This window comes from Ursus arctos, unplaced genomic scaffold, assembly GCF_023065955.2.
Source record: "Ursus arctos isolate Adak ecotype North America unplaced genomic scaffold, UrsArc2.0 scaffold_13, whole genome shotgun sequence".
NCBI lineage: Eukaryota > Metazoa > Chordata > Mammalia > Carnivora > Ursidae > Ursus > Ursus arctos.
In genome coordinates this window covers 30,479,235-30,551,323 of record NW_026622797.1, presented here as the reverse complement: position 1 = coordinate 30,551,323, position 72,089 = coordinate 30,479,235, and the positions used below count along the sequence as shown (strand labels likewise).

The 72,089-nt window shown below is 39.3% G+C and overlaps 1 protein-coding gene across 2 annotated transcripts; it reads right to left on the bottom strand.

The window, feature by feature from the left end:
- Positions 1–14,162: 14,162 nt before the first annotated feature.
- STX7 (syntaxin 7) lies at positions 14,163–58,731 on the bottom strand. 2 transcript variants are annotated; one of them, XM_026504815.4, is made up of 11 exons: positions 58,601–58,705; positions 57,092–57,206; positions 52,162–52,312; positions 27,414–27,483; positions 24,620–24,713; positions 23,788–23,925; positions 22,960–23,012; positions 22,324–22,420; positions 21,021–21,093; positions 18,398–18,480; positions 14,163–15,482 (listed from the first exon to the last, which is right to left on the bottom strand). In XM_026504815.4, exons 3-11 carry the CDS (start codon positions 52,244–52,246, stop codon positions 15,390–15,392), a joined length of 786 nt encoding a protein of 261 aa, XP_026360600.1. In that variant the 5' UTR covers positions 52,247–52,312; positions 57,092–57,206; positions 58,601–58,705; the 3' UTR covers positions 14,163–15,389. The 2 variants fall into 2 exon arrangements, with proteins under 2 accessions (XP_026360600.1, XP_026360598.1); XM_026504813.4 differs by lacking the exon at positions 57,092–57,206 and having other exon boundaries at positions 58,601–58,731.
- Positions 58,732–72,089: the final 13,358 nt, after the last annotated feature.

Genomic DNA, 72,089 nt, shown 5'->3' with positions numbered 1-72,089 from the left:
TCCTCTGCCTATTTAACCCACCCAGCGCAATTTGTCTTACATTATAATGATTGTTACAAGAGAGGAGCATGCAGTTCTCCCACTGATGGTTTCTGCTGTGGAACTAAAGTCAATACCCACTGAAAAGAGTCATAGTAACAGGAAATAACCTCTTTGCAGGTTAAGAGGAAGTGGCCTAGGGGATGGGTGATAGAATGCTAATGTAAGCCAAGAGGTATTGTGGCTCAATAATAGTGTTCTCATTCCTTTTGAGATTCTCTAGTTACATATTATAATTTAAATGGAGACAACAACTTAGCTTTACCCCCTTAAATATTGCTGTTGAAAGTCTGTCTGGCGCCTCAGTGGCTCAGTCCATTGAGCTAAGCATCTACCTTCTGCTCAGATCAAGTCCCGCATCGGGCACCCTGCTCAGCAGGGAGTCTGCTTCTCCCTCTACCCCTCCCCACTGCTCATGGTCTCTCCTTCTCATGTTCCCTCTCTCTCAAATAAATAAAAAGAAAATCTTAAAAAAGAAAGAAAGAAAGAAAATGTACTTGTCTTCTCCCTGTTAAATGCTTTCCCAACAGCCCTCAATAGTTTTAAAACACTTACAAGGGCAAAGACACTGCAAGTCTGAGACAACTTAGTATAATTGATGACCCCAAATAGAGTACCACATACTAAACCGTGACTTAAATGCTATTTAACAGATAAAATTATGCCACTGTCTCTCTCTGTGTTTGTTTCTCCTTAATAATTAGTTGTGTATGTTTCAATAAAAAAGAATAGTGTCTTCTAAGTAGTAGTATTGTTTTGTAAAAGACAATAACACCATTAAATTTTTATAATTTGGAAACAGTCAAGCAGAGAAACAAAAATTAAAAGTATTGAAAGAAAAGGTAAGGTATTAAATATGTATTGGGTAAGTATTGAAAGATTTTCTATTTCCTTCAGTAAGGGTAATATTTACTTATGCCTTAAGATCTTGATATGACAGATACTTTCCAGTTAATGATTCACCCAAAAAAAGAAAGTCAAAGTCAATTTCTCTTTGCTCTCTTCCACAGAGCCCACAGAAGTTTTTAGATTAAAAAAAAGAATACAAATGTCCTGTTGGAACCATTAAGTGGGAGCCATTGGCCTTTAAATTTGCTCTTAATACAATGATTAAAACAAAGGGTTAGCTCATACTACTTTATAAATCATAATAGCTTTGGAGATTAGGAAAGAGTGGACATTTAAGCATTCATTATTCAGTCAAAAATGACTGGCTAGACCTCACCTCGTTCTCTGAGGCATATAACTACCAGTCTTAGAAAAGCAAGTCAGAAAACACCTGACCCATGAATCTCAGTGATGTGTACGCATGTAAGTGTCTCTTCTGATCATGTTTAATATAAACTAAACATTGCATAGTCCACACTAAGACCGGCTTTGTCTTTCTGAAACTCATGTCAGCTTGTCATTGTGTAATATACTTGGGATTAAATGTTGTTCCTTATTAGACCTATGCAGAAAGAATGTCTGAAGGACCCAAATCAAAGAATTCTATTTGCTGTGAGTGATCAAATTCCTCTCTGATATAACATTCCTCTTCTCCATCTATATTTAAGAAATTATAGAAAGATTTGTAATGTCATCAGTGTTGAATTATGACTCAACAGGCTAAGTGCGTTCTTAGGATACCAGCAAAGCAGACAATCCAGGAATGACTAAGAAAAATTTAACTGTGATGAATTTATACAGCACTTTAAAGTAAGAAAATCTAGAAGAAAGTAATTTTAATTTCAATATTTACATGAGTTTTATGACCTTATGAAAAAATTAATTTTCAATTACATGTGGGGTTATCATCATAATCTTTTCTCTATTTAGAGCTTCTAAAATTCTCTATCTGGCTCTGGATACAAAAACTCTAAACACAGAGGGTTAAGGCATCAAAGATGAAAGCTAGTACACTTACAACTATTTATATTGCAAAAGCTTTGCCCTTCTTCAAGAACATGCAGTTTCCCAAACACTAACCTCTCTTTACAAGGTTATGCTTATTAGCTGGGATTTGTAACTCAATGGCAACACTGTTCATCCTTGGTTCAATTCAGATTGTAATTTCTTTTTAAACTACCTGACCCTTATAATCATATGGTGAGTAGGTCCGATCATTCATCTTCCCGAGGCCAAGTTTTTGGTTTGAACACAGAGTCACTTGTGTTTCTGAAGCCTCTCAGCATTATGATGATTGGGGTAAAAACTGTCAATTGAGAAAAGTTTAAAAGAAACCTTTCATACAATGTTTTCATTGTCTTGTTCTTTTTCTGGAATGAAAATTCCCGATTGAAACAACAAAAGTCTTCCTAGATACAAGGATGAAGTTTTAAGAGATGATCTTTGTTTCTAATTAAGTGTGGAAGTTATCAACTATTTCAACGCCCTCAGGGTGACAATATGCTGAATAAGATTTTACTCTTTCTCAAGGCTCAGCATTTATTAAGCACTTAGCAAGTTGTTATTGAATGAATGAATGAATGAATGAATGAACCAAACTCCTGGCATCCCTCTTAGTATCAAAGCTGTATCATCCTGCGAAATATTAAAATATTGCATCGGTGTCCGGCTTCCCATCCGGAGTACCACATTCCAGGTGCTGTTTAAATTGGATTATAGGCTGAAGGAGAGGAAGTCCTGACCTGATTGTTTAGACTGGGTTTCTGCCCATTTCTGAACCCTTCACTGAAACAAAAGGAATGGCATCAGGCTGACTGATTTATCTAAAGTCGTGCCCACCATCTCTGGAGTTAGGATGGAGTCAGTTCCACCTGAAGCATATGGCTGTTACCGAATAGAGGAGAGCGAATATTCCAAAGTCTGGGTCATTAAGAACTGACAAGGGGAGCACGGATGATGGGCAGGCAACTAAGAAATACAGACAATGTAATTTCTGTTTTTAATGTGACTCAATAAAAAATTGATGAATGTAGCTTATGTGTTAGAAATAATTCCTTATCTTTTAAGATTTAAAGAAAATCTCCTTTAAATTGGTTTTAAAAAAAAAGAAAAGAAAAAAAACCTACAAGATATTTAGCACTGAACACCGTGCTCTCGTTTTTAGGGAAGAAAGGCTGAGATAGGATGCTACCTATTGTGTAGTGGAGTTTATAGAGTTTAACTAGACCTTGATTAGCTGATTGGTTTGAGTGTTTCTTAAACAGTTAACAATGTTATTTCCAGAAAGGTTTTAAATTAAAACTGGTTGACTTTATGTAGACTATGGTGGGTTTTTTTTTTTTTCATATTTTCTAAGCAATATTTCATTAGAGGTCATAAAAACATTCTTCTAACATTTTCCCTCTAAATCTTGTATGCACGCTCGAGGAAAATGTGCATTCTCTAGTTTTGGAGTGCATGATCCTTTTTGTATTTATTAAATAAATTTTGTTTATTGTGTTCTAAATATTTACTTTTGTGCTGCTTGAACTAAAAACTGAAGGAGGTATAATAGGGTTCTCCATTGTTTCTCTGTAGTTCTGTTAATTTTGGATTTTCCTATTTTGTTTAGAACTATTTAGATTCGTTAGCCCTGCCCCATTAATTAAAGCTTTTATTATTTTTAGACACTTTTTATCCCTATTAGGGCTTTTCACCTTAGTATTTATAAGGGCTGATGTTGACATAACTACCCTAATGTGGTATACTTACTTGTTAAATAATTTTTCTTAATCCTACTGTTTTTGTGTTTATCCTTGTGCTTTTTGCTTTTGTAAACTGCATATACTGGGAAATGTAGCCTTCCTTTCTCTGATGGAGTAGGCCATTTATATTTATTGCAACTATTGATCTACTGTGCTTTCCATTTCTTTGCTGTTTTGAATATGTTATCCTAGTCTCTTCTGGCCTGAAAAGTTTCTGCAGAGAAATCCACCAATAGTCTTATGGGAGTTCCCTTGCATGTAACTTCTCTCTCTTCTCTTGCTGCCCTTAAGTTCTTTGTCTTTGAACTTTGACAATTTAATCATAATGTGTGTCAGTGTAGCCCTATTCAGATTCAAGCTATTTGGGGTCCTTTGGCCCTTATGGATCTGGATGTCCATTTCTCTCCCTAAGCTTGGGAAGTTTTTGGCCATATTGCTTCAAATATATTTTCTGTCCCTTTTCTTTTCTTCTCCTTCTGGCATTCCCATAATGAGAATATTATTTCTATTCATTATATTCCCTAATTCCCAAGGGCTTTCTTCTCTCTTTTCGGTTGTTTTTCTTTTTGCTCCTCTGGGTAATTTCCCCAGCCCCAGGTTGCTGATTCTTTCTTCCGCATGGTTGGGTCCTCTTTGGAAACTCTCAGCTGAATTCCTCAGTTCAGTTACTGTGCTTCCCAACTGTAGGATTTTGTTTGGTTTTTTGTTTTTTGTTTGCTCCATCTTTGAGACTCCAGTTAGACATATATCAGATATTCTCATTCAGTCTTTCAGGTTTCATAATCTGTCATTTATATTTTCTCTGTCCTTGTCTGTCTTTGACAAAATATATGTCATTTCCTCAGTTAACTAATGATTCCTTTAGCCATAACTAACATGCTCTTGAACTATTCATTGACTTATATATTTCAATAATGATATTTCATAGCTCCTTAAGGTTATTATCGGCCTTATCTTTTTTTTTTTTTTGAAGATTTTATTTATTTATCTGACAGAGAGAGAGAGTGAGCACAAGCAGGGGGAGCTGCAGAGGGAGAGAGAGAAGCAGGCTCCCCACAGTGCAGGAAGCCCAATGCCGGGCTCGATCCCAGGACCCTGGGATCATGACCTGAGCCCTAGGCAGACTCCTAAATGACTGAGCCACGCAGGCGCCCCCTGCCTTATCTTTTTACATATTTCTTATTATGTATCACTTTAATTCATAGTTATTTCTTTAAGCATTTCATAGCATTCGTTCCATTCCCGCTAATTCTAATATCTGAAGTCCTTGAATATAAAATCAGTTTCTCAATCAAAATGGCTTATTTCCCCATGTGTTTGATTAATTAATCCAGAAGCATTAATTAGGAAGGATTTCCTCCAGAGAGGATTTTCACTCACTTCTTAGAGTAACCATCAGAATTTACTGACCTAGGGCTACTTTCATACATTAAAGACTCCTGGTTTTATGCAAGAGTCTTAGGTTCAGCTTCTTGACTTTATTTACCTGGAATCCGTAACTTGTCTCAGAATCATAGCCTTTTCCTATTTTCCAACTACTGTGGGTTTAACTCACTTTCATTTGTAATGATTATCTTGTTTTCTAATGAGCCAAAAAATGAACCAAATATTATGTGTTTTACTTTATCCAATAACTTATATTAGTGGAAGGATCATTGAGCATATCTAGCCAACCATAACACCACCAGCAGAAATCACCTACTTCTTTCTTAGTCAATTTTAGCAATTTGCGTTTTTCATATAAATTATTTACTTTATCTGTTTTGTAATGTATTGGTATAAAGTTGTTTATAGTGCCCTCTTGTTTTTTAAATCTCTCTTGTGTTTATTTCTTGATCTCCATCTTTATTCCTAGTAATTGTGTCTCAATTTATTCTTAATCAATTTCACCAAAGCTATATATATATGTGTGTGTGTGTGCATATATGTGTGTGTGTGTGTGTGTGCATACACACATGCGCACACACACTTTTTTTTAAGAAACCAACTTTTGACTAAGTTTAAGTTGACCCTCTCTACTATATCAATTTTATACTCCAGAGGTCAGCAAACTTTTTTCTGTAAAGGGCCGGAAATTTTAAAACTGAAAAATACAGTAATCAGAATAAAACACTTAATTGATGGGCCCAATAACGGGATGGAATAAACAGAGGAAAGAATCAATAAACTTGAAGATAAAACAATAGAAATTAACCAGTCTGAATAACTGAAAGAAAATTATTTTTTTTTAAAGATTTTATTTATTTATTTGACAGAGAGAGAGAGACAGCCAGCAAGAGAGGGAACACAAGCAGGGGGAGTGGGAGAGGAAGAAGCAGGCTCCCAGCAGAGCAGGGAGCCTGATGCAGGGCTCGATCCCAGGACTCTGGGATCACACCCTGAACCGAAGGCAGACGCTTAAGGACTAAGCCACCCAAGCGCCCCTGAAAGAAAATTTTTAAAAAGATAAACAGAACCTTAGGGACTTAAAAGACTTAAAACGAATTATCTAACATTTGTATCTTCAGAGTCCCAGAGGAAAGAACAAGGCAAGGCAGAAAAGAACTTGGAGAAATAATGGCTGAAAACTTCCTGTATTTGGCAAAAGATATAAGTACATGGATTTAAGAAGCTAAACAAAACTTAAATAAGTTAAACTCCAAAAATCTACATGAAGACACATGTCAAACTGAAAACTAAAGGAAGGAAGGGAGAGAGGGAGGGAGGGATGAAGGGAGGAAGGAAGAGAAATAGAGAAATGACACCTTACTTACAATGGAAAAATAATTTAAAAAACTGAGTTTCTCATTAGAAAACACAGAGTTCAGAAGGAACTTTTGAAAAAAAAAAATCTCAAAATATCACCAGTTTGCTAGCGTTGAAAGGAAAATAGAATCCTTTGTCTAGTGAAAACATCCTTCAAAAATGAAGGGAAAATCAAGAGAATTTCAGGTGAAGGAAAACTAAGAGACTTCACTGACAACTGACATACAGTAAGAACAATAAAAGCCTAACAAAGTGTCCCTAAACAGAAAGGAAATGATACACAAAGGAATTTTAGAAAATCAAGGAGGAATGGGGCGTCTGGGTGGCTCAGTTGTTAAGCATCTGCCTTCGGCTCAGGGCGTGATCCCAGCGTTCTGGGATCGAGCCCCGCATCAGGCTCCTCCACTAGAAGCCTGCTTCTTCCTCTCCCACTCCTGCTGCTTGTGTTCCCTCTCTCTCTCTGTCAAATAAATAAATAAAATCTTAAAAAAAAAAAAAGAAAATCAAGGAGGAATGAACATAGTAAAAATCTGGGTAAGTACAATAGACTTTCCTTCTCCTCTTGAGTTTTCAAAATTATGTTAGGTGGTTGAAGCAAAAATTACAATATGGATGTGGTTCTAAATATATGTAGAGGTACCATTTAGGACAATTATAAATCGGGAAGAGTAAAGAGACACAAAGCGGGGTAAGATTTCTACATTTTACTACAATTGGTAAAGAGATGACACAATACATGTTGAGAGCTATATATTTATAATGTAATACAGCAAACACTAAAATGGCTTATAAAAAGATACGTTAAAAACATCATCGAAAAATTAAAATGAAATTCTAAAATATATTCAACTTATCCCCAGGAAAGCAAGGGAAAAAAATAATGAAGACAGCAGAAATCAATAAAAATTGAAACCATTAAAACAATATAGAATACTAATGAAGCACAAAGCTGTTTTTTGAAAAGATCAATAAAACTGACAAACTTCTAGAAAAATTTACAAAGAATAAGAGAGATATGATACAAATTAACAATATCTGGAATGAAATAGGGGAATATTACTACAGACATCAAAAGTATAACAAAGGAATACTACACAAAACTCTACATTCATAAACTTGATAAACGGAGATGAAATAGACAAATTATTTGAAAAACACATACTACCACAACTCAATAAGAATTATTGAGAATTATATAAGAATTAAATAGCCCCATAACTATTATGGAAATTTAATTTATAACTAAATCTAATTTATAACTAAAAGCTCCCCCTCCAAAATTCCAACATCTAGATGCTTTCTTTAGAGAATTCTATCAAGCGTAAAAAGAATTAACATCAATTTTTAACAATCTCTTAGAAAATAGAAGAGGAAAGAACACTTCCCAATTCATTTTGAAGCTATTACCCTGATAGTAAAACCAGAAAAAACACCACAAAAAAAGAAAGCGATGATCACTATCGGTCATGAATACAATGCAAAAATCCTTAACAAAACATTAGTCAATATAACTCAGTAACATATAAAGAAACTTATACACCATGACCAAGTGGGGTTTATTTCGGGGGTGCAAGGCTGGTTCAATATTCAAAACCCAATCAGTGTATCTACCATATTAACAGGCTAAAGGAGAAAAATCATATGATCATATCAATCGATGTAGAAAAAACATTTGACAAAATTTAACACCAATTCATGAAAAGAAAAACTCTTAGAAAAATAGGAATAAAGGGAATTTCCTTAACTTGATGAAGAGCATCTCCAAGAAACCTACAGCTAACATTATATTTAATGGTGAAACACTAAATCCTTTCCTGAGACTGGGAATAGGGCAAGGACATCTCTTCCCCACTCGTATTCAAATATAATGCTGAAAGTTCTAAGCACTGCATTAAGAAAGGAAATAAAAGGCATATAGATCAAAAGGAAAGAAATAAAACTATTGCTATTTGCAGATCACATGATTTTCTATGTAAGACAATCCAAGGAATCTACACAAACCTCCCAGAACTAATAAGTGAGTTAAACATGACTGCAGCATACGAGATAAACATACAAAAAACAAGTGTATATATACTTATGGGAATTAAGAACACAGTATCATTTACAATCTCTCAAAAAAAAATGAAATGCTTAGGTGTAAACCTAATAAAAACATATATAGAACTTAATATGCTAAAAATGACACAATACTGACTAAAGAAATCAAAGGAGATCTAAATAAATGAAGAGACATCTTGTGATCATGGATTGAAAGACTCAACATGGTAAAATGTCAAATTTCCCCAAACTGGTACACAGGTTTAACATAATTCTTATCAAAATCTCAGCAAGATATTTGTGTAAATATGGATAAGATTATTCTAACATGTATATGGAAAGACAATGGATTAAAGCACCTAATTTTGAAAAAGAAGAATAAAGTAAAACAAGCAGTCGATTTGATTTCCAGGCTTATTAAATAGAAAAATCAATACTGTCTGGTATTGGTGGAGGTATAGACACATAGATCAATGGAATATAACAACCCAGATATAGACCCATACAAATATGTCCAACTGATTTTTGTCCAGCTTGTTTTCGACAGAGGAGCAAAAAACCATTCGGTAGAGGAAAGGTAGCCTTTCCAACAAATATGATATTGGAACAACTGAACATCATAGGCAAAAAAAACCAAAAACCAAAAAACGAAAAACAAAAACCTAGATGTAAGTCCCACATTTCATACAAAATTAACTCTAAATGGATCATGGACTTAAAATTTAAGACCACAGAAATTTTAGAAAAGAACACAAGATAAAAGTGAAAATCTTTGTGATCTAAGACTAGGCAAAGAGTCTGTGATACCAAAAGCATGATCCACAGAAAGGAAAAATTGATAAAATGGACTTCATCCATCAAAATGAAAAACTTTTGCTCTGTGAAAGACCCCATTAAGAGAAGACAAGCTACAGAGTGGGAAGAAATACTTACAAATCAATTTAGATATTGAACAAACGACTACTATCTAGAATACATATTTAAAAAAAACACTCAAAACTCAACAATGAAAAAATAAACAACCAAATTAGAAAAAGAGGAAAAGACATGAAGAAACACATCACTGAAGAAGAAATATAGGTGCCAAATAAGCACACGGAAAGATGTTTAACATCGCTAGTCACTGATGAAGTATAAAATAAAACCTATCACAATAACTAAAATAAAAATTTGTGACATCACCAAATGCCGATAAGAGAGTGAAGAAGCTGGATCATTCAAACATTGCTGGCGGGACTGTAAACTGGTACAGCCACTCTGGAAAAGTTTGGCAATTTCTTAAAAACTAAACATTCAACTGTCATATGACTCAGCAATTTCACTGCTGGGCATTTATCCCAGAGAAATGAAGTCTATGTTCAAACAAAAAACTTGTACACAAATGAACACAGCTTTATTCATAATAGCCCAAACTGACCGGATATCCTTCAGCAGGTAAAGGGTTAAACTGTGATATATCCAAACCATGGAACACTACTCAGCACTGAAAAAAGGAGGAACTACCAGATGCACTTGATACATGCAACAAGTGGTATGAATCTCCAGAGAATTATGCTGAATGCAAAGAGCTAATCCCAAAAGGTTACATACTGTATGATTCCGATTATATAACGTTATTGAAATAACAGTTTTAAAAATGGAGAACAGATTATGGTTGGAAGGAGGAGGTGGGGTCTGGAGCAAAGTCAGTATGGTTATAAAAGGGCATCAGGAGGGGTCTTGGTGGGGCACCTGGGTGACTCAGTCGTTAAGCGTCTCCCTTCGGCTCAGGTCATGATCCTAGTGTTCTGGGATCGAGCCAAGCATTGGGCTCCCTGCTCAGTGGGAGGCCTGCTTCTCCCTGTCCCACTCTCCCTCCTTGTGTTCCCTCTCTCGCTGCCTCTCTGTCAAATAAATAAATTAAATCTTAAAAAAAAAAAAAAGGAGGGGCTTGGTGTTTGAATGTTGTATGTGGAAATGTTCTGCATATTGACTTAGTCAATGTCATTATTATGGTGGTGATACTGTAATTTTGCAAGATGTTACCATTGGGATAAGCTGGGTGAAAAGTACGGGAGGGATCTCTGTATTGGTTTTTACAATTGCATGTGAATTTACTGTTACCTCAAAATCAAAGTTTAATTTAAAATTTTAGGATTTGGGGCTCAGTTGGTTAAGCATCTGCCTTTGGCTCAGGTCATGATTCCAGGGTCCTGGGATGGAAGCCCCACGTGGGGCTCTCTGCTCAGCTGGGAGCCTGCTTCTCTCGCTCTCTCAAATAAATAAAATCTTAAAAAAGAAATAAAATTTTAGCATTAAACATGTTTTACATTTTATAAAATAGGCTCTTTATTTTAAATGTCCACACCATTCCAAAGGTAAGTATTGTTCTGTTGCTCCACTTCAGGCTTGAGAAGTTTAATGTAACATAGACAACTTCTAAATTACTAAGAAAAATGTGTGAGTGTAGATCAGGAAAAGACACAAGGGAAGTCCTAATTTAGAACAAGTAATATCCTTTTGCATGCAAGATAGAACTAATTTGAATGATATATGATGGTTACCTTACTGAACTGTGGTACATATCCCACCACAGAGTAATAATTAAATGTTAAAATTATGGTAACCTTTATGGAGATTAAAGCATTAAATCTGACACTGGAAGTAGTTCAGATGTGGCCAGGTACACTGGAAACGCCTTTACATGAACCTAAAATAACCATAGCACCTGGGTTTGGAAGGATGAAATAACAATATTCTCCACTAAGTTATTTTTTTCCTAGCATGATCACTGACATTACTACCTGCTTTTTACGATAGGTCTCCCGCTATGCAAGCGACTAAAAGCTTGTATCCTTGTCTTGGGTTAGATCCTCTACTTTCTAGAGATGTAAACTTGGTTCCCTTTATCGGGTCTGACTTCAGTATTTCAATCCGCCACGGAACAGTTGGTATGAAACTTTCGGAAGGCATTAGAAACTGAAATTAGTTTCGGGAAATCTTCACTGAGGCTAAATAGCTGTGTTTCTAAGTTTTCCACCGAGGCTAACAGGTTTTGGAGTTAGCAACTACTGTCTACAGTACTTACAGTAAACACTTAAAAATCTGTACTTTGGGTTTGCCAAAGTGGGCATTAGTGCCCTTTCAAGTTTATTTAAAGACTCAGTTCAGTTCTAGCAGACTCCCTCGAAAACAAGGAGGGGTGTTATGCATATAACGACGGCACAGGAAATCTGGTTTCGCCTTCCACCGCTTACGTTTTAAGCAGAAATGCCATCACTACACAAAACCTACAGGAATCCCACTCTGAGTAATTAACTGACCAACCTCTTAAAAACCTGCCAGAAGCAACAGTGTCTATAAAAATCTATTTAGTGTGTCAGTTCTTTAGTTCTATTTCTGCATTTAAAATTGGGATTATTTGGAGAAGAATAAGTGATCCCCTCATTTTCATGTTGACCAAATAACTGCCGAACCAAACGATTAAAATGGACGTCGTGACTCAGTGTTTCATCGATGAGCAAACGGGTTAACATGAGGTGGTGTCGTGCCTTGTGTCAGAGAAGTGGTGCAGTGTAGCCCTTTCAGGCTCCTGCTGGTGAAAGTTTTGCTAAGTGTATTTCCTTGCTTAAGACATCAAGCTGTTCAAATCTTAGGGTGGACGGAACAGGTCTGGGACCCACAGGGCAATGTTTCATTTTCGTAAGTGAATCATGAAAATACACAAACAACTTTCCCTGTCGCCCCCCGCCCAGGAAAGCAGGATGCCTGATGATGTTCTTTACCACTAATGAGCAATTTTCATCATATCTAAATGAACCAAAAATGCCATTTTAACTCATTTATTTTTATTCCAGCAACCTGGTCATCATGTGTAAACAGTAGTCAACTCTGACTTTAAAAACACAAATGCTGAGGGGCGCCTGGGTGGCACAGTCATTAAACGTCTGCCTTCAGCTCAGGGCATGATCCTGGAGTACTGGGATCGAGCCCCACATCGGGCTCCTCTGCTGGGAGCCTGCTTCTTCCTCTCCCACTCCCCCTGCTGGTGTTCCCTCTCTCGCTGGCTGTCTCTGTGTCAAATAAATAAAATCTTAAAAAAAAAAAACATAAATGCTGAATCCATTACCCTCGTAAATTGTTCTGGGCCATTAAGGTGGACAAGGACTTTTTTCTTTAGACAGGTTTTAACTTTTATTATGTTCTTGTTTTCTACACGAAGAAAAATTACACGAACTAGAAACACTATTCCAGCACTTTTCTTAAAGCACAGACTAATTTTGTGGAACAAAAATCTTCAAAAATCATTTTTCATTAGAAATTTGTTGAAAAACATTGATATTCAAAACACTGTTTTTCTGTGTGTACAAAATGTTACTTTTTTTTTTTTTTAAAGCAGTGACGACAGTGAAGGAGTCAGCGGCAACTTCTTCGAAGACACGGTGTAGTCAGACGACGACGCGGACGCTGCTGGCCGTGCAGCGCTTGGACGCCTGACTCCAGCTGCTGCCTTCATGGTTTGCTGGCCTAGATCAGCTCACCTGTGCCCACACATACATTTTTCTAGAACTGATCCCATGCCTACTAACAAACAAGCTGCCTTCTGTTGAAATGGCACCTGTATTTTTTTTTACTATCAATCGTTGTGCAAAACCAAAACACTTCCGTATCTAATGAGCAGTACAAGAGTCACACACTTCATGCCACACCATCATTCGATTTCTGCACAGAGGCTCAATCCGAGCTGTTCGAGAATGTCTTTGGAGCACACTGAAATGAACAACATGAGTCACCTGATGACGAAACTTCTTCAGTTTGCGACTCCGTTGCACTGACTCGAATATGCTGACCGTCATTAAAACACCTTCAATGGTATTTTCCGTAGTGTGAGCTTCACCTTTCAAAGCGATTCTACGACTACCCTAAAGGAAAACTTCGAGAACTTGAAAATCTTGGCTATTGTGCTATGTTTTTCCTTTTATTTTTTTCAAATCAAGACTACTGTGTTTCAAATATTTTGGGGTAAAATTTTCCCTCAAAAATCAATGTTTCTTAAAAGAATGCAAGCCACTGAAGTTCCTGTTTTTAATGACTGATCTGTGTCCCAGGTAAAATAATTTATAAACTATTACACTTTAAATGAAGGTGCTAAAATCGTGCACAAAAGAATTAAGTGCTCTTCTATTCCTGGGAACTCATCCCTGAAGTGAATAGAGTAAGGGCATTTGGCTATATGAGACTAGACATTTTATCAAGTACGACCGTGGCAAAAAATTGAACTGATGTGTGGGAGCTTTATGTTGGGAGTTTTATGCAGCCCTAGACACAGGTTTATCACACGCTTCTCTGTGGTCTTAGAGAAAGAACACGTTCAAACAGGCCCCGATAGGCTCGCACTGACCTCAGCACAGGTAGCATTCGTATAAATTCCTCTCCCCGCCTGGCCCGTCCTGTTCACTACAGCAAACTGCTTTGGTGAACACCGAGTCTCAAAGTTTCCACTCACTCACTCACAAGAACAGGCTCTACAGTCTCTGGTGGAGAAAAAAACAATATGGCGTTTTGCTGACGTGCAAGACAGCTTCTGCCAGCAGCAGAACTTTCTAAGATTGCCAAAATAAAACACCGAATAAACCAGTACTCCAGAAAGACAGAAGGGCTGCTGTGTGATTATGTCAAGTGTTGGTCCCGCAGAAGCAGAGTCCTCATGAAACAGAACTATCCAGACGCTTTTAAAATCATCTTTATTTTGGTTGCAAAGATACAATTTACTTAATATTTTATTTGTTCCCATTTGAAGTCTCATAGCTTTGCCATGTAAAACACTGACTTCACCATCAAACTGCTATGTAAGAACATTATAAAATACAAACTATAAACGAAGATAATCCTCTTTACAGTATTGAGATTAGTGCATTAAAACAACATTGATTTAAAAAAGCAAGTGAGTTAATTGGCAAACATCCAAACTGTTTTCTAATGAAGGGTGGTCAAAATGGTATGCAAGGTAAACATTAAATTTTCAGTGTTAGTGCTCAGAACCGTAATTCTGGGAAAGTTGCTCCCCCAAAGTAATTCTGACCCCAGGATACACACGTAGCCATTATTCTAAAGGACTTAAGGGAAGGTAATTAATTCCACAGTAACAGCTGTGGAAGTACATGGCAGAATAAGAAGTTGGGATCTTCAGATTTATAACGCGATAGGTACTGATTTTTCATACTCTTCCTTCAAATTACATTAAACATTTATAGTGACTATAAATACCCCAGCAAACATCAGACTTAAACAGGGCCTATGTAAAAACAATCTATCCTTAGTATTTTACTAGGCAATCTACAGCAAATGCTTAATATATACACATCGGGAGTATGAGATACTCTAGGAAATTATTCTCTGATTTTATTTAGAGTAAACAAGGGTCTTAAGAGAAAACCAACAAGAAAGGTTAAATAGATAATTTGTGCTGCTCTGAACCAGGAAAAAAAAAACAAACCCAAAAACATCACAAACAGGTACGATAATTTTTTTTTTAAGTTATTGAGACTATTTCCTCTGCTGACCCAAATCGAGATTAAATTTGAGAGCTTTAACTGAAGGAACAATCTGGGTGCCTATCTCTCTGTGAGAGGCAGATGCACACGGAACACACGCACACCTTTATGTTTACTAATTCCAAGAGCCAAGTTAACAGGTAAATAAATTACACATGAAAGGCATATACAACGTGGACAAACGTAATGCCAGCAGTCATACTGAGAAAAACTTTCAGTGTTAGAACGTATCAGATTGGATCCAAAGGAAACTTCCCCACCAAATGAAAATAACAAAGTATGGGAGCCATCCTTTATGGAGTACCTTTAAAATAATAATAAAAAAAACCCTGATCCATGATTACAGGAACCCTCCTACATAATTTAGAGAATGTAGTGCAGTAGTGCGCTCCTTCATAATTTAGCCTTTCACTTTCCATATGATGAGCCCGAGAATTACAACTCCGATGACAATGATGAAAATGATGATGCACAGGGTTTTTCTGGATTTGCGCTGCAGATGCAAAAACAAAAAACACGTTTACAGATGTACTGGAGCGTCTCTATAGCAACTGAAAACCACTTGCTTCATTTCTAGAGCAAAATCAATAGTAATTAACCGCCCTCAAATTTTCGGCTGTATTTTTTTTTGCTTCTCTCTTCAAATACAAGTGGCACTAGTCTTTCAAAAACAGTCTTCTTGAAATTAATGAGGTAATTCAGGGGCCAATTATTCAACTTTTGTTGGTCATATTTCTGGGTGTGGTGGGGCTTAAAAAAGGAGACACAGAGAAATGAAAGTTACTGACTTAAGCGATAGACTGAGGCAGGCCTGTGTATAGAAACTATGAACAGCTTAAAAGCTAACTTTTATCAAAGAGCTGCTCTTCAAAATAAGTTCTCTGAAAATATCAGCAAGTGTAAATGCTTGGCAATGTTTCCTGAAGTGAATTTATTAGTTTCCAAAGTTCCCATTCTTTAATATTAGTGGAAACTGCATTTAAAATCTCAACATACAGGGGCGCCTGGGTGGCACAGCGGTTAAGCGTCTGCCTTCGGCTCAGGGCGTGATCCCGGCGATCTGGGATTGAGCCCCACATCAGGCTCCTCCGCTATGAGCCTGCTTCTTCCTCTCCCACTCCCCCTGCTTGTGTTCCCTCTCTCGCTGGCTGTCTCTATCTCTGTCGAATAAATAAATAAAATCTTAAAAATAATTAAATAAATAAATACTCAACATACAAATAAAAAACAAAGAGCTAAAAAATCACAATGCACTCATTTAAAATACAGAGGTTAACAGTTTTGTTCCACTCTTCATTCCTGGCCCAGCTGTAGATTTCCGTATTTTTTTCAAGGCTTGCATATCTCACATCGACATGCAGGAATCCTTTCTCTTTTTCTTTTCTTTTTTAAGATTTTATTTATTTATTTGACAGAGAGAAAGAGCAAAAAGAGCATGGCAGGAGGAGGGGCGAGAGGGAGAGGCAGCCTGACGACAGGCTGGATCCCAGGACCCTGGGATCATGACCTGAGCCGGAGGCAGACGCTTAACTGACTGAGCCACCCAGGTGCCCCAGAATCCTTTTTCTTACAAAGTTGAGAAGTGTGTACATTTTTTTTGTCAACCAGTAGTACCATAAAATTTACGGAAAGATTTCTGACTCGGAAATTCTCCTGAAAACTATGACGACTTTCAGTATACCACATACTCAGCAATTTTTTCAACTGAACACTGCTTACTTCACGTGAAGCACCGCTCCGCCAGAGTTTCAGGATCATCCTGCCTACATAGTTTCCCCAGACTCCCCCTGAGTACCATAGACACAGGTGTAATACACCTGTCAGAGCAATCTCAGGCATCCCCCCGCTACAGGTTATCTGAGGCGCAGGGCACCCTCCCCAGTGTGGGGTGGTGAGGTCCCAGGGGATTGCAATGATAAGAGTACCTATCAGCTTCCCTTCCACTCATGGTTCGCCCAAACTATTTAGAAGCAGCCTATTTTGCAGACGCATGAGTTTAATATCAAGGCTTCCCAGGAGAACTACAGGGAAGCTACTTTCCCCCGTGGGATTTAGTGCGGGGCAGCTCCAGAAACGGAGGTGTGGCCTGGGAAGATGTGCTTCTTTCCCCCAGGGTGGCTGCAGGGTTTGCCCTGCCCCAAGGAAAGGGGAAAAGTAAAACTTGCAGATATAGCTACATCCCTCCAAACTCCAAAAGCAAAACAAAATAACACGTAAACCTAGTTACTGATAAATCCTGCGAAACCCCACGTTTGAGCAGATATGGCTGTTGGCCTTTATAGATTATCGTGTGTGTGTGTGTGTGTGTGTGTGTTCAACTACTCATGAATGACACCTACTGTCTGTGACATTATTCTACCAGCTGCATACCTGAACCACAGGCATACAGAAGGTAGAGGCGCCTTAGCTACTACGGCACTGAGTACAGCTGGCCGTACCCAGCAATCTCTATGCGGCTCCACCGTCCTCTATGGATCCTTAAGTCTGCAGTGATTTGTGTGGTGAAAAATGGCACTGAAATGAAAGGGGACTTCTGAGGTGAATGAGAAAAGTGAAAAGCAACTGAAAACATCTAAGACCATGAGAATATCTTAGATATTTTAGAAAAAGGCAACACAGTCTGAGAAAATAACTATGAACAACAAAAAAGAGTTTTAAGAGGGAAATCAAATGCTATGGTGGCATTTAGGGGTTCCCAAAGAGCCTGGCCTCATTCTTATTTTCTACACATCGTATGATATATTCATAGTTCATGGTCCTAATATTTGTGTAGTACTCTGATGTGCTTTATACCTGTCCCATCTACAGACTCCCTGTATTAACCTGATCCACTGAAGAAATCCATTCATTCCTGGTGAAGGGTCTGCTGAAAGCTGACAATACCTAGTTATCAAGGGCACTCCAAGGGAACGTAATTTCCATAGGACTTGATGAGAACTCTCTAGAGCAAAGATCTTTGCCTTCTTACTGCAAAGTGCCCCAGACAAAAAAGAAAGAAAAGGTGGAAGGAAACAGTGAAAGAAACAGAGAAAGAAAGTCTCAAAGAGGTTTCTGGGTTGGAAGGTCACAATAGCATCAGAGACCATCAGCTGGCAGACATGCCTGCAGGTGTCTTATCTCCTGCTCCCCTCGGGACTCGAGACACTGAACTTCCCATCCCTGGGGCCACAATTCTGGTTCAACCCTGAGAATAAACAGGAAACAGACTAACCCCAGCTTAAACAGACCAGCGGATCTCTGACCTCTCTTCCATGGGACTTTAAATTTTAATGTCTCCAGCCACTTTATACCTGATCAATCCCTCTCTCTCTCTCTCTCTCTCTCTCACACACACACACACACACACACACACACACACACAGACTGGAAAGCCTAAGTTACAAGACAACTCACTGAGGTTAGTATTACCTGATACTCTGCTGCCCTTGACAGCTGCTGGTTTGCTTGCTGGACGTGCACGTCTGCATTCTCCACATTGGCTTCTATGCTGTCTTTAAAATAAAACACACACACGCACACAAAGCTGTTAGACGTGTGCCGATGCTCCAGCAAGAGAGCTGCCTAAATCACAAGATTTCATGCAACATAAGACCAAACATGTTCCCTATTCAAGTGTTAACATTGGCAGTATCTGGGCAAAGTTGAATTTCTTTTTAAACTGGCTCTGAGTCTTCCTTACACTATTTTTCGAATGATCCAAACACACAGATATCGGAAGAGAAATTGGACCGTCCTCATTACGACACAATGGCGGTCCACGAGAAACAAGATGACCTGGGCAAAGGTGGCAATGAAGAAAGTCCACAGACAGGAAACCCTGGGAGTCGTTTGGCTTGTGGTGTCATTGGGATCGCCAAGTAAATATTCCCTAGGATGCGATCTGAGTCCTAGTAGCTCCTATGTTATCTTGCTAGTTGTAGAAATTTAACTTGATAAACATTAAACACTGTAACCTTGAAAGCTTTAAAAAAAAGTAACCTCCAGAAAGTACTATGGAGTTTGTGTGCTCTGATGGTCAGTGCGGCCCCAAACATCTAGCGACTCTTCCTGAGAGTCAATGCAGCGTACGGAAACCACCCTTTGCTCTGCGGTCATCATCAACCTACTTTGGTGCTAAAACCGAGCCCTCCCGAGGACTCAGGCAGCCGTCTTCAGTGGCAACAGTTCTCCCTCCCTCGCTGCTCTGGCCTAGAGGTGGGACCCGTGGCCCCCGCAGCCTGAGACCACAGCCTTTCCCTTCTCCGCACCAACGCTCAGCTTAAAGCTCACGCTCACAAAGGCATCCAGCCCCCTGTAGCAGACGCCCCTGCAACAGACATCTATAGACCCCACGGTCCTTCCTTCACTCTTTGTATATTTTAGCCCTGATTCACTCATGGACCCTTCGAAGCTTCCATTATATAAATCGGCAATTTTGCAAGCCAACTGCTGACCTGCTAAGACCCTGCCTTCGTCCAGGCCTTGACCACACTTTTTCAATGACTTTGCCTGTTCTCCCTTCCCAGGCCACCCACCTCCATGATCATATCCCAGCCTCGTCACTACCGATCACCTCAACTTCTCTATACAGTTTCAAACCTCACTCTGAGCATCACCTGCCACCTGTCTAGCACTCGCCCTCCAACACCCCGACCTCACTGACCCTACCACTGTTTCACTGTCCCTCAACACACCTCATGCCCTCACCTTCCTCCTCACCCGGCTGAGATCCCCTGGGCCACCACTGAGCCACGCCTTCTTGCGCTCACCCTCGGCTCCCTTGCCACCTACCTCGGTAAGACGTACGTGACAACACCCCAACCTGCACCCTCGCAGCTGAACACGGGTACAAAAAAAAAACCGTCATCTCCATCTCCCTCTTGCTCATTTCACTCCCCAAAAACATCAGACGTGCTTCTGCCTGAAGGCCTTTGCACCTGCCCTTTGCTCTACCTGGAAAACTTTCTTTCACTTGTTCCCTTAATTCCATGAAGTCTTCACTAAATGTTACCTGACATAAGGTCTTACTTGACCACCCTAGTAAAGCAGTAACATTCTCTACCACCAGCAGCCCCATCCTACTACCCACTTTATTTTCCCGATAGCACTTATCAGCATTTACTTGCTTTTCTTTCAAAAATTCTCTCTCCTCCAATTAGATTATAAGATTCATGACGGCCGGGTCTTTCACCTCTTGTTTAATTTCGGCTAAATCCCCAATGCCTAGATTTGTGCCCGGGCATAGCAGGCACTCAATAAATGTTTACCGGATGAACGAATGAATCGGTTTTTGAAATTTCACCCCATGATCTATTGTGGCTACAGAGAAGGGTAAGAATGGACAAATGATAGTTATAGTAAAATACAGGTCCAAGTATTTCAATGAACCAAATTCAGAAAATGTATGAAATCTATCTTTAGAAACAACCACTGATATCTTCATATTTCTAAATGATGAAAATGATCAGGACACTGATCAGTGCTGACAGTTACACCTTAACTGAAGAGCTATTACATTTAAAACTTACAGGGAGTCTTAGTCACTCATTTTTTTTTTTTTTTTTAAAGAATTTGTAAAAGAATGCTTCGCATCCAAGTAATACTAAATTAATGTACCGAAAAGACCCTGGGATACATGTTCAGGCAAACGGCTACCTATTCCCTCTGATCTAAAAGACAAGGTAGCATGCACAATTATGAAGAGCAAGGCTTCCCAGAAAGTGCTTGGTGTGGTGAGAATTAGTAGGGGTTGAGATGGAAACCAGGGGTCCGGCAAACAGGCGGCAGAGAGACTACGGGCTGCCTCCACGGTCTCAGCAACAGCAGGCTCTGGTGAGATCTGGGGCTTCAGAAATAAATGAAGCCGGTTGATTCAATCAGTGGGAGCCAAAGATGAGATCTGTTTCAGATAAGGCCAACAGTGGGGCTTTGTCTGTTGGTAGAGCCTGTGCTTTTAACTCGAGGGGGTCCAAGAAAGTCAGGGGTTACTCTTGCTTGAGAGGTTACCGCAGGTAAACTGCATGTAGCCTGCTCCCACCCCAGTGGGGCTTACCTATCACATCTCCTTGTTCATGGATCATCATTCCCAAATCTTTAAATATTTCATTGATATCCATAATATCAGCCTGAGAGAAAAAGGCACGTGTTACTATAACCAGAAATTCAGCCCCCGATCCACAAAAGGGGAAAATTTAAAAAAAAAACAAAAACAAAACCAAACAACCCAAACCACCACTTAGACACAAGTGAGAATGCATCTATAAATTTCAGAAATATCAGGAAACTGACTAGAAACAATCCTAAGTAAGACGACCTTATGCCCTGGTTACAGTTACTCATAACTGTAACCAGTTCTTTAAAAGTAAGCTTGTGACATTAAAAATACCAAGTGAGGCAGCATGGAAACCAGGAATCTATAACAGAGAAGGGCCCTGGGTCACTGAGTTTATGTTTATGTAATCGGATAGTTTTGTTATCACTAGCAGTATTTCCTCTTAAGAGTATAAAATATCACTGTTATGATTTATTTCTAGTAAAAACTTACACATCAATTTGACATTATAAAAGTATAAAACGTCAGGTATAAATTTAAAGTCTCACATTAATAAATTTGATTATGCAATGGAAAAGCAATGAATAAATTATAACTTTACTTTTCTATAATATATGGTAACTATTATTTTGCCCGATTAAAGAGTAAAGTTAAAATATTCTATTTGGGGGGCAATTTACATATTCATCCTGTGCCTTAGTTTCCCCATCTATAAAATGGTGATGATGAAGACACAGTTAACTACTTCATGGTTTTTAGGAGGACTAAATGAGATAATGCAAAGAATTTATCACACGGTGCTTGAAAACGCTCAACAAATCGTAGCTACGGTGAGCTGCTACAGCCCACCTTCTAGGTAGGTAGGGAGTAGGCAGGTTCCACAGAACGAAGGCTTATTAACCCTTCAGATCTCTGATGTCCCGAACATACTACAGAGAATCGAATACTTGTAAAACCCCTGTCATGTCTTATCCATGCGGCTCTGAGGTACCCCATGTGCTCTGGAAGCCGTCTAGACTCCCTGAGCAGACACGTCTGGACTGAGATTTTCTCCGTGCTAAGGACCTGAGATGATGTGACAGGATAAAAACCAAAAGTCAAAGATGAGGGATGTATGTTCTCTCATTTTAGCACGAATTCTAACATGATTTATTTTAAAAAAGGGAATTATTCTCATTTATACAAAATGCCACATTGATATATTTAGTTTTCTTTCTCAAGCCCCTCCCCCAGCACGTCTAAGCATCTTGAGGACAAACACGCGGAGAACAGAGTGGCCCTCCAACTGCCACGTCAGGCTTACTTCAAGTTGCCTAATAGAAGACTCTCTCTCCTGAATGAGGCGGAGGTCGTCCTCTGTGATTTCTTCATCCTGCACTTGCACCTGCGGTTGGGCTTGGCTAACAGAACACGGGGAAAAAAAGGAATGGTATTAAACTAACGGGACTTCTTTCCTTATTTACGAAACATGAAATAGAGTATCTTTTCTTCGAAGTTAGAGAATTGCTTTAACTTCTTATTTATATTCTTAAAGTTTAAGAATATAACAGAAATATTAATCAACCTTTATTCATGTTTCATTTCATTGTGGTTTTTTTTTAGGTATTATTTAATTTGGCAACTGGGTATTTCTTTGTGGTTGACTTCAACGTCACAGGAGGAAATAATCTCCATCAAATAATTTATTAGTCAATCATATTTACTTGGGTAAATAATTATTTACAAAGTATTACTGCTATATTGGAATATTTTATATATTTATAGACTTCATGAATAATTATTTTGAAAAAAATTTCAAATTTATTGCTTTCTATTTATAAATAACTTAGGATAGTCATGAATATAATAAACTGAAAGCTTTCATTCTGTTCTAGGGACCATAACGTATAAAATACATTTGAAAAATTATCTTTTGATCTGTATGTTCTGTATTTCTTACCTTTCCCAGGACACAAGATTCCTTTCCTTTGAGCTGTCCTCAGGAAAACCACCCTGAATAATTTAGTAATAGAATGGATTGAGAAGGGGCAAAGAAAAAACACCAACACTCACTTTTTCTCTTATAATAATCTAAACTGATTTATGTACACATGTGCACGTGTGTGTGTGTGTGTATGTAGAGAGAGAAATGTTTTTGTTCTCATTTTCTAGGTCAAGTGCTTCGAGTAATAACAGAATTGTATCCTAAGCTGAGAAGGAAGGAATTCATTACATATTCTCAAGGGCCATATAATTACTGTTACTTGATTAAAATGTACGATAGTCCTGGAATCTCTACATTAAGGAACAAGGAAACAACTTGCAATAGTTTTGAAGCTAATTTAAAATTAGATTAACTCAAAATTTCACTTTAAGTTATCCTTTTGTTTATTTTCTCCAGGCTTGTACTCGTTTTCAGTATTCACACAATACATTGACTCTGTTCATTTCTGTCATCTTCATATAACCCAGGAGTAGTGTTCCCTACATGAGCCCTAGTGCAAATCAATGTGGGAGTATCACTCAGGGTCTGACCCCTAGTCTTTTCTGACAACATGCTTCCATATTTTTATGTAATAATCTGTAATCTTTGGTTCTATGACATGGAGAAAATAACCACAGCAATACATAACTACCATCTGTCGTAAAATTGAGCAGAAAAACCTGAAAACAAATATTTAGATTTTGATTTCCAAGACATCACAGATCCTTATGACTTAGAAAAAAGCTACTGTAGTCTCTCACGGGAACATCACATTCACTGTGTAACGCCTTGTTAAATACTTACAGAGACTCTGGAACTGGCTCTTACTCGAGCAACAAACTCTTTCTCTTTCTCTGCAGCTTGCCTCTGGACCTTTTGAAAGTTTGTCAGTGATGTTGTGAATTCAGCCACTAAGCGATCCTTCTGTATTTTCCTTTGACGCTAGAGGAAAGGGGGAGAAACCTATTAGAATCAAGCTGTGAAGTTCTACAGAACTCACAGAAGTTGTTTCACCACTAGCTGGCTCTTCGTTTTATTCTGAAATTCTCGCTCACGCTCCAATTACAGGCCCTACTGATTACATCTCAATAACATTTTGACAACATGTTCAAATGCTATGTGTATTTACTATCTCGAGGCAAAAGGTCCATAATGTTGCATTTCTCACCTCAAATTTTCATCCTAAAAACTGGGCCATGATTTTGAGATTATTCTGAAGTAGTTCTTTGTGTTTTCGTTTTAGGAAAATAAAACCTTGTACTCTCACCTAAGAAATAACTTCCGCTAAATAATCAGCAAGGAAATAAATACGCGCCCCTAGGAAACCTCACATCTTGAATGAGTGTGCATGTCTCACTGAGTCAGCCCTGGAAGGCCAGGAAACAATTACTCAGGAAGCATTTTCTGAACACTTGCTTAATTATGGGTCAGGGCAACTGCATGGAAATAATTTTTGCTTTATTGAACCACAGGATACTACCTGGGCAATTAAATATAGTTTTGTGTTCTGTGAACTAATCTCAAATACAATTTTTCCCCCTTAATTTCCTTGCTAGCATAACAGTTCAAAGACCCAACAATGCATGTGATTTCTTTCACATTCAATTCATCAACAACATGCCTTAAGGCTCGATACCTGTTCACTGGGGGTGGTGGGCAGAGATCCAAACTCTTTAATGTACTTATCCGTTTCTTTGGCAAGTTGATTAGTATATTGCTGCTTCTGTTGCCTAAAATGTGAAAACACACATTATAGTGAAAGAACGAAAAGATTTAAGTTACGACTCTGCCAGTTGATGAATAGTTTGATAAAAATCACTATATTATAGACTGGCTCTAAATTTTCTCTATGAAAACGAAAATTTCAGGGCACCTGCTGGCTCAATTGGTAGAACATGGGACTCTTAAACTCAGGGTTGTGAGTTCAAGCTCCACATTGGGCGTGGAGTCCACTTAAAAAAAAAAAGTTTCAGATTCTATTTTTTGATAAATATTGAACAAATATTACATGGAAAGTTCTTCACTCACAAGGGGCAACCAAGCTTTGAGAAATAAATCTCAGCGGCCGTTTAGAAAGGAGGATGACTCAAGCCAAAGCCAAACTGTGGGATGTCTGATGTTTTAGATATGGGGGTGGGGTGGTGGGAGCCTTTTGTCTGCATCCCACAATTGGGAGGTCAGTTGAATAAATGAAGAGGATTTGTCCCCTGAGACTTTGTCCAGTTCCCAGGGCTTGGGGTACATGTAGCCTTTCTTCTTTCTCTATCTGGACATTTATATCTTTATAGACACTTAAAAAAAAAAAAAAGAGGGAAGGGGTAATAAATAATAATACACATTTACTATTTTTTAAGTTTGCTATGGAAAAAATAATACCATTTCTCTGTAAAGAGAAAGAACACAATATAAGAAGTACATTATAACAGTATCTGTATCTATCTTGTTAGGTAGCTTATAAAGTAGAAAGTCAGACTTTTAACTAAAGAACTTTACTCTAAAAAAAAGCCTACATTAATGTGCTGCTTTACAAATTACAGTATCAGTACTTCCCAAATATATTATCTCTCATTTTATTTATTTATTTATTTTTAAAGATTTTATTTATTTATTTGACAGAGATAGAGACAGCCAGTGAGAGAGGGAACACAAGCAGGGGGAGTGGGAGAGGAAGAAGCAGGCTCATAGCAGAAGAGCCTGACGTGGGGCTCGATCCCATAACGCCGGGATCACGCCCTGAGCCGAAGGCAGACGCTTAACCACTGTGCCACCCAGGCGCCCCATCTCATTTTAAACACCTATTAGTCATACTTAGGAGCTTTTAAAATAATGAGATATTGTATAAGAGTATTTTTAAGTACAGATATCTGTATCTGATTGGTAAGGAAGAATTATAACCCACTATCTATTTTCCGAGTACCCTACCTTTAATATGTCTTTTAAAATCTTTAGAAAATGTAAGATAGCTAAATTTCTGAAAAGAAGACTTTATTGATATCTACCAACTTACAATCTCCACTACTAACCTTAACAAAATATTATATCTATTAAGAATTATGTGTTTCTATTCCATTTTAGTTTTTTTTAAAGATTTATTTATTTATTTGAAAGAGAGAGAGAGAGTGTGTGTGTGCTCAAAATGGAGGGGAGAAGCAGTGGGAGGGGGAGGGAAGCAGACTCCACACTGAGTGGGGAGCCTGATGTGGGGCTCGTTCTCATGACCCTGAGATCAAGTGTCGGACACTTAACCGAATGAGCCACCCAGGTGCCCCTCTATTCCATTTTAGTTTAACAAATGATGGTTTATTATTTAGACTTGGGGCATTTTTACCACCCCAATATCTCTCCACTGCAGAAAAAGTCAGTATAAATTAGACATAACTATTTATTCTTCAAAACGTACTTCATAAAAAACATAAATTCCCATTACCTATCTTTTAATTTCTTCCTTTTTGTAATTTTTCCTTGTATAGCTAATGGTGTTTGGAATATCACTTATCACATACATATTACCAGAAATATGGCTGTAATGACACTGAATTATGATTTAAGATTCAGGTTCACAATGATGTTAGGCAAATCATCATACCCTCATGAGACATATTTTCCTTATGAACAAAATGAAAATAATTGTTTTCTTTTTTTTAAAGATTTTTATTTATTTATTTGAGAGCGAGTGAGAGCGAGAGAGATCACACAGGGAAGGGGAGAGGGAGAAGCAGACTTGCCCCTGAGCAGGGAGCCTGATGTGGGGCTGGATCCCAGGACCCTAGGACCATGACCTGAGCCGAAGGCAGATGCTTAACAGACTGAGCTACCCAGGTGCCCCGAAAATAACTGTTTTGATCTAGACAAAGGTTCAGATGAGAAAATGTGTAAAAACACTATAAAATCTGTAACACCACAAAGCATTATGCCGTTCTTCTAACAGCACATTAATTTCCTGAAACATGTACTATATAAATTCACTAGAACTTTTTTTTTTCCTTAACCAAAGGCTAATGCTTTCTGAAATTCAAGGATTTAGGTATAAGTTTTTTAGGGATAGCAATTCATATTGAATATGTACTGGATCTAAACCAATAAAAATCCAGTCACTGAAGTAATTGTTAGCTATGAACAGTAAATCACGAAAACAGAGAAGCTTAAAATATCATTTTTCAAAAGCCATCAAAACAACCTATTCAATAAGCATAAGAAAGGCTCTTTAAAATAAAGATAGAGTGAGCCGGCTCTTTAAAATAAAGAGAAATAGCTGCCTACCCTGAACAGGGAAAAACCTACACAAAAGCTTGGTACAAATAAAGGAGCTGAAAAATCTTATTAATTTTCCATTGTTTCTCCAGTAAACGTTAACACTACATGCCATCAAAGCGACAAAGCAGTAAATGATTTTTTTTCCTTTTATTTTTTTAAAATTATTAAATACTTACAGCTGTTGCCTCAGTTCAGGTGAATCTTGAGGCGTTCCAAGCTGATTCAGACTCCTCTGTATTTCCACAGCTATTATGATGAAAAGATAAACGTACAATTGTTATAAATGTTAAGGCAACCGAAATTAAGTTAGAAAGTAATACAGGCAATTGGACAATTAGAAAACGAAAAAAAACCCCAAAGAGATGAATATAGAAAATGTTAACTGAGAAAAAATGATGAGTAAGTGGTTTATTTAAATCTAATTAGGTACAATAATGTATTAATTTTCAAGAGGAATTGTGGGGGGATGTAAACATGTGAAACTGCACTTATGATCCAAAAATATTATTTTCCTCCCTAGATCCTAGAACATTTACCACAATGGCACATGGACCTTCACTTAACTACTGGCATAAAAACTGTAAGGAAAATAATTGTAACAGTTACATAAATCAGTGGAATACAAAGTGAACGAATGATTGTCAATAAACAAGGGAGGAATAATAAAGATGAAACAGTTATTTGTAATTTTCCATGTAATTATGGATCCAGGCAAGTGTCATCAGAGGATGCTGAAACCATAGGACATTCACAGAATCCGAAATTATCGCCATGGATGACCTTAATAAAAGAACTAACTTCACCTTGGATAAATTTGTTGATTAAAACAAATGATCGGGACACTGGGAAGGCTCAGTCCGTTAAGCGTTGGACTCTTGATTTCAGCTCCGGTCATGATCTCAGGGTCATGAGATGGAGACCAGGGTTGGGCTTCCTGCTCAGTGCACAGTCTGCTTCTCTCCCTCTGCCCCCCCCCCCACATGTGCACATGTGCTCACTCTCTCTAAAATCAATCAATCTTTAAAAAAAAAAAAAAAACCACAAATGATCAAATTTTTTTGTTTTTAATTTTAGAGAGAGAGAGAAAGAGCGAGAGAATGTGTGCACGTGGTGGGGGGAAAGGGAGAGAGAGAACCTTAAGCAGGTTCCATGCCCAGCATAGAGTCTGACTCAGGGCTCGATCTCACAACCCTGAGATCATGACCTGAGCTGAAGTCAAGAGTCCAACGCTTAACGGACTGAGCCACCCAGTTGCCTCCAGAACAAATAATCAAATTTAGCAGCACCAACGAGACAAAATGGCATGATGAGCTTCCTGACATGATGCAATGAGAAAGTCACAATATGATCTACATTTTTTTTTTTTTTGCCAAAATGTTTAACCTGAATCTAATCATGAAAGGACAAAAAACAGACCAATCTAGACTGCAGGACCAATCTACAAAACAACTGGTCTGGGCTTTTTAAAATGTCAATGTCATGAAAGAGGAAAAAAAAAAAAAAAAGACAAAGCAGGGGAGCTTTCCAAATTAAAGAACTAAAGTGCCCAAATTACTAAAATACCCAAAAGCAATGTAGGAGTTTGGATTGGGATTCTAAATCAGAAGGAAAAAAATGCTATGAAACAAATGTGGGGCTACTGAAGACACTTAAATTTGATTTTGAAATTCAAATTTGGAGAGAGATACAAAACAAAAATGGAAAAATGGCAACAACTGGTGAACCCAGGTGAAAGGCATACAAAAAGTGCACTGTGCTATACTTTTCTGTAGGTTTAAAATATTTAAAATTAAAAGTGAAGAGTTAAAATTCAGGCTAAGCTCACAATCCAAAGTCTATAAACACAGCAATTTTTATAAAAAGGTTATTCTTCACAAAAGGGGAGGTCCTGTAGCTCTATGCATATGTGTAGACAAATAAAATGTCAAGTAGAAGCTGGAAATCTATCTCCAAAGTAAAGAATTTGCACATTTCCAAGAACTAGAGAAAAATGATCCAACTCACCCATTCTTTTTATTTTAAATGAGTGGTTTATTTATATAGCTTAAATGTTTTTAAGGTTCACTGAGGATGATGTAATGACAGTTTTCAAGTCGAAGCTGAAAAATATAAATGCTGGAAGGGAATCATATAGCATAAGCTAGTTTCAAAAGAATTTCTTTTTGCCTTTTTTTGGGGGGGGTAGTAGATTTTTCTTTTGTAGGGCACAGAAATCTTGTTTGCTGTGTTTAACTTATGGCTGTTTGCTTAGTTATATATTTCCTTCTGAATCTCAACAGGTTTTCTTGGACTGCCTTATAGGGGTTTAAAGCTTTTATTTTCAAAACTAAGTATGTTGGCAAGACAAACTGTAGTGTGAGCATTTATCTCATCTCTAGAGGGTTCCTGTCATTAAAAAATGTCATATTAAGTTGAGAAAAAACAGAAAATTCAATAAGTGACATCAGAAAACTGACTAATCATTTGGGATTAAAATAGAAAACTACCTTACCTCATACAACAAAATAAATCTGCAATTATTAAGTTAAATATTAAAAGCTGAAACCATTAAACTGCTACATGAAATGATAAACAAATTTATCATTATGATCCTTTTATGATCTTCAAGTGAGGGATAAAATATTATCTAAGCATGATATAAAACTAAAAACCATGGAGGAAAATGTCAAACCTGACAACACAAATAATTTTTTAATGCTACATGAAAATGTGTATCTGTATTACAGATATATATATATAAATAATGTGTGTGTGTGTGTGTGTGAGAAAACATCTGCAACATATGATAAGCAAAGGGGTTAAGATCCTTAATACAGGAAAAAGAAAACTCCTATAAATCGGTAACAGAAAAATAGTCCAGTGCAAAAAGGATAAAAGATGTCACCATGAAATTTATAACAAGCAAATAAACATATGAGAAATTCAACTTCACTGATAACTTTTCATGTTTCGGAATGGTACAACTTAAGAGAAATAAGCAAGTAGAGATACAATCACCATCAAAAGCTTTAAAAACAAAAGGTAGAGATATATCTAAGAAGCAGCAATACCCGAAACATATGAAGAACTAGAAATAACTGAGAAAAGTCAGACAAGCCAGTACAAAAATGGGCCAAGAAGACGGACTTTAATATTATTCACTGAATAAATGAAGAGCAAAAAAAGACCAACAAGCCTATCGGTCTTAAAAAGCATCAGCAACTCTAATGTGTGAATGCTATGTAAAATTGTCCAGGCATTAAAAAGAATTATGTAGAACTGCTGAGAGGCCCAGTGGGAACTAAATCCACCAAGTGGTTGTCTCCCTGGCGTTTTTCACAGAAACACTCAGCAAGTCCAGCTTTTACCCTTACTCCCTGAGTGAAGGCTCTTATGGGGAAAAAGTAATCAGAAGCCCCTAGGGGCTCCGCAGTCTAACAGGAGTAAAACCAAGAGAGAACAGCATCCCCTGGAAATGCTCAGAAATGCTACCACATGCTGAGATGGGCAATGCCTCTCCTATTCTCATTTAACTGGCCCACCTGGAGATACAAATAGTCAAGATAGCTTAGCAGAAGCTTATTCAGATGGTAGCTCCAATTCCAAAGATCTCCAAAATGTGATCTGTTTCTAGAACAGACCACCACAATCTCTGGCTCCTTGTATATATCTGCTGATTTGGTAAACACTTTCTGTTCTATCTCATAAATGAGAACAGGGGAAGGGGTCCCGTTCAATTGGATGGGACAGGAGTGAGACTTCACAGTCTTATCTCAGGTTTACATACACTCTTTGCCTCTGTACTCCTGTTTAGTTTTCACAGATACTGATCAACTCCTCCTACAGAACATTACAACAGGCCAATACACTGCTTACATTTGCTTTTAGGACCTGAAAAAGCAAGAAGTGACCATACACTCTTAGGTGCCTGGAAGGATGTTAAGCATGCCAGCAGGTAGAAGATAAATTCCATGAAACTATAGGGCCCTGCCTCCTCCTGGTCCATTAATCTGTATGGACTGTAGACATAGCTCAGCAAAGTAAAGGACAGACTGCTTTCTCTGCGGTCTCAAAGACAAGCGGGGAACATCTGTTGAGCCTGGTGAGACTTTTATGCGAGCGGCTCCCATTTTACTGAATGTCCCGAAGGGTTACCAGCTGCGGTTTTAACTCCTCAAAAGAAAAGGCTATGCAGCTAGCTAGCTCAAGTGCTGGTACAAGCAGCTCTATACTTGGTTTTAATGACTCAGTTGATCAAATGGCAACTTAAATGCCCGTGCAATATCAGGCTACTCTATAAAACGAGTTGCAAGTCCCAATAGAACAAACAGAGGTGTCCTTTAGAATCCTGAAGCAAGATCATCCTCTCTTTGCAAACAATGTTATCCTTCTGAGGAATAGTTCTAGTCTTGCTACTGAACCTCCTATAAAAAGGAAACAATGGTGTACCAGGTGACCAAGTGACTTAAGTTGCCTACCAGCTGGATTAGGTGTTATTTTATCTTGTTGGTGTATCTCTTTCTGTATTTTATTCTATGTCAGTCAGCCTATCCCTTGCCCCAACTCCTACAGCACTTACTCAGTAACAGTAAACTAGCTATGGTGTAGGAATAAAAGCCACATACAGGCTCACCAACATGGATTTCCCCTTACTGAGACTATCAGGGTTACTGGCAATGCCATGTACCAATCCGTAGCAAAAGCAACCAAAAGTAAACCTGAGATATGGTGCCATTCTTGGGAGTATTAGCAGGCCACCCACTGACAAAATAATTATGCTTCTTGGATTTTGAATGAGACAGAATTTTATGTTCACTGAAGTAGTGATTATGGATTTTGGTGTGCTTCCTCTACTCCCTTCCTCCAAGCTTCTACCAGCTTCCTAATCCATGCATTAGTCACAATCATGGTGCTCCACACATCAGAGTTTCTGATTAAGATACCCACTTTACAGAGAAAAAAAAAAAAAGGACAGATCTTCCAAAGACAATGGAGTTCACTGGTTTGCTAGTACTCCATTATCTAGAACCTGCTGGACTTTCTAGAATGTTTACTGGCCCATTTTAGACTCAATCATGGTGTCACTTGGGAGACAGTATCCTGGGAGGGTGAAACTCTGTCCTACAGGAGGATCTTCATGCTCTCAAAGAACAACCACTCCAGGGGAGCCTGGGCGGTGCAGTTGTTAAGCGTCTGCCTTCGGCTCAGGGCGTGATCCCGGGCGTTATGGCATCGAGCCCCACATCAGGCTCCTCCGCTATGAGCCTGCTTCTTCCTCTCCCACTCCCCCTGCTTGTGTTCCCTCTCTCGCTGGCTGTCTCTATCACTGTCAAATAAATAAATAAATAAATCTTTTTTTTTTTAAAAAAAAAGAACAACCGCTCCAGGGTGCTGTTTTACCCAGAGCCAGGAAGAAAACTTAGATTGGGAACTAAGTGGTGAAATGAAAAGGAATAATTCACGTTTACACCTAATTATCCATTTGCCAATTTTCTTCCATGTCTGAAGGTTAATTTAGAGACAATATTCAAGTGAGGGATACAACCATGTTTCTACCTGAGCAGAAGCTGAGATTCCACGCAGCCACTGGAAGCCAGGATAGCACAGTATCAGTGCAGGTAACTGTTAAAGGGATGTAAGAGTGTGTCCACACTCAAGTGAGAAAGAGGAGTGGAAACATGTCCCTGGAGATTAGCTGGGGAGAACTTGTTAATACCGCCATCTCTAATCACAAAGCACCGGAGCAGAAGCAACAAGGACGCAGGTTTGACAGTCCAGGTTACTCCGAACAGACGAGGCATAGAACGAAGGCAAAAGGAACGTGGGATGGCTACTAAAGGAGAGAAAATTATTAATGTGAACCACAGCCGTGTTTCCAGCTGTAGAGAGGCAACTGTAGCACCTTCAGTGTTTTCTTCCTTGTTCTGCAATGTACCTATTTAGGTGTTTAAACTGTCTGTCTCCGCCCTGCCCACATCCTCCACTGTTTTATACAGGGTGTGTGGTGGTGGTTGCACGTGCTCTCTGGTCCACTGGCTAAGGAGTACTGTGATTCAATCTTGCTGAAACAGAGGAACTGACTGGAAATCACCCTCAAGACTTGGCGCTGGATGCAAGAACTGAACAGACCTTGGTTTTCCCCTTTTGTGGAAATGGGAGAGGAATTCTGGTGGTTTGAGACAGTAGCGCAGTATCTGGCAGGGGATTTTTTTTTTTTTTTTTTAAAGCTAACGTACCAAAAAAAAAAAAAAATGTTCACTGTAGGAAACAAAAGGGATGAACTATAACGGGTATTTATTTTTGGCCACCTAATACCTAGACTTCTTAATTATATCCAGATCTTCTTGGTTGTAACACCATGACCACTGAGAAGGATCATCACACATCCAGTCTTAGGAGAAAAATAATTTTGGTTGTTAAAGCACTACAACTGTTCTAAGAGGCTCTGCATTTTGCTTACCTCCACTCGGAGTGATAAAGGTGGTGAATAGTAAAGAGACCTAGCAGCAATCCCAAAGAGAAAGGGAGACTCTTAAACAAGCTAGCTGTAAACAAAAGCTAGATTTACTTAGTACTATTTAGATTGTATAGATGCTGAAGTTCCTCACAAGTGAAATGCTTTGGCTGATGACCTTCTCACTTGGAAACAATTTTTTGGTATCACAGTATCTTACAGAATGATGTTTATTAGGAATGCTCCCATTAAGTTACATTGCCTAATAGAATGAATTTAACTGAGTGCTAGATGCTTTTCATGAATGCTTTTTCATGAAAATATAAGTAAAATAAGGCCTCTTATAGTTTCCTAAAAAAAAAAGGGGGAAGGAAAGCACATCATATAAACCCAAAGAGGAAGCAGGAGCATTAAGTGCCATAAAAATGCTTCACGTAAGGAGCTATAATATTGGTCCTGTATTGGAGGGCAATCCAAAAAGCCTAAATGGAGGTGGTATTTGTAATGGTTTAAAAGTATAAGAAACAGGACACTTCAGCTTGGCGATTCAAATCTCTAATACCGTATTAGCATATAAATTGAAATAATTAAATTACTTGTCTCTCTGACTTGAAAGTAAACTCTTTATAAAGGCAAAAACTAGTCTTACTTTTGTATCTTAGAACCCATCATGTGGTTGACGCTCGATGGGTATTTTAAAAGGTGAACGACAAAACGGCATTAGAAAGATCAAACCTTATGTAAGGAAGGATATGTATTTCTAAAATAAAAGGCATATATAAGAATAGAGTTGAGAGGCAAGTGTGCTCAACTATTCATTCACTCAGCAAACATTTACTGAGCATCCACTATGTTTCCGGCACTGTGGGAGAGGTTTTGTACATCAACACTGACTCAACTGTGTTCTTCTAATTTCTGTAGCTCTAAATTTGGGGCTCATCTAAAGGTATCTGACAAAGGGCTTATGAAACATATTTCTGAAATTACTGAATCAAGTTTAGAAGAAAAATTATATGGCATTCGTTCGATCCTATTTTATAAACAAAGAAGTTGAGAACCAGACAGAATAACTGACTTATCCAAGAAATCAGTTACTTAGTAGGAGAGCTAGGATTAAAAATGTAGATTTCTGAGTTTTCAAACCAATATTTTTCAGTGTACTACAAGGGCTAAAAGTAACAGACTTTTTATTTTTATTTTATTTTATTTTACTTATTTATTTATTTATTTATTTATTTATTTATTTATTTAAAGATCTTATTTATTCATTTGAGAGAGTGAGACAGAGCACAAGCAGGGGGAGAGGCAGAGGGAGAAGCAGACTCCCTGCTGAGGACCTGAAGGCAGATGCTTAACCTTCTGAGCCACCCAGGCGCCCCAGTAACAGATTTTTTAAAGGATTATTTCATAATTTAGGTGTATGTTTGCCAAAGCAAATAAGGGACAAATAAGTGTATGCTAACTTGGGATAAAGAATTGAGCTGTAATTTCATGGCTCACCAGTGGATCACAAGGACCCTTCAGCCTGGCTGAAATTGTTCAGGAAATAAATGCCTGTCCTTTCTTCAGATCTTATGAACTGGCAAGATTCCAGGGACATCATTTTACATGACTGGTTGTTACACTTTTACAACAGGGTCAGAAATTATGGACTGCCTTGTACAGCCTTCGAGCTAAAAACAGTTGTTACATTTTTGAAGAATTAAGAAACAAACAACAAAAAAGAAGAATATGCAAGAGACCAGATGTGTCCACGAAGCCTAAAATATTTACTATTTGTCCCTTTACAGAAAAAGTTGGCTAACCCCTGTCCTAAATTAGTAAAAATTACTAAAACTTTGTGTTCACAAACCCTGACTCAGTGTTACTTCAGTACTCACTACGTTACTACACCAACGTGTACAATATTTAACAATGTTGCAAATTTTTCACCAACCAGGCATGTATACTTTCAGAAAGAATACATAATCAGTACATCACAGGTGCTGGCTTGATGGGTTGCTCTTTCACCTTAATTTAGAAACAGAATTACAGTTACCTCGTTGTCTAATGGCTGAACATTTTTGTAGGGTAACTGTTGTATTGCTACCACTCTCTTATTTTATTACTCTCCAGTTTTTCACGATCTCCTAGTTCTTTTTCTTCTGGCAGATTAGAACAGTAGGATAGTGGTCCATAGGCTCTTTTTGCCATACCCAAGTTGACCATGTTCAAAAATGCTGAGTAAAGATGAGCTTACAGAAAGGGAGACAAAATAAGGTCTCTGCGTAGATGACAAGCAGATTGGTGATACAAAAAAATTGATAAGCATTCCTAGTTTCTCCCAAGTCAGGTTCTTTATGGCTTCACTTCATTATCTAGTCTGGGGTATTGTAAATTCATAGGATAGTTATATTCACTTCTAATTGGCAGATGCCTAACTTCAAGGAAAAAAAAAACCCATGAAACATGAAAATTGAGGAACAAATTCTTTACATTACCATAAACAGTGTCCTGAAGAAAAATTCACCTAATACATGGAAGTAGGGTTAAATCCATATGCACTTCTACAAGAATACAATGAACAAATTATTTTTGGATGACCTGTAATTTTGAACTATTTGCACCATTATCCTTTTTGAGAGGTGACTTTAAAGAACACATAACATTTTTCATAACATAAAGAGAAGTCTATTTCCTACACACCCAAAATGGTGCATTACTATTTTCTCAGAAACAAAGCAGTCCCCTTTCTGGCTCTTACCTTCAGGGACGAAGACCCATTCTATTCCACATGGGTCTGCTGCCATCTAGTGGATTCCTTGGAAAAAAGGCTTCATCGCAAAGAATGTTTTGGGGGTTTTTTGGCCATAAAATCATAGGTAGGCAGCAGCTGGTACAGGGGCTATGTAATGTTCCAACCTGTCATAGTTCACTGGGGGTTTGGGGAGATGCTGTGTGACCAGTGAGAGCGGCCAGCATGCGGGGCACCTGGGCCGGCCCTACCAGGCACACAGAGCCTTCAAAGAATTACCTCCAGAAAACAGAATACAGCTATCTTCTAAACACTAAACATCTCTGTTGCTCAATCCCCCTGAGTAACTCTGAATTGTAATAACCAATCACGGAAAACAAGTAATAGTTAGGAAACCCCTCGGGTAGGTGATTCTGAGCCTCTCTGACTCAGCGTCAGTCATATCACACCGCAGAAGAAGTATAATGCTGACCAGCAAGCAGCCTTGGAGCCAGACGGCCGGACATGGAAACCTGACCTCACTTCTTCCTAGCTGCTGACCTCCGGCAATTTACCTAATCTCTCCAAGCTATAACTGCCTCAGTAGTCAAATGGAGAGAAAATCACCTCTTTCTCTGTTATGCAATTGAACTGCGAACCGTGTATATAAACACCTTGCACTGGATATTGTAAGAAAGAGCTCAATAAATGGGAGCTAATGGTGTGAAGTGGTTTATGTCTTTCTTCTGAAAGTCAGAAATGAACAATAAGAATATTCTTTTCTTTTTTAAGAAAGAGAGAGTGAGCATGCGAGCAAACGAGTGAGCAGAGGGGGGTGGCAGACGGAGAGAGAGAACCTTAAGAAGGCTCCTCGCTGATCGCAGAGCCCAACATGGCGCTCAATCTCAGGACCCTGAGATCACGACCTGAGCCGAAATCAAGGGTCAGGTGCTTAACTGTGCCACCCAGGGGCCCCAAAGAATATTCTTATTAATGTATCTTAGCTAACTAATGTGAACCATGCACTGAAACTACATCATCTCTGATATAGTTACAAGAACTGCAGAGATGATAATAAATACCAACTGACACAATAGTTATGTTCCATCATCAGAAGGGAAGAGTTAGCTGTTGCTAACACTGACAAGTACCTAGCAGTTGTGTACAAATCATATAATGGAAACTGAAGTAGAAAACAATGAAATGTTGAAAGAAACTAATTCTGTTTTAGCCTTCACTCTTTTCTCATCTGTCGATTAATCCCTCTACATGTTTTAAAGAATGGTTTGGAGTATTACAGGGGATGATACATATGAAAACATTCTGGAACGGCACAGACCTCTTTAAGAATGAAAGATGCTATTACTGGTAAGTTTACTATAATTCGAGTTAGAACCATTAGGTTAGGTTCATTACAGAGTACAAGGTGCACAGTATATCATTAAAAAAATCTTATCAGTGAGTTGAAAAAAAGTATCAACACAAAAAGGTTCTAAGGAAAAAAATTGAGTGAAATTACGCTATTTCATATATCAAGAAAAACCATGAGAAGTGTATTGTAATTCTAAAAAGCACTAGCTGGGAAAACCCCCAGAGAATCTGAAAGACAGCTACTAAAATAATTATGGGCTTTTTTCCAATATGCTCTCTATCTCGTGCTCTGTCTTGTGACCTGGGTAGGCAGCTTATCTTTTTTGTGGGTGAAAGAATTGAAGCAAACTGTGGAGAGGAAAAGGGGTAAGAGCGAGATGAAGGATCTTCCAAAGGATGAGTCTCGAGCTGAGACTCCGTGATGGAGTCTGTGCCTCCAGAGGCCAAGCGCACTGGTTGGCTGTGCTCTCCTTCCAGAATTAACCAGCACGCCGGCACCCACAGCCTCTTCCACAAAGCGATCTCGAACACTGAACAGATTTCATTTTAAATTTCTCACTGGTTTTTCTTCCCAGATATTTCAAAGGTAGGAAGGATATAGATTAACAAAGTAGAAATGTGGGGTATTTTAAAGCTACTGTAGATTAAAAGAGTTAAATTTGAGGGCATGGTATGTAAAAATATCAAGCCATGTGAAAACTGTACATAAACAATATTTTGGATTTCTAAAATGGCTGGAACATTACAAACTCTCTTAGCAAAGATATTCAGTGCTAACATTTTATCACATGGATCTACTCAGTTTACCTACTACTCTAGGGAGTCTAGAATCAGAACTTCTTAAAAATACATACATGTGGCCAAAAGCAACAGCAAAGAGCAGATCCTGAGTGGGAAGCCATATGGGTAGGGTAGGGAGTAAGGGGGGCTGCAGAGAGGTGTAAGGGAGGCAGAGCTCCAAGCTGTCAGCAGCGAGTACTCGCTTCCAGAAGAAGATGATCACACCCTGAGTGGGACTAAGAGCAAGGCTGACAAGGAACTGGCCACCCTCCTGGGAGAGGAGGAAGGAGGAGATCAGGCCATGCTGGGGACCCATGGGCTGCTGACTTCGAAAAGTACATCTTTCCTTAAGAGCAGACAGATGCCTCACAAAAAGACAGCTGTGCGTCTTGGGGCCCGCAGAGTGATGGGGGGCTCTGAGGACTGGAGGGGGAGGATCTTCCACACAAGACTAGGTTTTGAGAGGCAGAGGGGAAAGAAACAGTGCCTCAGGGCAAGACAGAGAGAAATGAGCCCCTGAACAGAAAGACAGCACTCCTCCCTTCACAGGACTCCCCTGCCAGGAAAACCAAACTCATTCCGCTGAATAACAGAAAAAGCACAGATAGAGCAACCACAAAAAAGGCCATAACAGTTATGGAAAAGAACGGCAAAACTCCCTTCGAAGAAAACACAGCAGGAAAAAATGTGGCCACACAGTGGATAGGGTGAAAATTATAGTCCAAAATAGCACCACAATTTTTTTTTTTAAACTCAATGAGGCAATTGCAATTTTAAAGTCAGGGCACAAAAAAACTCATAGACAAGATGGCTAGATAGTAGGCCTGGGGAAGGAGAAACTTGAGGAACTTAGGAAAGAAAAAGGCAAATTCAGAAGGGAACACTAGGTGACAAGGAACACAAGAAAGAATGGACACAGAGAAAGCCTCGACCCTGCCACCACTACCCAATACAGCTGAGATCACTTTGTGTTCTTTGGCCACGCCCCCTCACCTACTGACAGGTTGAGCTCCTGCCTCCATTCTCCCTGATTACAATACACATGTTGATGAGGACCCTTCCACCAATCTGGACTCAGTTCTTTGCACGCTCCTACCCAAAGACCTCGTTCCCCATCCACCTTAGTCACATGCTCCAACATCCTATCAAATGCTTGCTCAGTGCCAGTAACTGTTAACTCTTCTGCCATCTTACTCTCATGCGCACGATTTACAACCCACCACCTCCTGTATGTCCTACTCACTCCCACTGGTACCCTGGCTCCAACAAGCCTCTGACCTACCAGGACCTTCCATCCTCACACAGCCTCCCTGTCCTCCCATGTCTTCAATCGCCTCCTCACCCAACCTAAACTCTATGGTCAGTTATCATATTCACTCTCTAGAATAGATCCTCTTCCAGCCCTCTCTTCATTTATCTTAACCACTTGACAAATCTGGGACTCTGCTTGAGCCCAACACAGTGCCTCCCCTATTAGACCAATGTGCTGTACAGCATTTAATCTAACCTCTGTTAATCGACATTTTATCCTAAGACTATGTGTTTAAAAAAGCTGGGGAACTTATCACTTATGCTGAATTCACAAATGTATCCTTCTGAGTTCTACATATATCAAATAAAGTGTGATGCTGACTGCATGATAAAATTCTCAGATCTGTTTCTGCACTCCATTTATTTAAATGCTCAAAACCCTTGTTCTACCTGGAATAAAAACCCAAGTCCTTACAGTGGCCCACAAGGCCTCACCAACCCCATCCCAGCTCCTATTCTCCCCTCTCTGTGCTCTGTGCACACTGGCCTCCTCACCATTTCCCCAGTCCTGCTGCCACCACAAGGCCCTTGTATTGTTACTTCCCATCTAGAACATTCTTTCCCAAGATCCAGAAGATCTAGCTAGGATAATTAATGAAAAGTGGCTAAACTAAACAACAGATCTTCCATGTAGATGAAACGGCCTTATATTGTTGGAAGAAGATGCCATCCAGGACTTTCATAGCTAGAGAGAAGTCAATTCCTGGCTTCAAAACTCCAAAGGACAAGCTGGCTCTCTTGTTACAGGGTGATGAAGCTAATGACTTTTAGTAGAAGCCAGTGCTCATTTACCATTCCAAAAATCCCAGGGCGTTTAAGAATTATGCTAAATCTACTCTTCCTGTGCTCCAGAGATGAACAATGAAGTCTGCATGACAGCACATCTGTTTACAACATGGTTTAGTGAATATCTTAAGCCCACTGTTGAGACCTACTGTTCAGAAAAAAGATTCCTTTCAAAATATTACTGCTCAGGGGTGCCTGGGTGGCTCAGTCAGTTAGGCAATCAACTCTTGATTTCGTCAGGTCATGATCTCAGGGTCATGAGATCGAGCCCCGCATCAGGCTCTGAGCTCAGCACAGAGTCTGCTTGTCCATCTCCCTCTGTTCCTCCCTCCACTCTCTCTCAAATAAATGAAATCTTTAAAAAAAATATTATTGCTCATTGACAATGCACCTAGTCACCCAAGGACTCCGATGGAGAAGTTCAACAAGATTACTATTGTCTTCATGCCTGCTAACACAACACCCATTCTGCAGTCAATGGATCAAGGAGTCATTTCAACTTTCAAGTCTTCAGGAAGCAATTCCTCAGCCACTAAAGTTTTATCATGAAGTTGCAGCATTTCATACGGCTATAGCTGTCACAAATAGTGATTCCTCTGATGGGTCTGGGAAAAATAAATTTAAAATCTCTGGAAAGGAGTCACCAGTCTAGATGCCATTAAGAACATTCATGATTCCTGAGAAGAGGTCAAAACATCAACATTCACAGGGTAAGAAGTCAATTCCATCCGTTATGGATGACTCTGAGAGGCTCAAGCCTCTGGCGGAGGAAGAAACTACAGATGTGGCGGTCATACCAAGAGGACTAGGATTAAAAGTGGAGCCTGAAGATGGGACTGAATTGCTGCAATTTCACGATAAAACTTTAGTGGCTGGGGAGTTGCTTCCCGAAGAAAGTGGTTTCTTGAGATGGAATCTACTTCCGATAAAGCTGCTGTAAAGACTGCTGAAATGACAACAGAGGACTTAGAATATCACATAAACTTAGCTGGGCAGGGTTTAAGAGGATTCACTCCAATTTTTAAAGAAGTTCTGTAGGTAAAATGCTACAAAACAGCACCACACGCTACAGAGAAATTGTTCACGAAGGGAAGAGGCAACTGATGCCATAAACATCACCTTTGTCTTATTTTAAGAAATTGCCACAGCTGCCCCCCAACCTTCAGCAACCACCAGCCTGCTCGGTCAGCAGGCATCGACACGGATGCAAGACCCTCCAGGAGCAAAAAGATTATGACTCCCTGAAAGCTCAGATGATGGTCAGCACAGTTTAGCAATAAAGTATTTTTTAGTTAAAGCATATACATTGTTCCTTTAAACATAAAGCTACTGTACATTTAGTAGGCTACAGTATAATATAAATATAACTTCATATGCACTGGGAAACTGAAAATTTAACTTACTTTATTGGTCTGCAACCAAACCCACAAAATCTCCAAGGTATGCCCATAGTTAAAAGATACTAACTTACACGCCTTCTGAAGACTTTTGAATAAAGCAGGGTGTACTGCCAATACTATACAACTAAAATCACTGGATGTATTTGCGCCATCCTGCCCAGCTTTCCTCCTAAGCCCCAACAGCAAGACAGTGCTCTGGATATTCACAAATAAGCAGGCCTCAGGTGGATTTTTAGCTAACAGTTTTCATAGTGCTCACTAAGAAGATAATAGTCCACAGGCTAGGAAGGACTCTTGCTGATGTCTGTAGGCATTCTCTTGGACTTTAGATAGGACAACGACCAAGCTATCCCCAGGGAAGCAGCTGGCCATACTCACGATCTACCCCAACAATGGTTTCTTCAAACACTGACCAAGATAATGACACCGCAACAAGAAAAAAGCCCGGGAAAAATAAATGTACCAAAACTCATAGAACACTATTTTGTAAGACTTTTAGGTTCTTCCAAATAAATTAACAGGCAAATCAATTAATAACTGCTAAAAAAAAAAAAATCCAGTCCGGAATGAGTATAAAAGGTAATTACTCTTCAATGGAAAATATTACTCAGTAACTGGTGAAAAACAACATAAAAGAGTCAAAGACAGGAGGACAAGAATTGTCCAAACTATTACAGGAAACCCAAACTAAACAACCTAGCCTGACATCTGCTGTCTGGCTCCCACATCAACACGGAGCAACTAAGACGTACAGACAGGCAGCACCACAGGGCAGTTGGGAGGTTGTTACACAACTAACTACAAGGTTTATTTTAACGAAAGAGAAGCTACTCTGTGATACACAAATGCTAAGCACATTGAACATATTTATAGTGAAAAATCTAATAATAATTATAATGTTTTTATATAACTCGGTGTGGAAACGTACATAAGAATTTTTATCATATAATCAGCACCATACCTAATGAACACAGAACGCAGGAGGACTCACGTGTGGAGGCAGTATAAATGGTAAGTTCCCCACTTTTAAACATATAATCTTAGGATAAAATGTCTGTTAACAGAGGTTTGGTTAAATGATGTGTGACACACTCATATAATGGAAAAGTATTTGGCCAACATAGAAGACTAAAAAAGCAAGCAGAAAAAAAAAAGTATAGTATGACCTTGTTTTCAGAAAAAAGAGACAGAATATAATTATGTGTACATATCTCTGTAGCCATTAGATTCACGTTCCGTTATAAACAGCACTCATGTTCTGTCATGTAGGAAAAGCCACCGGAGAGGAATAAAAAAGTTGTCGCTCTGTTAAAGTTCTCTTGGATAAGGCATTAGTTCCCACACCTGTATCTATGCTGTGTCAGCACCCTAGGCATGAGGAGAATTACAGCAATGAGATCAAAGCTACTAAAGTTTTTCTGCTCAAGGGGAAAAGAATCCAATCAGATATTTTCAGATGTGTGATGTTAAAAGTAGATGTATCAAATAGCATCTTGGGGGGGAGAAAACAAGTTTTCATCTCTTTTTCCTCCATAAACCACCTTCCGATCCACCAATAGCCACCAACAGAATGCACCCCAGAAAAAAAAGAAACATCCCTAATTCCTGGGTAAATACATAGTTCCAGTAAATTTACTAATTTCTCAGGACTGGAGCTCTTTTTTAAAGAAAAGTTGGCCCTGGCATCAAAAAAAGAGAAGTCAATGATACTGCTTCCCTTTGGTTTAGTCATGTGTTGAGATGCAAAAACAAGGGTCCCCTTCACCAGACTCTAATGAAAAGAACTGTATTCATTCTCAAAAGTAACAAAAGGACTCACACGTTTATATAGACTTTATATTTCATCTCAAAGTCCTAGGAACCTTATGAGGACAAGAGGCCAGCACTGATCCTTTATAATAAATAAGGAAAGGACCCATACAGAATGAGAGCTAATTACAACACAATAGTATTTTTGCAACTCTAAACAAGTCCGTGTTGAACTATCTACAGGAGATAAATGATAAAAAATGAAACAATGAAGATTCAACATAAACATTTTCCAGTCACCTTCTCTTCAACTTTACAACACGGGTTTAAGTTCACACATTTTATGCCTCTCTAGAAGGTTCTGCTTTCCCAAATCCTCTGTAATGAACACACATGTAACCAAAGTTTTAAAGTTTTAAAGACATATGTTTAAAGACAAAGTTTTAAAAACATATGACATGTTATGCATATTTTAGCAGAAAACTTCGGCATTCATAAATGTGGCTGAGTAATATTTTATGTTACCAATGGATCTAATTCGTTCATTTTCCATAGGTTAACTTTTAGCCATTTTCTTTCTCTTTCAGATTATTCTTTTTAAAAAATACTCAAATGCCAGAATTCTCATTAGCATCAGTGGTAAGACTTACTATTTGTACACATGGGAAAATTTTATTTCAATGACTGTTTCTTTCTTTTTTTTTTTAAGATTTTATTTATTTATTTGTCAGAGAAAGAGAGCGAGCACAAGTAGAGGGAGCAGCAGGCAGAGGGAGAAGCAGGCTCCCCACTGAGCAAGGAATCAGCGACTCAATCCCAGGACCCCAGGGTCATGACCTGAGCTCATGGCAGAACTTAACCAACTGAGCCACCCAGGTGTCCCCTCAATGACTATATTTCATGGTCAGCTGCTTATATTTCTACTTATCAGTTTCCTTCAATTCATACCTTAATTAATTCAGACATGATTCACACCAGAATCCCTTGTGACTGCAACTCTCCCATCTTCTAATACTTAGAAATAATACACAAGTCTTAGTGGAACTCTAGCTGGTCTTGTAAAGACTATTTCAATTATGGAATTTTAAAAGTATGTGTTATGAATCCAGACATGGAAATTGGTCTCTTAGTAACAAAGAGAATAATCCTACATATGTTGGAAGAGCTTTCAAGATTCTTTAAAACTTTGGTTACAATTATAGCTTGTTAAAGTCGAAAGAGACCATAATCCAGTCCACAGAAAATATATGTAAGAAAATCACGTCCTAGGAAGGAAAGAGCTTACTCAAGGTCACACTGCTACCCAGATCTGATTTCAGGAAGTGTGCACACACTCACAGAGAGCTTGCTTAATTAGAAACCTTTCCTATCGTCTCGTTGATTTTCCTAACTAGGGATTCTAAAAAGTCTGATTCTAATCAGGGAATTGCAATATAAGTCACAATGAGATAGAACTACGGCTAACAGGGTAAAATTTAAGACTGTAAATGTCAAATGTTGGCAAGGATTTGGAACAAAATGAACTCTGATAACACTGGTTGGTGGGAGTACAACTTGGTACAACTACTTTTGGTACACAGCTAAACATACACACACCCTGTAACTCAGCAACTTAACTCTTAGGTACATACATGAGACAAAAGACCATGTGAAAATGTTCAGCATTGTTCATAATAGCAAAAAACAAAAACAAAAACCCAGAGACATTCCAAATGTACATAAACAATAGAAAGAACAAATAGATCGTGGTCTGGTTGAATATGGAATACTATACAATAATGAACACAATGACCTACAGCTACACGCAACAACACGGATGAACTGCGCAAACATAATGGGAGAAAGAAGTCCAACATAAAACGTAATACCTGACTCTATTAAAGTTAAGAAACTGGGAATATTCATCAGTCATGTTAGAGGTTTACCTTTAGAAAGTACGGAGTGGGAAAAACATGAGAAGGGCTTCGGGGGGCTGGTAATGTTCTACTTCTTCATATGTGCGGTGTTGTAACAGATGATTTATTGAGCTATACATTAATAACGGGTGTACTACTCTCTATATATTATAGTTCTATTTTTTAAAGATTACAAAAAGTCTTCAACCATGTGATGGATTTCTATATATTTATTCTGTTTCTTTCAAAAACATGACCTACTTCTGTGTGTTCTGGGTGTCCTGAATACATTTTTCTGTGTGCTTGCACAAGGACGAGTGGTCCAGTGAAAATATCCTACTCTGGTTTACCTTATGTAATAGGCTCAGCCATTTCAACTCACAAGGGTTGTTCATCCTTGTATTACACATCACTGGTAGGAGTTTGTTTTAAAGACAATACAGACAGATGATAAAGGGTAAATGGGTGTATATCTCATTTCCAGATGCTACTCATAGAAACATTACTTGTAAACATCTCAAGCCAAAGCTTGAGCATTAAGTGTAAGCACTTCTTTGATGCATAATGATCTTCTAGACCTGGGATAACAAATGCTTTTATTTACATGCCAACTCCAGTCTATTGGGAATGGTTGCCTGGAGCACTGGGTTGAGAAAGACTGGATGCCAGGGTAGGGCCATCAACAGAATATTGTCTATGCCATGGGCAAAAGATGGAGCAGTTGGGGCACAAACACCTTGCTGACTCGTGACAGTCATCTCATAGGATAAAAATATTTTCCTAATCAAGATCACATTGGGATCTAAATAACTTTCCTCGTTCTTCCACCTCCACCCCCACCCCTGCCCCACTGTCTTACATTCGATCTGTCAATAACATTCCATATTCAGGAAAATTTTCAAATAAATAGTTCCATTAAGACAAAAAAATATATATTTTCTTTACTATTTTAAATGCTCCACAGAGTAATCCCTAACAAAGTTCTAGTCTGTTAAGCTTACCAGTCATTCTTAAAAAGTCATGTTAATATAATCTATTTCTATTTTATATTTACGTATTCACAATATTTAAATATTTCATTTAACATAAATTATATTATTGTAATACAGTTTAAGTAATTCACTAATAAAGCAAATTGAGTAAGACTACAAATTATTTTTAACAAAAAGTATCTTAAAACAAAAAAAAGCTTAAAAATATCTTGTTTCATCTATTCTACTCTTTGCAAAACAGAACTGCCAGAATATAACACTAGTTAAAGAAAAAATTCTTATCTTAATAAATGTTATTCTTGGGTCTCTCCAAGAATCAAAAATCTCTTTGACTGCTATTTTCTTTTTTGGTATAAACCATACAAATTAATATTTTATAAGTTTTCACTGATCTTAATCGAAACTAATATGAAAATAAACTTTTCCCACTGCAATATTTAGGAAGACCTCAGCTTTAGTTGAACAGATGCACATATTCTAACAAGGGTATTACCTTACTTATAGCATCTTTGCTTTAGATTTCTTTTGTACAGCTAGATAATTTGTACTGACACAAATCTAAAAGATGCAAATGCAGTGTGAAGAGAAACACCTAAATGTGGTGCAAAGTACCATCCTATTTAATCACATCCAGTATTATTAGCACTAGCAGATGGGGAAAAATGAACTGAAATTTCACACTTCTGCCTTTCACTTCCACGTGATTTCTTCATATCCGTCTCGGTGATGCACACGGGGCAGGTTAGGTCTTTAACAATAACTAACTCTACCTCATCTAAACTTCCCTTCATTCAGACACTGAATCTCAGAATTAGAAAAAATACATAGTGATGATTGGTTTCACTAAATTCATGACCCCAAGTCTCAAATGAGTACTCAACCTGCCAAACAACCCTTCATTCTGAGGTATGTCAATCCTCTCCATTGTCAAAACTACAACTAATCACTTTCTCTTCTTTCCATAAACTTCCCACAGCCTTCCATCCCGTTCTCTGTCTAATGCCTTTGCCTCCTATTTCACTTAAAACCAGCCCACTCAGACAGGAACTCCTCCATTTTTGCCCACCATGTTTACTGTCCGCGCCACACTCTGCCTGGGCTCTGTACAGTGGTTGAGAAGCAAACTGGGCACTGGTGACCCATTCCCCTCCCCCTCTCACCTTCAGAGACCTTTCTTTTGCAATTATACTCTCACTAGACACTCTCTTGTGTAGTGGAAAAATGCAACCTTTTCTTTGACCCTCTTTCTACTTAATGGTAGAATCTTCCAGTTACCTACTAAATACTGATTTTCCCCTTCTTAAGTGGAGCAAGCTCCAATTTTAGTGAGCATAGTGCTATCCAGCCTTCCTGGCAGCTAGGTGTAGCCATGTGACCATATGTAAACTCTGGTCAATGATACAAGCAGAGGTAAGCAGGATTCTAGGAAGTCTCTTTAGCTGAAAAAAGGTCAGTCCTTCTCTCTTCTTTTCTCCATCTACACTCAGAACATGAATATGAGACCATTCTTTTCTTTTCTTTCCTTTTTTTTTTTTTTATAAGATTTTATTTATTTATTTGACAGAGAGAGAGACAGATGGGGGAGCAGAGGGCAGAGGGAGAAGCAGGCTCCTCGCTGAGCAAGGATGCGTGGCTCGAGCCCAGGACCCTGAGATCATGACCTGAGCCAAAGGCAGACACTTAACCTACTGCGGCACCCAGGCAGCCCTGAGACCATTCTTTTTGAAGTGACCAGTTTGCCAGATCCAATTCTCTGCTTTTTAGTCTCTTGGCAGCATTAGACACAGATGATGCCTCACTTGGTCTTGAAACAATTTTGATTTCTGGAAATCCACCAGATCCTGATTTTCTTCTTACTTCACTGGTCACCCTGATTCTTTATGCTTTCTCCCTGCCTTCCTGACTTCTACATGTTTTAATGCTCCAGCTCTCTGCTCTTACTCCTTTGTGGTTATTTTAGACCTATGGTTTCAAATACCATTTATTCTCTGATGACACTCTGATCTCCAAATTCATATATCTAAACTAGATATTTGACATCTCCGCTTAGATGTTTAAAAGACATCTCAAACTTTACTTGACCAAAACAAAATTCTGTTTCTGAACTACAGTCCTTCCCCACCTCAGTATATACTTACCACCATGCACTCGGTTGCTCAACGCGAAAACCAAGGAGCCACCCTGGACTCCCCTCTCTCTCTCTCAATCCACCCACATTCGTCAGCAAGTCTTGCTGACACTGCCTCCAAAGAACATCCATCAGTTCTCTCTGTCCCCATTGCCACCACGCTGGTACAAGCCAACATTTCCCTCACCAGACCTCTGTGATGGCCAACGTGTCCCCTCCTCAAATTCCCCAAAGTCTTCTTTCTAAGCAGCGGCAGCCAAAGCAATCTTTCCAAAGCACAGATCTGATTGTGTGTCCTTCTTCTTAGAATGAAATCTAAACTCCCCCGACAGCCTCCAAGGCCCAGGATGGCCTGCTTGGCCTCCTCTCTGATTTTATCTCCAGCCACTCTTGCCCCAACTGCTGTGTTTCAGCCACACTGGGCTTCTCTTTCTTGCCTATTTTCTGAACACCCCAAGCTCTGGACTGCTTCAGGATTTTAATACCAGCTACTGGCTGCTTCTAAATGCTCTTGTCCTTTATCTTCTCATTCTCGGGCCCTTCTCATGCGCACTTAGGGGACCATCTCGGCTAAGGAAGCTTCCCCCCCGCCCCCCGTCCCAGGCACCTGCTCTCATAGCACTCTCATTTTCATCACAGGACACTATGTGGTTCATTAATGTTTTTTTTTTTTTTTTTTTTTACTTTTTAAAAAATTTTATTTAAGTTCAATTAATTAGCATATAGTGTATTATTAGTTTCAGAGGTACAGTTCAGTGATTCATCAGTTGTACACAGCATCCAGTGCTCATTATATCACGTGCCCTCCTTAATGCCCATCACCTGGTTACCCCACCCTCCCATCCCCATTAATTTTTTTTTATCATTGGTTTCTTCTTACGCTATAAACTACATGAGAACAGGCCAGAACAGGCCCTTGGGGATCTTGCTTACTTTTGGACTCCCAGGGTCTGGTACCATGACTAGCAAGCAGTAGGTGCTCAATAAATTATTCGCTGAACCAATAGAGAGAGAATATCCTAATTACAAGTCACTCAGTCTGAACCATTACTCCAGTATTTAAACCTCTTACTAACAGACCTGAGAAATAGTATCTGACCACCATATGCTCATCACTTAGTAACAGGGACTGCACTCCTGAGCGTGGCAATTCCATCCCTGAATAACTAGTATTATTCAAAAGCCCTAGTCTTCTGGAGCTGAAGTCTGGCTACCGTTGCTTCTATTCGTTGGTGGAGACCTTCATGATCGTGTAGAATACCTTTCTTAGTACTTTACACAAGACAGTGTTTCCAGTATTTGAAGGTGGTGACTGTAGCTTCTCATGGCTAAACAATCCTAGTCTTTTTTTTTTTTTTAAAGATTTTATTTGTTGAGAGAAAGAGAGGGGGCCTGTGAGCAGGGGAAAGGGCAGAGGGAGGGAGAGAGAGACTCTCAAGCAGACTCCACACCCAGCATGGAGCCTGATGCAGGGCTCGATCTCATGACCCTGAGATCATGACCTGAGCCGAAATCAAGTCAGATGCTTAACCAACTGAGACACCCAGGGACCCCAGTCCTAGTCTTCTTAACCCCTTTCCACAAGGCAGAGGTGTGGGTCCTACCACCACACTCCCCCACACTCCAAAACTGTCCTGAATCACAGAACGCAGTCACATACTTAGTTATCAGTTATACCATGAGTATGCAACTCTGGCCCAACGTATCACTTCTCATCCAGTTGTATCAACTGATCTCTTTCTCAGGGGACATGACTTAACTCTTACCTCCTTCCAGTTCAAGCTTGCACATCATCTCCAACCTGTGTATCTATCATACCACCGGATGCTTACTGCCTCTATAATCTCAGCCTACACTCATTCCTCCTGCTCCTCCCAGCCTTCCTAACATGTTCACCTTTCCCAGCACAAAAGACCTGCCCTGTCCTCTGGAGGAAGGCCTCCTGGCCTCCTTTCTTACATAAAGGTCCTGATTTTCCCACACATGTAAATTAAAATTATAACCTCTCTTAATTTTCACACATAAGCGTGAGGCAGACCAGCACTACTTCTAAGAAAGAAAAATATCTTGTTTTCTTTGCCTTTTACATTATACCACTGTGCATAGGGGCACTTTCTTAGAACCATCTATAATCTACTTTTATTCCTTTTGCCTCCGAAACATGCTGACATCTCACTGAGATCATTTGGGTAGAGTAGTAACTTCTGGGAAGTTAATGATTAGATAAGAAAACATGGTTTGGTCATCTGAAAATGTTCTTTATTTTCACACTGCGTTAACACATTCTGGTACGGAGAACAGGAGACTTAACAAAGTAAGCTACAGAATAATGCTGTATTGGGGCGCCTGGGTGGCTCAGTCTTTAAGCGTCTGCCTTCGGCTCAGGTCATGATCCCATGGGATCATGATCCTGGGATCGAGCCCCCCATCAGGCTCTCTGATTACCGGGAAGCCTGCTTCTCCCTCTCCCACTCCCCCTGCTTGTGTTCCCTCTCTCGCTGTGTCTCTGTCAAAAAAATAAAATCTTAAAAAAAAAAAAAAGAATAATGCTGTATTAACATACTCTAAAAAAAGAGTTCAGGTAATGCCCAAAGGGCCAAAATACCCATCACCACAAGGTGACTAGAATAATCCACATATATGATTACCTATGATTCAGAAATGAAATGTAAAACAAAAAAACTTTAGGCTCAAATCTGCTACAATGATCTTTTAAACAATTTATCTATCTACCTATATATATCCTAAGGAGTAATAATTTCCAATAAAATGCTGCACGGGATTGGTCTACTAGGACTGTTTTTGGTAGATGTAGCATGGGTAGTCTGTGGGAACTCTGAGAATTATCTTCTAGATCTGTCTCAATGGATTAAAATGTTGCCTCATTAGTTACTCCCTGCTCTTTAATAAAGGACCATGTATTATTCCCTTCACAAAACTTTATTTTTAATAAATGTAAACCCTTCTTGGTGCTCCCCAGTTCCAATCCTATGGGATTTAATCAACAAGTCTCTTTCATCCAGAACCAGATGATTTTAAAGCAAATATAAATATATATCCTTTTAAATCTTTATTTCATTAATAAAATAATGTATTATGTGCACGGCACTCTACAGAAAAATGCAGCAAGTATTATCTCTTCTAATGTAATTATCTCTCATATTCACCCTAAAGAGTTCTAGCCTTCCTTTTTTCTCAGGTTTTGTTTTGTTTTGTTTTGTTTTTAATTTTAAGAGTTCTAGCCTTTTAAAATCTGTTTTTAGAGGACTGCTCCTCCCTCTCTCAGTCACTGGAGTTGTCCTGTTACGAACCTCCACGTTCAGTTAAGAACTGAAAACAGTGAAGTCAACTTAAATTTCAACTTACAACATTGTGTGATCTTCTGGATGTTAGAAGAGATGCGCTGGGCCAGCAGAGCAGGGTCACCACCAACTCCCGGAGTGTAAGACATAGCTGATTTGCTTATTCACTAATTTCATCAGACGCTGGCGGGCTGGGCAGTTTTCTAAGCAGTCACCTAAAAAACAGAAGTTACATAATTGTACTTTTAAAGTTATTGGCCTACATTTTCCAAATTACCAAATATCAATCTGGGAGGTTGATTAACCCAACAGGGTTGAAATACAGCAAAGGGACACATCAAACAGTAAAACTCTCATGGCTATCAAAAATACTGGCCTTTTAAAGAACACAGTCATGTTAAACAATTATAATAAGGTTCAAATTGTACATTCCCTTTGAAAACTTTGATCTAAGGAAGAGTTACCAACTCCCTTTTCTGTGTATAATCTTAATTGTTTGTATATTTTTCTCCTTAACTAAACTGCAAGCAACTATGAAGCAGGGCCCACATGCTATGTACCTTTCTTTCTCCAACATTTAAACAATTCCTGGCATATTTATTATGGTATATAGACTTCATATTTACATATTTATTAAATGGTATATAGACTTCAGGGTGTTCCCCAGAAATGTCACTGTATCTAATTTAACACACACAGGAACAGCTTAGGAACATAGGACTTACGGGTCTCTGATTTTAACAGGAAAGGTCAACTTTGAGAGAGGCACAGCCGACAAGGGAGGAAAAAAAGGAATGCTCCATAAAACGCTCTTCACACCTTGCCACCCGAGCAAGGAGAACAGCTCTCCTCTTCCAGAAGCTGGCATCAGGACAGGAAGCAAAGCTCGGGCACGGCCACAGGAAGGAGGCAAGAGGGAGTTCTCTTTCTCCGTCCACACCACACCACATATGTCGTCAGGGTTTCCAAAGAAAGATGGAAAGGGTGTCCCCGCATACAGGACTGGGCACAGCAAAGACTCAACCTCTCAACGACCCCACCCCCATCTTTTCACGAAGTGCACAGACTGCAGCCAAGCTGTAGGCAGGCAATCTGTAAACCAACTCTCTACTGAGAGTCCGCTACATGACCAGCATCAAATGAAGCACTGGGGGGGGGGTGGGGGGGCAAGCAAACAACACAACAAAGGTGAAGAGTCTGCTCAATTTCCGTTTGTCATTTAGGAGAGCGGAGAGACTTAGTAAGTTAAAACAACAAGAGCAACATAAATCAGCAAAAGGTCATGTGCCAGGAAAAAGTGAGAGGTTAGGAAAAGGAAATTTCACTACTGCCCTTATCTAGAAAGAATTTATGAAACAGAAACAGAAGAAGTGACGACCTGGGCATGACTGGTACGGAAAATGACAAAGGCAAAGATGTGAAGCCTGGGATGGGTAGACCCAGAACGTGTGTACAGGGCATGCGCAGTGTGTCATTTCTGAAGGCAGGGGTGGAAGCCAGTCTACCTGGGAACAGATGATTCATGGCTGGGACAAGTGGGAGACAACACGAAAAGAGAGAAATGACCCAACGTTTATTGCCCAAGTGTGAAATGAAATACATTTCACATAGATTGTCTAATTTAATTTTTAAGGCCTCCCCTCTAAAGTAGATAATAGCAAATAAACCTTGAGCAAAGTGGGGCTTATAAAGATTAAGTAACTGTAAAGGTAATCCAACCCACCTCCCATGTGGAGGCGGGGTTTAATCCCAGGGTTTGGGTTCCAAAGCCACCCATGAGTGCTACCATACAAAACTAATGTCACGGAAGAGGGGGGTCATGGAAGAGGGAGGGCCCTGAATGCTAGGTTTAGTTTTAATATGTTGCAATAAGAAATCACTGGAGATTCTTGGTAGGGGAGAAGAGGGCACAAGGAAATGTGCGTCTTTGTTCTTAAGGTCAGTGCTGGCAGGACGTACACCTGTAGAACTGTGGAGACGGGCAGAACAGTACTGGCTCCATATCTGAAACTCTGGTGCAATGTGAAAAGTCCCTGACCACCCTGGAATTCCTGGGAACTTTTAGATGCTCTCCATTCATCCTTCATTGATGCACAGGCCCACTTTACCTATTCTGGGCCCTTCAGATCTCACCTAGTCCTACATAGACCTAACTCTCAACTCAGACAGCAGAAGTGCTTCAGCAGGGGGGCAGACAGCCTTGGACTTGGGCCTGCAGCCACCTGAAGAGCTGGGGCCCAGACAGAACAAGACTGGACCTGGGGAGTCAATGAAACCAACACTATCACACACATCCTACAAAGTACCAATGAAATCTCTAAATTCTGCATCTTGTTTTCAATAAAAGCTTGAGATATAATTCACGACTGTATGATTTGCCCATTTAAAGTGGACAATCCTGCATATCAAAACTAATACAACACCGTATGGTAACTGTATTGGAATTAGAAGTTCAAAGAACATTAAAAAGTGTACAATCCTATGGTCACTTTCCGTGTCGCTGCAATCTCTCCCACTGTAGGCATAATCTATAATAATAATCTATAATAATCTATAATAATATAATCTATATTATATATTATAATATATAATATAATCTATATTAATATATTATATATAATTTATTATATTGATATAATAAACTTTAATAAATAAATAAATAATAAATAAATAAATAAATAATAAATAAAGTAATCTACTTTATGTCTTCATGGTTTGCTATTCTGTACATTTCCTATGAATAAAACCACACAATGTGTTCTTTCATGACTGGACTCTTTTTCTCAGCATGTTGCCAAGGTCCATCCATACTGTAGCATGATCAATAGATCTTTCCTTTTCATTGCCAAATAATATTCCACTGATGGATAGAGGCAATTTTCTTCCGGCTCACTGACAGCTTTCTTTTTCCTTTCCCTCATCAACCAAATCTCTAGAAAAACTGGCTCACTGCCAACACAAACAATAAATGAGGAAATGTTTCTCATTTACTGTCTTCAGGAGGCTCCTCCCTCCACATACATAGTATTATAGCACTTCCCTTAACCCTCGAAATTCATGAGAGCCTAACCTAAGCCCTCTCCCTGTTTTTTTTCAAGGCCCCCTCTTTTCCTCTTCAGAGAATCAATCAGTTAGCTTTAAACACTACCAGTTTTCCTCATCCCTCTACTCAAGCAACTAAATTCTTGAAAGTTCCTGCTGTTGAGATAACTGGGCTTCCTTCATCCAAAGAGCTGCTGCCACTGGATTGGCTGGAATCTCCTTAGAGAAAGGGCACCGCAGTTATCACCTCAGCTCTGTGTTGAGTGAAGAATGAGAAGAAATTTGCAAATGATGGAAGACAAAGATACATTAAAAGTCAACAAGATTAATAATGGCTAACTTACATTTCCAAAGCATTGTGCTTAGGACTTTTACATTTATTTTCTCAGTTGATTCTTACAACAAACCTCTGAGGTAGGTACGCTTGTTATTCTGTTTTTTCACATGAAGATACTGAGGGATAACAAGAATAAGTAACTTGCTTAATCTAAGAGCTAAAATTTGAAACTACATTTTATAGTCCGTATTTTTAAAACACTAAACACTTCAACATATAACAAAAATTCAGGATAGGTAAACTCACTCAATTAAAAAAAAAAAACCAACAAATTTACCAGCTTTCTGCAGACTCTGCTTTTAGGATGAGGAACAGACCTGGAATAGCTACATGAGTAGATCAAGGTAACACAGCTGAACAGCTTAGTCCTTTTCTCTCTTATTCTGCTAATAGTGATCTCTAGGAGACAACAATGGTTGGCCCTTCTGATGATGAAATATGAGAAATAAAGGAGCCAAATCACTAATTTACTGCAAAAATATATATACATAAAGACTACAGTTACAGCTAACTATAAAATGACTTAAAAGTTTATGATCTTTGCATGTAGACTAGAATCAACCAAGTTACTCTGACAGCTGCTGTCCACATCAGTCTCCAGCACCTATCCCAGACCTAACAAGCACCAATGAACTCTTGATGAGTATTTTTGAAAGCTCATTCAGAATTCTTAGTTTTATTGCTCAGAATAACAATAACTCTATCTATACCTGCTCTATCAAGTATTCAAATACCACATGTGAGGCCAGTGGCTTGTACAGCTCTTGTATAGAACATTCCCATCACAACGTGAAGTTCTATTGAATAGTGCTTATGTAGACATCTCAACAATTACCTTTCTATGAAAATATATAAACAGTCTAAAGGGAAAGAAGGAAAGAGAGGATCAAAGTGCAATACTCTTAATGAAGATAGTCTCAAGACTTTCTGTAGAGCACAAATAACAAAGGGAACTGTGAAATCTTAAGTGTCAAACACTACCCCCAGGTACTACTACTGGACACCCCGCAGAATCCCAAGACTCCTAATAAGCATAAATCTCACGCTCTATAAATCAAGCATGGACAGAGCAACAGAAATAGTCAGTTTCACTTTCTTACTTGTGAGAACTAGCATAAAACACTGGACTTTCCTCCACCCCATGCCCCAAAATGTAAGCTCCCATGGGGGCAAGGTTTTGTCTGTTTTGTGTGCTACTCTAGTCTCAGTACCTGGTTATATGATGGGTGCTTAATAAATATAGGTAGACTGAATGAATAAATCCACCTATTTCCTATAACACATACCTAGTCTGAGGATAAATATTTGCCAATCCTAAGACATTACATTCCAGTGTCTTCTTTCAGACCTGAATGTACTGGGCTAATTATTGCCTTAGGGTCTTTGCTGAGTGTCACTTCTTATCCCTAGAAGGCTTTCCCCATGATCTCCACGTGACTGGCTCCTTTACCCCAGCAAAGTCTGACTGCATGCTGACGAGTCTTTGTTGAATACTTGGATCTGAAATGAGAAGTCACCACCCCTGCCACTCTCCCTTGATCTATCTTCCTTTATCATAGTGCTAATCACCATTTAAAATGATCTAGGCAGTAAATTGCTTATTATCTATCCTTACCTCGGTGATATAAACACAAGACGACCTTGTCAACCTTGCAGAATCCACAGTATCAGGTGCACAGATGTTCCATGAATGTGAAGGCAATCATTCTAGGCACGGGAGCATTCTCTATCTAAACCAAATTAACCGAATTCTTGAGCTCAGCATCTTCCATCTGTTAAACTATTATACTATTTGGTTTTACTCACAATACCAAGGATTATTTTTCACCCTTCCATACACCAAACTTTCAAGTTAAATGTAATCGTGGCAAACTTTACTCAGACTTACTGCTGATGTTTTATAGAATTTATTTTTCCACCCCCAGCACTCAGCTAAAATTTGATATCCTAACCAAAACAAGAAAATGTTATGGGGAGCAGCAGAAGTAAAATATCTGAAGAAAAATGATGCAGACATCAATGAGGTGCTATGATATCACATTAACTTCTACAAAAAGTTTGAAACGAGCATAATTCTTAATTAGTCACAGTCTTCAGACAAACTTCTCAAAGCGGACTTCAAAGCAGAGGCCGTCCACATCACAAGACACTGCTGAACATTGCTAAGAAGTCTCTGCCAGGGTGAGGCTAAGGCTGCTTCCAGAAGAAACCTCCACCTGCAACATTACTCAACAGGCACAGCACTTCATAATCATTTTCTTCCAGATTCTGCCCAAGTTTTAAATTATACATAGATATAGTCAAAATACACTGATCTGAATTTAACAAAAATTAATGTATGTACAGAAGAGCCAAGCAAATACAAGAAACTTGAGAGGAAAAAAATACAGCATTTGACCAGAAAGGTAATGTTATTCTTCTCTTTGTGTCTGAATTTTAAAAAAGTAACAACCTAAAAAACAAGGAGTGGGTGGGGGTAGGGGAGTCTTGAAAGACTTTATGTATTTGTAAAGGTCCTTATGTAAGCCAATTAATGACATGTACTGAGATCAAAGAAAGTGAGCTTGCCTTCCAGCCAGACAGAAAACCAACTACAGTGAGCCTCCGAATAAATGTATAGGGTTCCTTTACTACAGCCATCTATTCTCAGTTCCTCTGTATTCGGGAAGAGAACTTTAAAGTGTGTTTTCTAACTCCATGAGTCGCAAAGAGGAAGAGGTCACTTGTCCCGCTCCAGGCAGAAGCAGGATTCCCGAGCTCCGCCCCAGCGGGGCCCCGCGCCCGCCCCGCCCGGGTGCGCGCAGCCCGCCGGTGCACCGGAGCCAGCGCCCCGGCCGGGCTGCTGCGCGGCGAGGCGGGCGCGGGGCTGGCGGGGCCGGTAGGGCCGGCGGGGCTGGCGGGGCCGGTAGGGCCGGCGGGGCCTGCCTGACCGGGGGCGTGGGCAACGGTGGTGCTCCGGGGCTGGGGCAGCGCCCGCCCTCCGCCTCCCGACCACAGCCGCAAAGCGCAAGGCGGCGGCCACCTGACAACGCGCACAAACAAGGAGGCGCGGCAGCCGCGGGGACTTCGCGCCTCTGGGCCGCCGGGCCAGGGACCCCTTCCCCTCCCCCGAAACTGCTCTTACCCCAACCTCCTCGGCTTCCTCCTCCTCCTCTGGCCGCGGGCACCCACGGGCCCCAGAGCCCCCAGCTACGATTCTCAGCTGATGGGCGGTGGCACTGGGACGCCCAGTGCGCATGCCTGCAATACAGATCTGGGAAGGAGGCGGGGCTCGCTCCCCTCTCGTTGGCCGGCGGGATCGAGTGACAGCCGTACTGCCCCGCCCCCTCTGAGTCTAAGCTAAGGAATAAGGTACCAAGAAAATTGCAAGGGAGGTGTTTTTTTGAGGCCTCGACTTACGGCCAGCGTCCAAAAAACAAAGAGGAGGAATGGAGAGCATCTGTCCTTATCGGGTGATGGCGGCCTCTCTAGACTCGTGTCTTCAGCCCGCCCCATCAGGTCCTGCCCATCCTGTCCTTACTCTGCAGTGGAACGTCTTCACAGCTCCACTAAAAAATGCTAACGCAAATATGCAATCCTAGCAGGAACAATGATAGACTAAGTGAAGAGTCACCTTCGTGTGCCCATTTAGTATACGAGTTTTCATAGCACAAAAAGGTCGTTCTAAGCATCCTTGAAGGTTAGGGAGTAGTTTTAACAGGGTTTGAAAAGAACAGAGAATGTTTTGATGGTGAATATTTGAACAATGTAATTGTTAGATAAAAGCATCGGTTGCTTTGGGTGAAAGAAATACTCAGCAAATTAATTAGAAGATAGAATGGCTTGGCCTTTGCCTGTATTAAGGCAACACTATTATTCTGAAAGGATCATCAGAACATGAAAGGTCCAGATGCACTCAGGTGAAAGAAAACCAAAACCAGAATATTTTGAATCGGTACCACCTGAGCAAATTCTAGGTTACTTAGTAGTATACATACATATGTACCTAAGTGAGTGAGGTCAGACAGGAATAAGAAACACAAGGGTCTCTCAGTTTATTTTTAATTGTTCTGCTTTTAACAGAAAAATGGGAACAAGAAATATTTCCTATTTCACATCTTTCCTCAAGAAAACTACAGTGCAAGTGTTTTAATAAACAGCAACTTATATTCTGCCTGTAAAAAGGGAGGAATAGAGTAGGCATGCTGGCCAAGCAGAAGGAATTCATCCCATCTAAAGGCAGCATGATTCAGTTAACACCAATTGTACTTTTAGGAAATTCAGGTTTCTTTGTGAAATCCCTTTTTTTTCAATATTTTTAAATTTTTATAAAACATTCTGTTGTCAAATAAAGTAGGTGTTTCAGCTTCTGTAGTAGGCAATCGTTTCAAACATAGAGTATAAAAAAACAAACAAAAAAAAAGCTGGAGGGGGCCTTACAGGAAATCTAGCTCTAATTCCTCACTTAGGAAGTAAATTAAGGAAACTGAAAACAAAAGAAACTTCATCAAAAGTACACAAATAATTATGAGCAGCATAGGTCCAGATGACTTAATTCAGAATCTTTAGTTCTTCCTGTCATGTCATCCACTTAGCCAATATTTATTGAGAAGCTGCCATGTGCCAGGTACTATTTCAGGAGCTGCAGGTATCAAGATTTGTGGGGTGTATAGTATTTTCCCTCAAGGAACGCAAGGAGTGAGATCCTTCCCAGGATACTGTAAGAAATACTGTGATAAAGATTTATACACAACATGGCGGAGGCCCAGGAATGAGGATGACTTATTGTGTGGTCAGGGACCATTCCAAAGGGGAAGTGTTAACAGAATCCTGAAAGATGTGTAAGAGTTCCCTGGGAAGACAAGATGGGAAAGGACATTCCAGGCAAAAGGAAGAGCACATAAAAATTCATAGGCAAGTACAAACTCTTAGGGATCTCTACATAATTTTATTTAGATGAAGCTCAGTGGGTGGATTGAAGGGGCATAAGACTGGAAACACAAGTGGAGTTTATATAATGAAAAACCTTTTCTATATCATGTTAAATGAGTATCTAAGAGGAGTCAAACTATTAAAGGATTTTAAACAAAAGTGTGATGTGCTCATAATTCTATGCTATGAAGAAAACTCTGGAGACATGGGGGATATTCAAAGGAAATTACACTGAGACTGAAGAGAGAGAGAGAGAGAGACTGTAACCATTTTAGAAGGCCATGTAACAGTAGTTACAACAGTTGTGCAACCCCAATTTAGAGTCTCCCCAGTATCAGAGATGTTGAAGGACTGTCTTAAGGCAAATGCACTGGGAAAGAAAAGGGAAGGACTGCTTTGAGAAATATTTAGGAAGACTTGGAAATTAATTGGTTATGAAGAATGGAAGAGATGACTACTATTTTTGGGATGTAAGCTGAACATGGCATAGCTATCGGAGATCTAAGATCGCTAATAATAATAGAGCGATTGCAGTTTGAAGATGAAGGTGCTAGAATGGGGGAGCAAAGCTACATTAAGTGAAGCTTTGGATGTATTGTAGTTATGATTTTGGGGAAGTGATATCCAGTTTGAGGTGTCCTCCAGGTACTTTGAAAGTGTGAGCTGGAGTTCAAGGTAGAGTTCTGGCTGGAGCTATGGGAAGAGATGAGGTCATTAACTCTAAGGATGGAATGTTATGGACTCCTGTGTTTCAGGGAGGGCTGAGAAAGAAAAATCCTGAAAAGGAGTAATCAGAGAGCTGGGAAGTACACCAAGAAAAGCTATAGGAGAGAATGAAGGAAAACATTTCAAAAAGAGGAAATGCTCTATGATATCACATGTCACAGAAAGTTCAAGTAAATTAAGAACCAAAAGTTGTGCATTGGACTTCAGAATTAGGAAGTGGTTGGTGAACAGGAAAGGGAATTTCAATCATTCAAGGAACTATCATGAAAAGAACTCATATCTGCATAAGGCCTATTGCATCTTTCAAACATCCTTTCCTGTTTCCTTTGAGAGAACGCAGGACTGTGGAAGGGAAAGTACAATGCAACAGAGAATCTGAGGCTTGGGGGCTTCTTGACAGTCCCTTGCTAGTTACTGACTTTACCAGGACCAAGGCTCAGCTGCCCGAATACTCCTCCTGGGCTCTTTCCATTTTTTTTCATGTTCTAAAATATGTCACGAATGGATTCCTTTCAGGCCCTTCGAACCCTAATAAGATGCCACCCCTTTGTATTCAAATGGGAAAAAAATACATAGACTGTAGTAAGCCCTGCAAAATTTAGAGGCACAGAGGGCAAACGAATTCCAGAAGGTTCCTGACATTTGTAGCATCCCATCTGAGCATCTGCCTGCTATTTAGGGAAATTCAGTGGGCGGCCTTGAACACAGTAGGGCTCAAAATTCTGTCCATTTAATCAGTAATCATTTCACTTCTCAAACAAATCCTTTACACTGTGGGAGTTACTTATATGTGAAGCCTCGAAATCTGGATTTTTCCAGAGCCAGTAATTTTGGGGATTTGGGTCTTCTTGGAAAGATTTTCAAGGGCAATTAGAAGTCCTTAAGTGGGGATTGTATCAGCATATTTGTTGTGATCTTATTAATATAAATACCACCTCTGCCATGTGGGATGAGGAACTCTCCCGTTGTTCTAGCTCCAGTGTTCGGAAGAGCAATTCCAGTGAATGGAAAGGAATCGTTGCCTGTTCATTCAATAGTCCATGAACTAAAAATGATTTTTAAAAAGATGATGATCTTGTGGGAGAGCCAGAGAAGTAAGAGACACAAAAATAAAAATATAGCAAGACAAGGAATTTATTGATAAGTGAGAGGTACAAGATGACTTATAAAAGTGTATTTTTATTTATAATACAGAGGAAAAACCACAGCTGTTTTAAGAAATCTGTGCTAGTTTAAAAGTCAGCTTGAATGAATATCTAATTAATAAGAGTTTGGTTTATTGTGCCTTATTTTGAAGCACCTCTGCTGTGTTTTCTAAAACCACGCAAATGCCTAGTGATACGCCAAGCACAGAACAGATTCTGCTTTCACTTTCAACACATGTAATAAATAGGCATGCCGTAGAAATCGTACGTGAACAATTATGGTAGGATGATTGGTATGTGCCATGCTAATTTCGCCTCCTACATATTGTTGATATGTCCCTCTGTCAGCGTCTCAGTCCGTGGCAGCAGCCTCCTCATCGGTGTCTCTATATTCAGTTCTTATCAAGTTTATTTTCCTCAAAGCCACTCCTGAGTATTAGAAGCATGGATCTGGAAACATCACTCCAGACTTTATGCCATCCCCATGATTGCAGCATGCCCCCAATTTACTTCTTAAAAATAAAAGTGCTTGGGCTGGGCAGGCCTGGGAGGTTGTGTAGGCTGGAGGAAGGAATCAGAAAAGGGCGTCTATGGGAAACCATATTATGATACAATCTTGAAGATTCACAGCACGCTTTTGTATAAAGCCTCGAAGATGTGGTTCAGCAAAGTAACAAGTATAACTTTCTTTAACTCGGTTTTTTCTGAATGTATTTGACGATAGAATTTTATGTTTCATGGCTGTGAAAACCTTCAAAATACACATTAGGGAAACCATTGCTCTCAAAATCAAGTCCAAACCCTTGCTCACGGTATACAATAGGGTGATTGATCAGATGTCCAGTTTGCCTAGGACAGTCCCAGTTTATGCTTGTTGTCTCAGTCTTTTGTCTGCTGAGCCCCCCCTTTTATTCTCAAAAGGGTCTCAGCTCAGATGATACATTATACGGTCACCTCATACATAAGGACCTACATGATCTGGACCCTGCCTTTCCCTACATTGAAATTTATGCTTTGGAATACACCAGCTTAAAGAACTCCATCTTTTTCTGCTCCCACCTCCTTCCTGCTAGCACTCTAACCACACACCAGAGGTTTTCTTATTTTTGTGCTTTGCTCAGGCAGTTCCCTTTAACTAGAATATGTTCTCTCTTCCTCCTCATTTTTTAAGTAAACTCTTTATTTTAGAATAACTGCAGACTTACAGAAGTGTTGCAGTGATGGTTCAGAGTTCCCATATATACCGTACCCAGTTTCTCCTAACGTGAACATCTTACATAACGACAGTGCGTTTGTCAAAACTAAGAAATTGGTGTTGGTTTAGTCGTGGCAACCAAAGTATTGATTTGATTTACTTCACTAGTTTTTCACTGATGCTCATTTTCTGTTCCAGGATCCAATCCGGTATACCACAGTTTATTTACAGAGCATATTTCCATGGTCTTTTCCAATCTTTGACAGCTTTCTGTCTTTCCATTTTTGTCATGACCTTGATACCTTCTAAAAATACCGGTTAGTTGGGGAGCCTGGTGGCACCGTCGATTAAGCGTCCAACTCTTGGTTTTGGCTCAGGTCGTGATCTCAGGGTCGTGGGATCGAGCCGCAAATCAGGCTCTTCACTCAGCGCTTAGTCTACTTAGGATTCTCTCCCCATCCACCCTCCCCCGCCCCCCGCTCTCTTTCTCTCTCTAAAATAAAAATAAACCTTAAATATATATATTAAAAATACTGGTCAGACATTTTGTAGAATGTGCCTCAGTTTAGATCTCACTAATGATTAGACTGGGCTATAGATTTTTGGAAGGAATACCACGGAAGTGGAGTGTCCTCTTTATATCATTTTGTGGGGTACATGGTATCAGCAGGGTCTATTTCTGGTGATGTTAACCTTGATTACCTGATCACCTGATGCCTGTGAGTTTTCTCCAAATTGAAGTTATTATTTTTGCATTTCCATACTATATTCATTAACAGAGAATCACCAAGTCCGGTTCGTAATCAAGAGAATTGAGTTCCACCTCCAGAGGGGAGGAATATTAAAAATTTATGGACATATGTTGAAACGACCACAGTAATTAATAAATATTTGGAGAGAGATGCTTTGTGACTATGGGCATATCTGATCTTTCCTTAAAGACTTGCCCACGGATTTTAGCATTCATCAGTGTGTTTTGCCTACAACAGTTATTACTGCGGTGTTCTGAAGGTGATTTTCTATTTCTTCTGTAAAGAATATCACTTCTCCCAAGTTGATTTGTTTTTTCAATAATTTCTTTATATCAGTATGGATTTATGGATATTTATTTTATTCTTTAGGTTATAATTAAGTTACCTTTTCACCATTAGGAATATTTTTAGGTTAGCTCCTGTGTCCATTTATTTTCCTAGCACTTCCTTACTTGATACAACACGGTGCTCCAGCCTCAATCATTTTACTTGGAGCCATTGTTCCTTTTAGGGGAAAATTATATTTAGAAACCAAGACTGGGGCGCTAGCCTTCTCGTACGGGGCATCATTACTTCTATGCCCTCTCAGTGGACAGAGCTAGCAAATCTGTGTATATTAAGTCATGTATACATACGTATCTATAATTTTATATGGATCTATCTATCTATCAACATGAGTTCACATCAGTATTTCCAACACTAATCTGACATCAGACGGTTATTTCTACCCTTCTCTGTTTTCTTATTGATAGCACATTTCTTTAACAGTGAAGAACTTGGCTCTTATCTATAATTCAATATTTACTTGTATGATGTAGTTTCAGAATTTTTTTTTTAAAGAGAGTCAGGAGGGGGTGCAGGGGCAGAGGGAGAAAGAGAGAGAGAATGTTAAGCAGGCTCCATGCCCAGTGCAGAGCCCAATACGGGGCTTGATCTCACAACCCTGAGATCATGACTGGAGCCGAAATCAAGGGTCGGCCATGTAATCTACCGAGCCACCCAGGTGCCCCTAGTTTCAGAATTCTTAATCCATACTTCTGTGAGAGAAAAAGTTGAGTACAGTGTTTATGGAAAATTATTTTTGTCTTTATTCTTACAGTATTGAGTCAAAACAATGTTTTCCAAAATTACCGAGATCAGTTCTTTTTCCTCACCCCCTTCACCGAAGTTACACTATATTTGTGTTGCAGTTAGATTCATTTGTCACATGTCTGCATTACACCTGGGATTCACCAAACAAACTGGTTGATTTTCTTATTTTAAATTTGAGTCAGGTTTACTCTCTGTGATATACAGTTCTACGGATTTCTGCCAAATGCGTGGAGTCATGTATCTGTCGCCCCAGTACCATCAGAACAATTTTGTCTCCTTAAAAATTCCCTTTGGCTATAACTTTTAGTCAGCTCCTCCCCAACCATTGTCAACTGCTTATGTTTTCTGTCCTTATAGTTCTGTGTTTTCCAAAATATAAATTAAGTCATAGAATAAGTAGTCTTTTGAGTCTGACTTTTTTCATTTAGCACAATTCTCTTATTTTTAAAATTATTTTTTAATTTTTCTTTTTAGAAAGGCAGCCTGCCATCTGCATTGCTTCATTTGGCTGGGTCTGGATGCTTAGAAGCTTGACCCTCCTACTTTCTCCTACAAACGGACCTTGAGAGCTTGTATGGAGGTTCTAGCAGGGGAGTGCAGCTACTTGTATACCTTTGACCAAGACCAGTTCTCTTCTGTTCGGGAAGGTCAGATTCTTCAACCCAGAGTGCTGCTTCCAGAGAGATGCCCATGGAGCAGTAAGGGAGGAAGGGGACACACGCCAAGGCAGCCAGATCAGCTGAACCAGCCCCGGTGGTCAGTGGAGCGACAGATGTCACACAACCTACCAGCATTCTTTTAAATACATCCACATTGTTGTATAAATCAATAGTTTGTTCTTTTTCAAGGCTGAGTGGTATTCCCTTGTTTGACTGTAATGCTATTTATTCATTCACTTATTGGTTGTCTCCAACTTTTGGCAATTATTAACAAAGCTTCTATAAATATTTGCATACAGGTGTTGATAAAAAACAATTCACTTGGGTAAGTATCTAGAAAGTAGGATTGTTGGGTCATATATGTTTAATTTTATAAGAAATTGCCAAATTGTTTTCCGAAGTGCCTATATCCTTTTGCACTCCCACCAGCAATGACTGAGGATTTTTGTAGCTCTAAATGCTTGTCACCATTTGATGCTGTTAGATTTTCTGTTTAAATTTCTAATTTAATTTTAATTTACATTATAATAGGTTGTAGTGGCATCCTGTTGTGGTTTTAATTTCATTTTCATAATGATATTAATCAACTTTTTATATGCATAATTGAAGTCCATATTTATTTTTTAGTGAGGTGTTTGTTGAAATCTTCTGCCCATTTTTTGTTGTTGTTGAGTTGTCTTCCTACTGTTGAGTTTTAAAAGTTCTTCATATGTTTTGGTGTCTATCAAATATGTCATTTGCAAATATTTCCCTCATCTTACAGCTTGTCTTTTTGTTTTCCTTACAGTGTCTTTCACAGACAAAAATTTTTAATTTTGATAAAGTCCAATTTGCCAAATTTTTGTGGATTATGCTTTTTTAGTGTTCAATCTTTCATCACCGAACCCAGAGTTATACAGATTTTTCTCTTATATTTTCTTCTTGAACTTTTATACTTTTACATCTCACATTTAGGTCTAAAATCCATTTTGAATTAATTTTTGTATAATGGATGAGGGTTGTACCAAAGTTCTTATTTATTTATTTTTTTCCTATGGATATCTAATTATTCTAGCACCATTTATGCAAAAAATTATCCTCTCTCCATTGAATTGCTTTTGCATTTTTAAATAATTCTATTTTATCTCCTCTATTGATTCATTATACATACCTTTTTAAAGAAATAATTTATACCTCTTTTAAAAAGTAATCTGAATTTACCTTCAAGTAATGTGTTTCTGAAGACATTGTAACGGTGTATTTCCAGGTCCTCCTCATTTCTTATGTTATTGCTGTCATGCATTTTACTTTTACGTATGCTATAAAAACATAAGGTATTTTTTTATTTCTGATATAAAATCATCCATCTTTTAGAGCAGTTTAATATAAGAGAAAAAATTATTTTATCTTTATAAATTCTATTTTTGAATCTCTTCATTTCTTGTAGATCCAAGTTTATGACCTATATCACATTCTTTTCACCTGAATGATTTTTTTCATCTTGGAGTGAAAAAGGCAAGGAAAGCATAAAACTTAGAGAATGATTTATGTTTATGACACTTGTAGGGGAGGGGGGAAAAAAGCTTTTCCTCTACTCTCTTAAGTTCAGTATCTGAGGCTTATGAATTAAACCAATAAAAGAGAAATTAGCAGGGCAAAAAGGTTGATTTTGCATGCATATAGGAGCCAACGAAAGAACTAGCTGGCTTGTCAAAGGGATAGAGGTGAGGGCTTATATACCTAACTTAGTAGAGGAAAGGCACAGAGGAGAAAACTCTTCTTATGAGAAAAACAAATAAGTTAGGAAAAACAAATAGATTTTTAGGAGAACCGACTGGAGATAAAGTCTGTGATAATGTTTGTCTACAGGTCTGAGCAGTCTTAAAACTCCCCTGAAGAAAGGATTTGGGTAGGTTATATTCTGGTTCTCCTTTTTACAGAAATCTAATTTCCCGAAAGTTGTTGCCTTTAGTCAGATAAGAGAAGCTTTGAAAAGCACCCCCCTGCGTTTTTTTCATGTGTTGACTCTCAGATATCTTCAGCTTAAAACAAACTTTATGCCAAAGTGGTCTATTTTGGAATGGCATATTCCAATCCTCTCCACACAAAAATGTATAATTTCTTTACTAAAATCATAAACAAAGCAAAAGAGAATGATGAATGAAGAGAAAATATTTTCAGGCTCTAATACAAATGGTTTACATCCTGCTATGATTTGTAAGAAAGAGAAATCTTGTGTATTAGAGGCTACAGATACCCCAGCCAGATCCCTTTATCTGCTGTGGTGACCGAACGGTGTTTGCTGTATCGCTAAGAACAAATCACAGTTGCCTTCTCCGCAGAACTGACTGTGGTGGGAGGGAGAGCTGCCCCACTCGGGAGGCGGTGTTCCCCGACCCACAGACTCTGGCAAAGACTGACTGACACCAACTCCTGGGCTTGCGGTGGAACCGACTCTGTTCCTGATCTTCCCTCTGGGGACGGGACTGAAGCCAGTCCCCAGTGGAGACAGCCTCCCTAGCTTTCTCCTTGCTCATCCGACTTTCTTAATTCCCCTCTCCTCTGAGTGTTCTTCCCAACCTGTCTTGTTCCCCACTTCAGTTTCTGTGCTTAGGAAACAACCTGACACATCACACTAGAAAAATGACCAAAAATTCAGAATAGACGATTCACGGAAGTATTTTAGCTCACATTTCCTAAAAAATAGAGCCTAAGGCAAAAATCTTACATACTAAAGCTTTTTTTAATTGAAATGTATTTGAAATGTAATGTGGTGTAAGTTTAAGATGTACAACATGTTAATTTGATACATTATATATTGCAATATGGTTGCCATTGTATTGTTAGCTAACAACTGGATTATGTCACATAATTACCATTTCTTTTTTGTGGTGCCAGTAGTTAAGATCCTGTGTCTTAATGGGGCGCCTGGGTGGCGCAGTCGTTAAGCATCTGCCTTTGGCTCAGGGCATGATCCCAGCGTTCTGGGATTGAGCCCCACATCAGGCTCTTCCGCTGGGAGCCTGCTTCTTCCTCTCCCACTCCCCCTGCTTGTGTTCCCTCTCTCGCTGGCTGTCTCTGTCAAATAAATAAATAAAACTTAAAAAAAAAAAAAGATCTTGTGTCTTAACAATGTTGAAATAAATTTCTAAGCCCAACATTAAGCCACTCCTACCCAGGATGCCACGTCAGCAAACCAAAATTTACATTAAATTTCATGTCCTTGTATATGCTTTGCTTGACCAGGAAAGCAGTATTTCTAGCCAGCCAATCCCCAAATGCCAATCCAACTCTGGGCCTCCTCACCCCAAACGAGAATGACTCTGTGGCCCCAGCCAATCAGATATTTTGTGTTTTCCTTTTCGTTGTTCTTTGCTCTTCATCTTATAAAAGTTTTCTCCTTCTACCCCCTTTGCAGTTCTCTGAAAGGAGACTGTCCACTAAATGAAGTGTTACATAGAGGGTCTTTGTGTCACTTAAATTGTCTTCTTTGATCATTTCTTAATAGCAAGTTTGACGTTTACAATACAATATTGTTGTCTATAATCAATATACTGTGCATTAGATCTCCAGGGCTTATTTATCTACTAGTTGCACGTTTGTCCCTTTAAACAACATCTCTTCTACTCCCCGAATCCCCCATAGTGAAGTTTCACAGTAATCCCAGGGCAGCAAGTACAAGGTGAAAGGGGAAGCAAGGCAGGAAAGGAGGGAGAGCAAATACAAAGCGGAATGTCACCAAGAAAGCATGGCTTGGTCAGTTACACATATTGAAAGATTTGTTTATTTATTTGAGGGGGAGAGAGAGAGAGAGAGAGTATGAGCGGGAGGGGCAGAGGGAAAGGGAGAGAGTCTTAAGCAGAATCCCTGCTGAGTGAGTACCCCCATGTGGGGCTTGATGCGGGGCTCGATCTCACGACCCTGAGATCACAACCTGAGCTGAAACTAAGAGTCGGATGTTCAAGCAACTGTGCCACCCAGACACCCCATGGCTTGGTCCGTTAGGACCAGTGACTTGGGACATCTTCCAGATTGGCCGTCCAGATAACCGCTGTGCCTTGGCACCAAATCAGGAGCAGTGCCAGGGAAGACGGAGAAGGGAGGGATATTGACTTTTGCTTCCCTTCCTCCTCTTGCTTCTCATGGATCAAAGTTCACCCCACGGGGCATTAAGTCCCCCTACATGCTCAGGTTGTATTACTCAGGTTCTAGAAAGTCAGATCCAAAACTTAGAACCGTATGTTGTTTCAAGGAGACAGTGGAAAGCGAGCATGGCCTCCGTGGATTGGCCTGACTTGGCGCTGCGGCCTGGAGCTGCTGTAGCGCGCTCAGTGCACGTGGTGAGGGCGCTGCAGAAACGCAATCTCGTGCTAAGCATGCAAGAGACCCAGCAGTGTGGAACTGTCTCCAGTGGCTGGATCTCCCGGGGACAAATGGCTACAGTCACCTGGGACTGAGCAAATCTGGGAGGGTTTACAAACTTATGAAAAGCCACCAAAAGAAATAGCCAATAATCACACTTGAAAAGCAAACAAAATTACATAAAGAAAAGTGACATAAAACAACCTGTTTTGTTGTCATTGTTTCAACCTGCTGAATAAAAAACAAATCTGGATTTAGGAAGGAGACCCTTAACTTAGAAGTTGTTGCGATAAGAGAAAGAGACTCTTGTGATGGGGAGAACCCTCTGATATGAGATCTGCAAATGTCTCAGGAGTTAGGCCATAGGGTCTTTCTTTTATAGACAGGAATCAGCAAGACTAGAAAGAAGGGGGTGTGGATATTTGGTCTGGACAGCAATGACAAGATCAGAAAATGTTGTACTCTCAAGCCAGTCTCTTCTCCAGAGAGGCCGTTAAGGAGCGGCTGGCAGTGTGCTGTCTCAGGCGAAGTGTGCGCCCACATTCAGGCCCCTGGGGAAGGAGAGAGTTTTCAGCGAAGTTTGGTTAAGAAGCATTTTGTTCCAATTGATCTGTAGAGACCAGTAGTTCAGCTAATCATTTATGAGGCAAAGAATGGGAATTTGACCTTTTCTTTCTGGCCTTGTCTTAGGTAAACGGGGAAAATTCGTGAGCCTTATCTGTGTCATAGGAAGAAGGGTGGTCATTGCAGGAAGTCATTTCCCAGAATCCAAAAGGTGTGAGGACCTTAGGCATCACTGGTTTTCAGGATCACAGAGCCCAGGTCAAGTCCAGCATTGCCAGACCTGGCAATACGAGAAAGAATGATAAGACACAGTGCTGACAGGTGTAGGATATGGGGGAATGGACACTCTCACAAAGTGGCGGTTCTACAGATGGACACAGCCTTTCTGCAAATGTTTAAATGCAAGGTACTCACTCTCCAGCCCATGAACCTCGCCTTTAGAGATCTATACTGAGGAAATGCTTGAATAGCTATAATGAAAGGACATATATTACAATATTAATTAAGGTATCAAACATTTCGGAATGACATAAATACCAATCAGTGGGATTTGTGAAGGATATTCGCACACACATAGCAATGCAGCATTAACAAAGAGAATGAAGAGGCAGAAAGTAGTGCGGCCATTATGAGTCTGCTCTCCGGAATCAGGCTGCCTGGGTTCCAACCTCAGTGTCAGCAATTACAGATGTGTAATCTTGGGCAAGTCACTCTCTGTGCCCCAGTTTTCTCCCCTGGGAAACACAGATGTGTATCCACCTTGTAGGCTTATTGGAAAAATTAAATGACTTAATACGTGTTAGCATGCAGAGCCCATATTCTAATAGAAATGTATCTGTATGGTTAGTATTACTAGATTTATACTACTGATATCCAAGACCTTTGCCATGTATGAAAATCTAGTTACAAAATGAGATATGTGTTTTGATAACGGTTTTGAAATATATAGAGATAGAGGAAGGGAGAGAGAGAAACAATAATATCTGGGAAAATACACATAGGCAGATTTTAAGTTTTTAACTTTTTACTTAATACCTCTAAACCATTCAATTTTTTATTTTAACAAAATCTATGGGAAAAAATAAAGCCATCTCCTATTTAAAAATGAATAAAAGTATGTGGATAGTCAAGGAATAGGAAAGGGTAGCGTGGGGATACCATGGCTTGGGGTTATAATTGAATGTAGGGTAATAACTCTTTGGTCTTTGAAGTTGAAGAGAGAATGACT

What these genes read in the sequence shown, in the direction of transcription:
- STX7 (XM_026504813.4), bottom strand. Translation starts at nt 52,246, where the DNA reads ATGTCTTACACTCCGGGAGTTGGTGGTGACCCTGCTCTGCTGGCCCAG. An exon ending in CCACCACCCCCAGTGAACAG is followed by an intron (nt 23,926 to 24,619) that starts GTATCGAGCCTT and finishes CCTTTCCTCTAG; the next exon opens with CGTCAAAGGAAAATACAGAA. An exon ending in CTTCTATTAGGCAACTTGAA is followed by an intron (nt 21,094 to 22,323) that starts GTAAGCCTGACG and finishes TTTTTCTCTCAG; the next exon opens with GCTGATATTATGGATATCAA.